Consider the following 72,089-nt stretch of genomic DNA (forward strand, 5'->3'; position numbering starts at 1 on the left):
CAAAATTCTGCATTATTTGTGTTCCTTTTTAAGCTGTGCTTGCTGTGGGTAGGCTCTATGGGCAGCTTGGCTCCACCAGTGCTGGAAGTGCATCCCATACAACCATCGCATATTCTTTCTCAAAGAGCACAAGAAGCTTTGGAGGTCACAGTTTTCCCACACCCATTAGCACTGGTGTGACTGGTTTTGCAGCAAGATCATTACTGCTGACCAGCGCTCTCCTCTTTTTTATTTCAGAAGTGATGTAGTTGCGTCCCCATTTCTACAAGAGACAAAAATGAACTCTTTCCAGCTCCTTCTCTACTAATGGAACAATTGTCCTTTTTATGTGGAAATACACAATGTTTAAAGAATATTTTAATGATGCTAGGAGCTACTACTGAGGCCACTGAGATTACTTAAACTAAGAGCACTGCCAGGTGTCCATTCTTCTGGCAGAAGCTATTAGAAAGCATAATTAGAAAGAAACTTGTTCACGTTAATTGTCCGGTGTCTTAGTCCATTTCTGCCTTCATCATCAGCTGAAATAGCATGCTGGGTAACGTGAATGTGTGCCTCATCTAGACACATGCTGCTGACTGTGGTCCAGGGCAGTAACTTCTGGCAGAAGAATTGGGCTGACAGTTGGTATGGGGAAAGTAAAGATCTTGAATCTCAGTAGCTATTTGTTTCAGTGGAAGTGAGTCAATGCTCTCTGAAAGGGCAGAAGAAGGGGAAAATGTTTCCTGGTGAAAGATTCTACTTGATAGTAGAATCAGAGCATAACAGTTTTCCAGTCTGCCAGTCTGACTGGCAGACTATTATCATAAAGCATCTGTTATTAATTCTCAGCAGAGCATGGTCAATCTAATAATTTTAGCCAGTCTTTACGTTCGTACAGCTTGATAATATCACCTTGACTTCAACAGAGGCTGAAAAAGGTGGAATCTGGAGTACTAGTTGTATGCTGCAGCTTTTTTGCTTGGAAGACTCTTGCTACCCTTGAATAAACAGACTAAATGAACTTCAGCAATTGCACCTTCTAGCAGTGCCAGGAGGAAACACAGTTGCTGTGAAAGAGTCTGGAACTAAAAAGACACCAGCAGGCCCTTTTTTTTGTCTTTTATTTCTAACAGTCTGTAGGTTCTGACCACAATTTTTATATCTTCAGCAAAGAAGATATAGAGTCTTTGTGCAGAACACTTCAATTTCCAGAGTACCATAAAAGTTTTCTGTGGCTTGCTTCTCTTCAAGTTTACCTGTAGCTTAGTACCAGTACTACATCAAATATCCATGGTAGATTTTACTTGACCTGAAGAATATTTCTATCCACTGAAAAAAAAAAAAAAAATACATCAGTGCTTTTAGATACAGAAATTAAAACAGCCATGGAAAAGAATGTTACAAATTTACACATGGGGTCTTTTCAACTGAGAGGAGTATGTCATAGTTCAAAGTCAAACGCCTTCTTCAAGGTTAGTGGTAGCCATGTAAAGCCAAGCTCATTTGATCATTCCATGAGGAAGAGTTAACTTGATCACTGTAGATCTGACTCAGGGCTAAGCTCAGTATTTCTTTCTTTTCTTTGTAAAACCTCAGTTCCTGCCCAGCTTTCCTGGCTTCTTCCAGTTCCCTAAGTGCAACTTGCAGCTCTTGGGATATAATTCCTGGAGATTCTTGCTCCTTCATAATCCAGTCCAGGGCCATGTGACTTCTCATCCTTTCATCTAAGGAACACTGGGAGTAGGAGGAAATTACTTCCTATTGTTCAGGAAAGTAGCAACAAACATGAAAGTTAGTAACAAATATCTTTTGGTTCATTTTTTTGTGTTTTGTTTTGTTTTTTAAAATTATTTTAACAAAACAACTTCCAGCAGAACCATTCAGTTCTGGGAAAAAATTACACAGCAATCCTTGTGTAACATTCTACACATCTTTCAAAAGCTGCTCATTAAAAGGGAATAAAATACCCATTAGATATTGAATTACTTTATAAGATGTTAAAAATGTTAAGCTATAACTAAATCTGTCTATGAAGACTTATCTTGAAGAGTTGTAATATTTTAAGTGCTAAATGTGATTTTATTCCCCTTGGACAACTTGGAATACATAATTTTTCTGTAGAATGTAACACAGTGCATCATTTAAGAAGATAAAAAATGTCTTTAAATTGTTCAACCTAATACATTTCTAAATGTTTTCAGAAAAATGGAAGATAAAACATGCTGGGTTTACAGTTTTTACTCAATTTTTACTGAATTTTCTGCCTGTTTCCCAATAGATAAAAGTGAGAAATATTTTGGGGCTCCTGCAGTGACGGCAAGGGCTAAGTACAGAAAATATAAATCTATTTTAAAATTTAACTTTGCCTGAAGACTAGTATAAATTAAAACAAACGAAGAACAAATTAATTCAGAACTTCAAAGGAAATTCTTTGCATATTATAACCTCAGGCAGTTAACCACTCACACAGCCAAGTTTTTGATGTGATGTCCTACCTGCAAAATGGGAGCATGCCGATTACTGATTGACTCTTCAAAACCCACACCTTTGCATTTAAGCAACAAAAAAATAGGGCAGATTTGGTGTTTAAAGATGATACCATAAAGAAACAAAATTGATTCCAATCATATTAAGAGGTGTAATGAAAGACCTATAGCCAGCCAGCTGGAAGCTAGTATTTCCTCTTTCAAAGCAAGTAGAAAATGCATGAGTACTGAGAAATATTCATATTCTAAGCAGTATGGGTTTAATATTGATCTCTAAAGGAACTTTTACTTACTTTTAGGTAACCACTACAACCTTGTCTGTAGTCATAGTGCTGGCATAATTAGAGCTTTTTGACAATCAGATGCTAACGTGAAAATATTGCTAACTGCTGGTCACTGCACTGAATATTTTTTCTATTTTCTGTGCATTGCTAGTATGGTAGTTTAAATTACTTGCTTTCTAATCTTCATTTTGATATGCCCAGCTACTCATAGCAAAAAAAAATTGAATTTGATCAATTTCCAATGGTATCTAAAATTAACCTTAAATCTTTGCCCCAAACCATTGTTGTATCAGTTTTAATAACTTCTGAACTTTGAATTGAGAAGGGCAACTATCACAGAAAAAATGCTATCAACTAAATTAAGTAACTACATTTTTACATAAGCAAAAAATGCACACAAAAAAGGAGTGGCAAATATGCACAGAAAAAGGGAGTGGCCTCTGTTGGGAGTGGCATCGGCAGTTTGTGTGGCAGTTCACAGAGAAGGGAGTGCAGAAAGTGCAGTGCATGCTGCCAGTGATTGGGCTGCTGCCTACTTTGCTCACCTGCAGGCTTAGGCTGCAGGCCCATTGGTCATCCCCACCTTGCTGGTGGCTGTGCAAACCTACCCAGCAGCTTGAGGTCACCAAGGAATTGGAAGGGCTTATTAGGCAGTACTTTAAGGTTGTAAGAAGCACGTTGGTAGAGACCAAGCAGGGACTGTGCTCTGCAGCAGCTGGGAACCATCTACCTAGCCAAGCTAGCCTGAGATGAGTGGAGGCAGCCACCCAGACAGTTTCTTGTCAGGGAACCTGCTGCACAGGTGGAGGCAGCAAAATCTGTCCCCACAGTCCTGGGTGGAGGAGGGTGGAAGCTCCATCTGTACAAACTGTGCTCCGGCGGAATTGCTGAGCACAGCTGATTGGGTGAGCTGAGTGGGTGGAGGAGCTGCAGGAGGAAGTTAGCAGGCTATGCTTTTTTAGGGAGGGTGAACAAGAAATAGAGTATTATTTGAGACTTTGCAAGAAGAAATACTGGGGCCCAGTGGCACTGAACTCCAAGGACTACCAAAAAAAGAGCTTCAGCAGCAAAAAGACAACATGTTGGAACATGAGGCACCATAGCCTCTGGTGAACCTGTAGGAACAGGGTATCACTTCACTCCCCTTCCTTGCATGTACCAACCAACAACAGATATAAAACCTTGGCAGTGGACAAAACCAATGAGCAAGATTCACAGGGAGAAACTGCACACACTAAAAGCTACAAAAGAAAGCAGCAAGTGCTAGCAGTGGGTGACTCCCTGCTGAGAGGCACCGAGGCACCCATCTGCCGGCTTGATATACAGTCATAGGAATCACAGGAACTCGGTAGGAAAACTCACATGACTGGAAGACCACAATGAATGGCTACAAACTCTTTTGGAAATATAGGAAGGGAAGAAGAAGATGTGGAGTTGCACTTTATGTAAAAGAGAAATTTGAGTGATAGCAGTGAGCTATGAAGACCACGAAAGTTCTATTGAACGCCTTTGGGTCATCATTAGAGGGATCACCACCACGGGGGATCTTATGGTAGTTAGCTGTTATTGACCACCCAATCAGGATGACAAGGCTGACGAAACCTTACCCTGGTTGCTCAAGGAAGTCTTGGGCCAACAGAATCTGATCCTCATGGGTGACTCAATTACATGGACATTTGTTGGAAAACAACATAGCAGTACACAGGTTGTCCATCAAGTTCCCGGAATGCATTGAGGACTGCTTCCTGCTACAGATGCTGCATGTCAACTAGGAACAGTGCATTGCTAGATTTACTGCTCACAAACAGAGAAAACTTACTTGACAATATAACTACCAATGGTAGACTTGAATACAGTGATTATAAGACTGTGGAGTTTAAGATCCTGCTATTGCACGCTGAGGACCAGTAGAAGGACAAAGATCCTGGATTTTAGAAGAGCCAACTACATTATGCTCAAAGCCCTGCTGCAAGGGATTCCATGGTGTGCTGGTTTCGGCAGGGATAGAGTTAATTTCCTGCCTAGTAGCTGGTACAGTGCTGTGTTTTGCATTTAGGATGAGAACAAAGTCGATAACGCACCGATGTTTTAGTTGTTGCTAGGTAATGCTTACACTAGCCAAGGACTTTTCAGTTTCCCATGTTCTACCGACTGAGAAAGCTGGAGGTGCACAAGAAGCTGGGAGGGGGCACAGCCAAACTGGCCAAAGGGACATTCCATACCATGTGACGTCATGCTCAGTACATAAACTGGGGAAAGTTGGCCGGGGGGGTTGCTGCTCGGGGACTGGCTGGACATCGGTCGGCGGGTGGTGAGCAATTGCACTGTGCATCACTTGCTTTGTGTATTATATTATTTTTTTTTTTTTTTTTTAATTTCAATTATTAAACTGTTTTTATCTCAACCCACGAGTTTTTCTCACTTGTGCTCTTCCAATTCTCTCCCCCATCCCACCCCGGGCAGGGGAGTGAGTGAGCGGCTTTGTGGTGCTCAGTTGCCGACTGAGGTTAAACCACGACACATAGGAAACGTCCACTTGCAAAGGAACTTGCGAGTCCTTGGAGTTATTCAAGAACAGCTTCCTGGAAGCACAATAACAATCCATCCCCTTCAAAGGGAAAAGAAGGCAGAAGACCACCCTGGCTTAACAATGAGATTTTGGTTAGGCTTAAAAGCAAAAAAGCAGCATACTGGCTATAGAAATGTGGCCAAATACCCATCAAAGACTACAGGAATGGGGATGGAAAAAAAAAAGAGATGTTGTAGCGGCTGTCTACTACCAATGACCCAGCCAGAATGTAAGCACTGATGAGTTATTCTATAGCAATTAGGATAAACTTCTGGATCAGTAGCCCTTGTCCTTATGGGAGATTTCAACTTCCCAGACATCAGCTGGGAATACCATACTGCTCTGACAAGCAAATCTGGGAAATTCCAGGAGTTTGTTGAAGACAATTTCTTGTCACAAGTACTTAGTGAGCCAACTAGGAAAGATGCCCTCCTAGACTAGTTGTTTGTGAACAGAGAAGGACTCGTGCGGGATGTGATGGTAGGTGGCTGTCTTGGCCGCAGTGATCATGACATGGTTGAGTTTAAATTTTTTGGCGTAATGAGAAAAAAGGACAGCAGAGTTGTTACCCTGGACTTCAGGAGAGCAAACTTTAAGCTGTTCAGGGAGCTATTTAAGAGAGTACCCTGGGAATCTGCTTTTGAGGGCTTAGGAGTCCATGAGTGCTGGTCAGTCTTTAAGAACCACCTTTTAGAAGCACAGAAGTAGGTAATCCCATTGTGTCAAAAGTCAAGGAAGCGGGGCAGAAAAGGAAACTCCTCATGGATCTCAAGAGGAAAAGAAATTGTATGATCTCTGGAAGCAAGGTCAGGCTTCACAGGAAGATTACAGAGCCATGGTTCTGTATATGCAGGCAGAAAATACAAAAGGCCAAAGCTCAATTAGAGTTGAAACTGGCCAGTGTTGTTTCAGATAACAGGAAGGTTTTTTTTAAGTATGTTAATAGCAAGAGGAGGCCTAAAGAAAACATTGGACCAATACTTATTGAAGATGGTCATCTAACTAATAGGGATGAAGAAAAAGCAGAGGCATTCAATGAGTTTTTTTTGCCTCAGTCTTTAATAATATTAATAGACCTTGGGCTGCCCTGTCCTCTGAGTTGGAGGACTATGAGTGTGGGAACAGTGACTTTCCATTTGTGGACACTGAAATTGTAAGGGACCAGCTGTATCAGCTGAATGTTCACTAGTCCATGGGACTGGAAGGGATTCATTCCAGAGTACTGAAGGAGCTAGCGGATGTTACAGCAGGACTCCTCTCATTCATCTGCCAAAGGTCTTGGGAGTCTGGGGAGGTCCCCGCTGACTGGAAGCTAGCCAACATTCTCCAATTTACAAGAAGGGCATGAAGGAAGACCCAGGAAACTACAGACCTGTTAGTCTAACCTCAGTTCCTGGAGAAATTATAGAGAAGATTATACTGAGTACTATTGAAAGGCATTTAAAGAATAATACAATCATCAGGCACAGTCTACCTGGGTTCACAAAAGGCCAGTGCTGTTTAACTAATTTGATATCTTTCTATGATAAGGTCACCTGCCTAGTGAATGAAGGGAAGGCGGTGGATGTCGGTTTTCTGGATTTTAGTGAGGCTTTTGATACTGTCCCTCACAGCATCCTTCTGGACAAGTTGTCCAACTGTGAGATGAGCAGGTACATGGTGCACAGGATGATGAACTGGCTGAAGGGCAGTGTTCAAAGGGTTGTAGTCAGTGAGGCTACATCTGGCACCAGTCACCAGTGGTGTTCTTCAGGGCTCAGTTCTAGGGCTAATTCTGTTCAATATTTTTATCAGTGATCTGGAAGCAGGAGTTGAATGCACCATTAGCAAGTTTGCTGGTGATACATACTGGGAGGAAACCTTGCAGAGGGATCTAGATAGATTGGAGCATTGGGCAATCACCAGTGTCATGAAATTTAAGAAGAACAAATCCTGGATTCTGCATGTGGGATGGAGTAATATTGGACAGAAGTATAAATTGGGAGAGGAGTGGCTGGAGAAAGGGAGTGGCCCTGCAGAAAGGGATCTGGGGGTACTGGTCAGCAGCAGGCTCAATATAAGTCAGCAGCGTGCCCTGGCAGCCAAGAGGGCAAATCGCATCCTGGTGTGCATCAAACACAGTATAACCAGCAGGTCAAAAGAGGTGATTAACCCACTGTATTCAACATTGGTGTGGCCTCACCTTGAATACTGTGTGCAGTTCTGGGCCCCACAATTTAAAAAGGATGTTCAGGTCCTTGAATGTATCCAGAGGAGGGCAACAAAGCTGGTGAAAAGACTGGAAGGAATGTCTTGGGAGGAGTAGCTGAAGACTTTGGGTTTGTGTAGTTTGGACAAAAAGAGGCTGAGCGCCAACCTCATTGCGCTTTACAGCTTTCTGAGGAGGGGAAGTGGAGAGGGAGGTGCTGATCACTTCTCCCTGGTATCCAGTGGTAAGACATGTGGTAATGGTTCAAAGCTGTGCCAAGGGAGGTTTAGACTGGATATTAGGAAGCATTTCTTCACTTACAGGGTGGTCAGGGTTCCAGGGTCAAACCCTGGAACTGGCTTCCTGGAGAGGTGGTCGATGCCCCATGCCTGTCAGTGTTTAAGAGGCATTTGGACAATGCCCTTAATAACATGCTTTAACTTTTGGTCAGCCCTGAAGTGGTCAGGCAGTTGGACTAGATGATTGCTGTAGGTCCCTTCCAACTGAACTATTCTATTCTATTCTATTCTATTCTATTCTATTCTATTCTATTCTATTCTATTCTATTCTATAAGAATCTTGCTAGGGCATGCAGAGATGCAGTCAGGAAGGCTCAGCTAAAACTGAAATTGGCCAAAGATGTCAAGAACAACAGGAAACGAATCTTCAGACACATAAGCAGTAACCAGAAGCACAGGGAAGACATAGGCCAATCACTAAACAGCACAGAGAAACTAGTTACTAATGATGTTGCCAAGGCAGAGTTTTTTAATAGCTTCTTTGCCTCTGTCTTTACCACTGTAGCTGAACCCCAGATCATGGAATCAAGTAGCTACAACAACACATGTATTAACACACCCATAGTGGAGGAAGGACTGGTCTTTGACATCTTGCAAGGGCTCAACCCACATAAATCTATGGGCCTGGACAGAATCCATCACAGGGTGTTAAGAGAAGTGTATGACATTGTTGCTAGGCCACTGTCTATAACCTTTGAAAAGTCTTAGAGACCAAGGGATATCCCTGATGACTGGAAGAGGGCATATGTCATATTGCAAAGGAAATGAAGCAGGTGTTTGGGAAAAGCCAACACAGATTTATCAAAGGCAAATCATGCCAGACTAACCTGACCACCTTCAACAACAAAATAACATTTTGTGGTGACATGGGGAGAGCAGTGGATGTTGTTTACCTGGACTTAGCAAAGCATTCAACACTAGTTCCCCACAGATGATGGGACTGAAAGCACCCTTATTGACTTTGCTGATGGTACCAAACTGGGTGGCGAGCCAGACACATCAGAAAGGAGAGCCATCTTACAGAGACATCTGGACAGACTGGAAGAGTGGACTAGCAAGAATTGTATGAAGCTTAACAAAGTCCTGCACCTGGGATGACATAACCAAAGAGCCCAGTACAGGCTAGGATCTGTGTGGCTGGGGAGCAGCCTTGCTGAAAGGGACCTGGGGGTCCTGGTGAACAACAAGATGATCTTGAGTCTGTAGTGTGCTGCTGCAGCAACAAAGGCAAATCAGATCCTGGGCTGCATCCACAGGGACATTACTAGCAGAGATAGAGATGTGATCATCCCATTCTGCGCAGTGCTTGTCAGGCCACACATGGAGTATTGTGTCCAGTTCTGGTCCCCACATTCAAAAAAGCTGCAGATAGACTGGATAGCATTCAAAGAAGGGTCACGAAGATGGTCAAAGGACTGGAGGACCTGCCCTATGAGGAAACACTAAAGGAATTAGCTCTTTTCTCCCTGCAGAAGAGAAGGCTCAGGGGGACCTCCTCACAGTATTCCAGTACTAAAAGGGTGGCTATAAAGAAAACGGATACTCTCTTTTCATAAGGAGCCACATGGAGAAGACAAGGGACAACAGGTACAAGTTTCACTGAAAGAGGTTTCATCTAGATATAAGAAATTTTTTTTAAAGTGAGAACAATCAATCACTGGAACAACCTCTGCAGGGATGTGGTAGAATCCCCATCACTGGAGGTTTTCAAGATGCAATTGGAGAGGGTGCTAGATAACCTCATCTAGGCTCCCTTTCCCATGAACAGTTGGACTAGATGATCTTTCGATATCCCTTCTAACTTGTGCTGTTCTAAGTTCTATGAAAATGGATAAAAATATGGATGACTGTTGCTGTCTAACAGAACATCTCTCTAATGGCATTTTAGTTTAAGGGCAAACATCCAGTGTCCTTAAACAAAATTATTACAATTATCAATGTAGTCATTTTTATTTAAATGCAAATATTGCTGCTAAAGTACCATCTCTGAGCATTTTGAACTTTTTGTGAAACGCAGTGGATATTTCACAGTTAACACACAAAATGATCAATTGTTTCAACTGAACCATAATTGACACATTTTAATGGGTCAGCAGGTACTATTAGGCAACTCTCAGACAATTGCCTGCATCTAAGAACACTGAACTAGGTCCTTTACTGGGTTGTAATTACATCTGGAATACTTCTGAGTAGAGCTGGGGTGGAAATGGATTTCTCATCCTGCAGCCTTTAAGACTTTTAAAATTTCTTGGTCCAAAACAGAAATGTTTCTAAAATCGTCCTGCCTGAATGAAGCGAAGATCCTGTGGAGGCTTAGGATGGATGGCAATGGGAAGTGGAGGGAGGAATGAGAGAGATACATAAAAATTCTAAGATAGCATATACCTGTGCTAGTTCAGACTACTGTCTGGGCCGAGAAACAGGTGTAAATTTTCTTGGAAACTCAGTAATTAATGGAAAATAGTGTAGGCTCCTTCAGTCTCTGTTCTGATTTGCTCATATGTGTAAACCTGTTGTATTAGTTCTTACTTACCATTGGATTTTAACATGTCTACAGTAAATATAAATCTTTTCCCTTAGGAAGGCTTCTCATTCATTTCTGTTGGTAGCACTGTTACAGGGATTCTGGGCCAATTGCTAAATGTTCTTGGCTTACTTGTCCAAGTTGGAAGGAAAGGCCTCTAAATTTAATTGGGACATTTTTGGATTTGAATTTACAAACATATTTTCTTTCACAAAAATCTCTGCTCATAGGCTAAAGCATCTTACTCTGTTAAACATTTTTGTATTTCAAGAGTGTTAAAGGCCTGATTTTTTGACAAGTCTTTGGTCACGTCTCAAATTTCTGTTGGTTTCCTTCCTTGGATGAAGTGCAACTTGGGGTCAGGAAAGGGTGGTCAGGACTTCAAAAGGGTGTAACTTAGGCCACAGCACCTCTCCTGGAAGTTTGCCATCTCCAGTGCAGTATCATTACTTATAATATTGAATAAACATGGCAACTTTTCCCATGAGGCCACTTTTCACGCTGTGTTAGACATGCCACTGTGAGGTGTTACTTGCAACTCAGGCAAAATACATAGGCTTCTGGAAACACACAGTTCAAAATGGGGATACTTTATGAATACTCAGATTATTTTCCTGAATTTGATCCCCTTTGCACTCATTTGATATTTATGTGTGGCCATGTCTTGCTTGTTCCAGTAGAATGGGCCCATAACATAACACCTACTTCCAGTTAACTTGTGTTCATTAACAAAAAGCAAAACCCTCCACTATAGTGCAGGCAGTTTGAGAATTTGAGTTTGACATCAACCCAATTCACACTTCATCAAATGGAAGAAAAGCAAACTGACTCAGAAATATGTGGATCTACTCTGGTACCTGTAAGAAAAACCTGTGGGTGAAGGTTTTAAATATGACTTGTTTTTTCAGAAAGCTGTAAACAAACAGCTACCTGGAGATTTCATTAATGCCTCAGTATATCAGTTACCTGAAGGGTTGTATCAAATTTCTTTCAATCAGAGTAAAACTTTGAAAAGGCTGGTTCTGACAGAGCACCAGAGGTGGTCACCATCCTGCTGGGTGACCAGCTTTGCAAGAATATTTGCCCTATACGTATTACATTAGACACTGCATGGCAATTCATTCACCCATGTTCAGTACAGTTTTTTTTAGATTTTTCTTTGGAAGACCAGAGCAGGAAGTCAGGCGCTCTGTCTCTAGGATGCACCTATTGTAAGGTTAGTCTCCACAGTATTTTCTGCAATAATGTAGATTTAGCTTGATATTTTTCATTAGGAACTGGACTCAAACAGGCCATTTTATCAAAAGTTCATTTTAAGTACAGCACTATGTAGATGATATTTAAATACATATAATTACTCAGAAGGGAACACTGCTGTTTTCTAATATAGGAGTCACATGATGTTGCTATTTTAATTATTGTAGTGGAGTTTTCAAGTTAGCCTTTAATCATTCAAATTTGATCTTAATCCAGTTTTCTCTCACTCTTCATTGTCACAATATCCTCACCATGCCTCAAATGGCATGAATTCTGTTAGATATTAGTCATGAAAGTAAGTTGTTTCATTCAAATGTGAATGAAGCAGAAGCTGCACTGTCATCCTTATACCTGAAATTCCAGCATTGTCTTTCCAATGTTTGATTCTAGCATGTAATGATAGGCTCCAATATTAGTACCTGAGTTGTCAGCATCCTTCAAGTTACCCTTAGGGAAGAATTAAGAGAACATGATTAGAATGGAAGTGGTTGGTTTATGATGTGTTGTACATTTTATAGTTATGAACATGTTTTAGCACTGCAAACCTGAGTCATTTTTAATGCCCCTCCCTCTGTTTCTTTCCACAGCAAACAGTTTGGGAGTCTGTTTTTTTCAATCACAGTTAGCAGTTACTGATTTTACCAACATTTTGTATAACATCTGATTACTGTGAAAGAACTCTGACAATTCATAAACTCTGGTTTCTTTCTGCTTAAACATTGATCTATAGAACATTAGAGTTGTTGATGCCTTTGGATGCTTGCCAGTCTTCCTACAGTGATAGCAAATAAGAATGTTAAATCACTTAGTGAGCTGTTGATTACTGGGAAGGAGGAAAGGAGTTGTGGGATTAACAAGAAATGCTTTAATATTTGTTTTTCAGCAAGCATTCAGCACTCTAGAGGCTTGCTCAGCTAGCCCCCCACGCAGATCCTACTGGTCCTTCTTAAATCATTCTTCTCCTGATATAGTTGAGCTGGTTTATCTGATATGGTTTTCCTCTTGCCTGTGATCTTCATACTACCTGCTCAGAGTTCCTTCTTTTCTATCTAGCCAAGCTGTTTCTAGCCTGATTTATTCAATTTCACTAGATTAGTCAGTGAATTGTGCGAGGCTTTTCTAACTTGGTGTTTGCTACGGCTCAAATATGCTCTGAAATATCTCAACACTGGCATGCTATGGAAATAAGACCCTCATCAGTAGCAACAAAGGAGGAGGAAAAGAAGGAAAGTGTTATCCCAACAATGGATAATGGGATAGATAATGAAAAATGACAAGAAGAGCAGGAGGAGGCCCCAGGAAAATGATAATGCAGTGCTTGTAAAATGCTTTGAGGTATTTTCCACCTCAAAAAGAATGTCATTATTTTAAAGAAGACATACATTTATGGGAGAAAAAAGGAAATTTGGAATTTTCAATTTCTTTACAAAAAGGAAAATTGGGTAGAAGAGGTATCTGGTTCTGGAGCTCTAACAAAAGTTTCTGCCAGGTGTAAAGACAGGAAGAAAATATGAGACTAGGGAGGGGGAGAAGCAGAAAAGAAGGGGAAACAATCTGATTTATTCTGTCCAGACCTGTTTATCCCTCCTCAGTCAAAAAGATAAAATATTCCTCTTGTTTTTACAGCTCTAACATAAATCGACTCTAATGGGACTAAAATGACTGAATAAAATTTTGAAGCTGTTCTTAGTGTTTCTTACGAACTAGAGCAGCATCCCTCCAGAGCACTTCTGAAATAAACTGGGAGTGACTGGTGGCTCAGCAGTATATATTTTCATGATCAGCCCTTCAGCTGATCTTACCTGTCCTGGTATTCTATGGATAGGACAGTCTGTCTCCTGGCTTCAGGATTTACAAATCTCTGTGATACTGTTGCTCATCCATCTAAAGTCTTAAACATAATTATTTGCAATGAATCAACAATATGCCCCTTCAGTTAAGTCATTTCTGTCTAGTTTGCAGGAATACTTATCACCACACTATAATTCTGACTGTGCAGGTTTTGCATCTTATGAAGTATATCTATAGTAATGAAGGCATTTAATAAAGTGCTTCTACAGCCATATTGATGAAGTATGATGAAATGGTCCATAATTTTACATTTGCATTTTCAGTAGAATCCAATAGCTGCATGAATTAGCCAGGTATAGCAAGGGGCAGTTTCACTTAAGCTTGTTCCTTCTCCTCCTTTTTAGGGGGAAAACTACAAAAGCAACATGAGATAATTTGGGATATATTCCTTTGGATAACCCCAGGTGTTCAAAGATGAAGTTAAACAGATTTCTACCCAATATGCTTTCACTGAACTGCTATTAAATTTATGGCTGTTGAATGCTGTAGTGTTAACACACTGCTGCTGAAGTGTTTATGCTGGCTTTTAAATATCCCTGAGGAAATCCAAGCAGAACTCTGCAAAGTACATAACCTTTTACCTCAAAAATTTCCATAAAAAATGATAAATTACTTGAATCAAAGTTCCCTTTAAATTTCACACAAAAATAAATCATGCTATAGTTTTCCTAGCTTTTATGGAATTTTGTCCCTCCAAAAAGTATAAACTTTGCAGTGCTGGAAAAGAAAACATCCTTTCATCTGTAAAACAGATACAGACCAGACTGCCTTACACTCATCTGTTTCTACGTCTTTCCCCAAATATATCTTACGAGTACAAGGCTTTTTACTCAGAAGGTACACTACAGATCATCTCACAAAATACAAGGAAACAGTAATGTTTCTAAACTTTTCAGAATCTCTTTCACACTTACCAGAAATGCAAACATAAGAGGAATTCAATTAACCTTTCCTGAATCCATTAGGTATGTCTTTTAGCAGATTGCCACTTTCATTTTTAAGGATTTTTAACACCCTAAGATGATATTTGTTACATAGTATTTTTCTGAGCTATAAATATTTTTTTCTAGGTATAAACTCCAGAAGAAATACATCTAAGCAACTTTTGAGGGTTAAGACAGCCTTTCAAAACTGATGTTTTAATACCACAGTATTAAGCATAAAATTGGCTTGGACAATCTTTATTAGAACAATGGTGAAAAAACACTAAAACTTTGAATTTTGTCAGTTGGATGAAAATTTACCAGTTTTGAAGAATAATAATCATGTAGATTTCCTTCATTAATACCTTTCACATGTGCTATCTATTGGTCACTGCTAGAGAAGACATAGTAGTAGGTCATGTAGAGCTTTGATTTTGCCTACAAGACCTTACTTATTTTGCCTACAAAATCTTCATAAGATATTTTCCCACATGGAGATCTTCTAAACTGATATTATCCTACGTACTATAGAAACACACAAACTCTGAGTTACCTGGATTAACACTGAAGATATACTTGCAGAGGTTCTAATAATCCTGTTGGAGAAGTTTATCAATAAACCACAGTCATGCATCAGTACTGATACTAAATTCCTTAAGGGTCATTTTGTACTTACGCTGGTTGAGGAAACAGCCTCCTGAACACTTTCCATGATGAATTCCTTTGTGATCCTGCGACAAGGCAAATCATTGAAGAGAGAGTTGATCAGAGCCACCTTTTGCAGCATCTTGCCTTGCTTCTGCTCTGCTTAAGCAGCTCTGAAAAAACACATAGTTAATTTTACAGGTCTGAGGTGAAATCTGTATTTCCCATTGCATTTCTTAGGCGTATTTTTCCTCTCAGTACAAGAGAGGTAAAACACAGTTTAAAAAAAGGTGTTACATTATTTATTAACTGTTTTTCTCATGAAATTTGACTTCTGAGAGACAACATTTTAAGTGAGAAATAGCTTTACCACTTCTTTTCACAAAAAATACTGGTTTAATTAAAGATTAATTTATTTTATAAAAAATCTGTATTTTTGGTGACCTTTTTAATTGAAATTTTAAATGGTTTCTGCAAGTATTAATTTGCAGCTTAACACACTTTCTAGCAAAAGTCATGTTTGGAGTGAATTAAGTTTCCAAAAAATGTTCCAGTGAAAATGCATCTTAAATGTTTGGGTTTGGGGTTTTTTTTTCATTTTTTTTCTTCAGAAAACAGGTCTGATTTGACATCTGCAAAGCAGAATAACATCTCTGAATTTCTTGATGATTCTGTCCTTTGTTTCTTTCAAACCAACTAAATTATGTAAGGTATTTTGAGGAGGCTCTGACCAGTCTAAAGGGACAACTTGAAACAAAATTGTCACCTACCGTTGTTCACCCCACCTTTGCTGCATAGCTGGTTGAGCAGCCAGCAACTAGCTGCTTTCCTTGCACATTTTACAGGGGGCTACTTGCTAGTTTAGTCAAATCTTTTAAAATTGCAGTTCATGTTACTTTTCTTTGTTTTTGTAATAGGGCATAAAACTTTCTCAGCTTTTTCAACAAGCAAACAATGCACTTATGCATGTGAGCTCTCTGGGGTGACCTGAACAAAATGCCATGCTGTTAATTTTATGGAGTCTAAGGCCAGACAATGTCCCCACCTCATCTTGCCCAACATCTTGCATTACATATGTAGTCAGGACACACCCATGTACCCTACATCAAGCCCAAGGATTTTAATTATATCAAAGCTTTTACAAGACTAAATTGTGTGCCACAGACAGTGAAAAGTAGAGACCAAAGCACTAGCAGTGCCTGAATTGCAACTGCAAGGAATAGATTATGTGAATTAAATCCATATGAACCTAGCAGATGCAGCCCACCCTCGGCTTTTAGGTAGGTTTAAAAAAATGCCTTAAAATATTTATGCCAATCTGACCAAAAGATGACACTTCTAAAAATCTCAAATCTGGCAAACAATCTGGGCTTGAACAAGCAAGTAAGACACTTGAGAGAAACAGCAGAGTGCAGATTCTACTTTAGCTCTATCCTAGAGGGTGAATCAGTCCCAGCGATGGCCATTCTCTTATGATACAATGAAAAGCAGTCACTCTCAAACTCTGCTTCGTTCATTCTTCCAGATGCTGTCTCCCCACCCCACTAACTGCATGTACAGACAGTAATTTATTGGGAATGGGGTAAGAAAAATATTATATTTTATGGTAATTACAATAATAACAATGAATTCCTAGTCTTTCTAGACAGTCAATTGACATTTGTTTTCTGTTGTCTTAATACAGAGATGAAGCAGTATGACTATACTAAGTCACTGCGTCATTGTATTCTTTTCATATGTTATAAAGAGAGTGAAAGAACACAGGCACTTAGAACCTGCCATGATTTTCAACACCTAAGCTATCTTTGCAGAGACATGATAAATAAATTTACACTAGACTTGGAGGAAAGCAGTTTTTTAAAAATATCTGTTTTAGATGCCAAGAAATAGTAACTAACACCTCTACAATTCCAGTGTTTAATTTTCTTCATGGCCAGGAAGTTTTGCCATACTTGAGGACTTTATCTTACTTCAACTGATAGATCAGTTTTGTAATTTGTAATGTTTGATATGATACACTGCATACTCTTTTGTGTTCAATTACAGCAGCATCCATAGATTCTTCTATCACCATTTTTTTTCTTCCTCCAGGCCTTACAGAATTCAGTATCTGAGACAATTGCTTTAATTCTACTGGTTTGTTTCTATTCACTTCAATAAGAGTGTGAGTACACTGCATTGTGTTACTACTGGGAGGCTTCTAATCATGATGTAATAACTGGTTCCATCAAGCAGACCATTGATTGTTTTAAATTCAATAAAAATGGAGGCATAGTTCTCTGAAACAAGTAACAACAATGTTTTAAATGTTTATCTTTTTATAGGGTAGAATTTTTTTTTTTTTCATTTGAAAGAAGACCACTTTACCCTCCCTTTTAAAATACTATTTTTAACAAAATACTATTTTTCTAGCTGAAAAGGGGGAAGAAAGCCTTAGTTTCCATCTCCATAGGGCAGAAGTGATGTTGACCAGGCCAATGGGGACAGCTGGCAGTGAGCAAGACTCAGAGAAGCCGGTTTGACCCAGTCCTTCAGACATGTAGAAAACAGGGAAAGTAGGCCCTAGCTTAAAGATGATCTTTCTTTGTTTTCAGTAGGTGAAAGTAGCCAAACCCCACAGTTATAGCCTATTCCTACTTACATAATCGCTATTTATCTGACACAGCAAATTTACCTGTCATACTCTCTGGTATTGTAAACATTAATGCTGTGGGCCAGACCCTCAGTACAGTAAAATGCACTTATGCTGAGCAAGTTATTTGTGTAATGTAAGCAGGCGGCATTCAGGTCAGTTCTGGATTTGTCTGATCCTGTGGCAGCACTATAGGACTGGCTGCTGCTGTGTAACTGCAGCAATGTGATAAAACCAGTCTGTTGCTTTAAGTCACAGCGAGACCTGAAATCACTCAGAAGGATCAAAGTTAAAGAGAGGTCCTTCTAGTGGTCTCCTCCCCTTCTGTTTGGTGCCTGCAAGGATCTCAAAACCAAAGCATTACTCCTGTAAGTGGTGAAAAGAGGACAGGCTTGTTAAGTGAGTTTAAAAGTCAGTTTCAGTTATTCTAAGGCTGGCATTGGAAAGTAAAGTGTGTAGAACAGAGAATTTACTTAGACCAAAACATTGTGTAACACCCTAGAAGATTTCCACTACTCTCAATAAAGATTTCTACCTCTGCTTTGAGTCTTTCTGGTGAGCCCCTGAGTTTCTAGAGGATGGCTAGCCAAATATGTCCCCTTGGATAAGAAATCAGCAAAAGGAGCCCCCTTGTCCTAAATACAGTGGCAGTGGCATGAAGCAAGGCTCTACTGCTCCTGCCGCTTGCTTACCTAAGTCTGACATGCAGGACAGTAATTGCTGCAGCTCCACAATTTTACTTTAGTGCTCAAGGGCCAGTAGTTGAGGCAGCTGAGTGGCCACACAGGTATTTTCTGGCACCGTTTATAGCAGCAGTGAAGGAAGGTTTCAGAGGCCTCTTTGCCTGACCAACAATACGAGGCAGCCACTTTAAGAAAACTGATGTTTTCTTTGCCCATTTGCTGTGCGGGGGTTTTCTGTTTTTATTTCCATTCTTCTTCACGAGTCCTTTTGAAGGTAATTCAGCATTTGGACAGCCTGCCTTTCTCACTTCACTGAAAGTTTCCACTCAAGTTCCAGTTTTCTGCAAGCTAATAGTCACAAGACCTTTTAAGTGTGCTGGAGAAGTATCTCTTTTTACAGCCATCCACCAACAAAAATGAGGTAGTGATCCAACTTTTGTTGAAATCCCAAAACTTGCTTTTGGCTGTCGCAACCTCTACAGATAAAGAGATATTTTACTAGGGGACTAATAAGCAGTGAGTAGCTATTACAGGTTAAACTAATATGACTAACACTTAAACAGTAGCTGAGCAGCAATACTTCTGATTAGAGTTGCTGTCTGTTGAATAAAGTTCATATACATAGCAAGCTATGCAGCAATCTGCATAGCAGATTGAATATCTCTGTAATTAAGTGCCTGGTTTTGTACAGAAGTGGACAAGAAGCAGTCATAAAATTTGGCTTAGCTGTGGGTATGGCAGTATCTGTCTGGAAAATACTTGGTGTTGTGTATGTGGTAGTAACATCTCAAATTACCACTGCAATTTTTGCTGTGTTTTTTCAACCCCAGCCAAAATTAGCACATCAAACCACTGATGTACACAAAGCTGTGTCACGTCAACTGTAGGATGTGGCCACAATAGCAGTTTTAGTTATGGCAAACAATTTTTTGTGAGACTGCTTTATGATTTGAACCAGTAAGTTCATTGTCACAAGATTAAAACAACATAGCAATTTCAAATAGTTAACTAAAGCAATTTCAGCTAAACTAGTAGAAATTCTGTGTATATATATGCCTAAATGCTTCATCCTAAATTATTCATACATTTAAACATGCTACAAGTTTCTAAAAGATGTCTACCAAAAATATTTTTAATTTTACAACACTGTATTCCTGATAACCATTTATTTGTATATTTTCATTATATATCATGTAGATTTGTTGTAATTTCGGAAGGCGTGAAAAAGGTATGTATGTGTTCAAGTCTACAATTAATTGTGCTATGGTACTGTTCTGAAACGGTACCATGATTGCTAATGTTTTATTAGATCTCCCAATATTCATTTCTCCTGTAAGACCATGCATTCTTTGGTTTCATTTTTAAACACTCCAGGAAGAATGTTGTTTGATCATATGCTGTGTATCAATATTTTGTATCCAGCTGGTCTAACAATGCAATGTATTAACCATGAGGATTTTCAGAAATAGTAGCAGTACGTAGATGAAACAGCAAGATTTGCTTTTATTTTAGAGGATTAGTGAAACAGAACACTGCAATTTATTTATCATTTTGAAAGGCCATTCTCATTCTTGTAATTGCTTCTTGTATTTTGAATGATACCTGCGAAATGGCTGAGTTTTTAAAATTATTATAGTATTCCTATGCATTGAGGACCACTTTTTTTCAGGATTAAATTATCTGTGCTTTATAAATTCTTACTTTGTTTGCCATTGATCGCTGAATCGGTTAACTGTATTGATTTTATTGAAGTCAATGCTAAGTCTCCTCTTCAAACAGACAATATTTTATATGTAAATCTATGTGTGCTCCCTCCCTGCCTACTCAGATCTTTCTCAATTGGAGGCTTATAGTAGTACAAGTATTACTGAGTTCAAAGGTAAGAATTTCATATATCCTTCTTCTTTAGTTCTCTCCCATCTCTGAAAATTAAAGGTTTCACAATAGTCTATTTGATTTTGACTGTAATGTCTAGTTATGAGGTGAAAAGATTATCTTTTTCTGTGTGTTTCTCTACACTGCTTTTTAATCAGCTGAAAAAGCGTCTTGTCCAGGAGTTAAGTGTTGTACCTGGTGAAGCTGTCCTAGAGTATCCTGTTTGAAGTTCTCCTAGTCTGCAAGGATTGTTGTTGTTTTTTGTGGAGCAGGCTGCTTGGAAGCTCAGAGTTCTGCAGAGCAGAAATACATGGGTATTCTATTGCATTTACCCTAAATGAGCCCTGAGCTCTTTTCAGTATTCATATATACTGTTTTATGTGAACCGGATTTGGAAAAGGAATAAATGATGAAACATATGTTATATCACAGCATTGTTTTCCATTTGATTTCTCACCTTTGAGTAGGAAATGCCTTGCCTCCACTCATGGAAGTCTGTGGGTCAAATAAAGTATCATTCTGAGTGGGAAACAGAACTCTCTGATTTGAATTAAATCAGTAAGTTTGTACCACTTTTACGCTAAGGAAAAAAAAAAAAGAAAAAATTGATTCCAAACTTCTTCGAATTCTGGCTAGGCATTCACTTCAACCAAAGCAAACAAACAAGACCATGAACAGGAGAATGCCCTACTAAAAGGGAGTTTTTTTGGCTATGAGTAGAAGGGCTATGCAGTGAAGTAGAATGGAGTCATATACGTGACAACATTTTGCTGCCGAGAGAGTGGAATATAAAGAACACACACAAGATAACCACGTACTTCATAATTTTAAAACTTAAACCAGCTCTTTCTAAAAACCCTTTTAACTGCCCTCATAGATTTACTTTAATACCTGAATGCAGAGAAAAATACAAGCTTTTTGAATGAAAGAAATATGTAATACAAAATTTGTTAAAGAAGATTCTTAGTGAGAGGCTAGTGAAGTTGTCTTACATGTCTTAAATCAACCTGTGGCACATCATCAGTAAAACTATAACATTCAAACAAAGTTCATACGTTCCAAGAGCACCGTTCTGCAGCTGTAGCCTATTACAGCTTGTAATTTAATGCATGCATCTTAGGGAAGCTGTTAAATTGGTTTCAGACTAACAAACAGATATTTAAACCTGTAGAAAAAAGGTCAGCAACTGAAGTAGGAACAGCAGTTTTTTAATGGAAGGTTTCGTATCTTCTCTTTCAATTAATTTTGTATATTTTTAAATTGACAACTGGATAGTTTTAGAAAAAAATTGTTGCAAATGTAAATAGGCAATACCAATTAATTTTTCCATTATCTTCTTATATGTTTATAAACTGTTATATATTAACATGTTAGTAATGATTTCGTTACAATATACTGGTCCCCATGCTATAATTTCTATTCTCCATGTATAATATATACTATTTGATGTAGTACAAATAAGAATGAGGCCCAAACCTCCACTAAAATAGAATGAAACCAGGCATTAAGAAAATACGATCATGTAGCAAGTACTGGGGCACAAACAATATGCTGAGGGGCCTTCAGGGGCCTATTTCCTTCTCCACAACAGACTGAAATCACTTGGCAAAATGTTCACAAACCAACAAACTATAGTGCAATTCAGCTAGGAACCATGAATTCAAGTTAGGGGTTAAAAAAAACTTTGTGGAAGTACGTAGCTTTTTCCAAGCTATATAATAACTTCTACTGATACCAGAGCATTTTTTAATGTTGAAGCAAGGGCATAACAAGATACAGTGGTTAAAAACTGTCGTTCAACAAATTCAGGCATGAAACAAGGTGATATACTCCAACTGAGGTAATTAAACCTGGGAACACTTTACCAAATGTAGGAATTGATTCATGGATGCTTTAAGTTCTACAGTGATGTTACTTTACTTGGAGACTTAGTTTTCTGATGAATTCTTTAGGCTGTGTAGGGAAAGGGAAAAGGATTTGCTCTTTCTGATTCTTCTGCTCATGTCTTTCACTGGCCTGCATTAGTCTCAAAAGTGTAATAAGGCTACTGGGACTAGCTGAAAACAGGACAGGGAGAGAGTGGACCAGTGGTCAGTTATCACACAATATCTACAAGAAGGGCTGGAAGACGGATCTGGGGAACTAACAGGCTTGTCAGTCTGAACTCAGTGCTGGGAGAGGTTATGGAGCAGATCATCTCGAGTGCCATCCCATGACAGGACAACCAGGTGATCAGGTCCAGTCAGTATGGGTTTATGAACGGAAGGTCCTGCTTGACTAACTTGATCTCCTTCTGTGACAAGATGACTCACTTAGTAGATGAGGGAAAGGCTGTGGACGTTGTTTACCTGGACTTTAGTAAAGCCTTTGACACCATTTCCCACAGCATTCTCCTGGAGAAACTGGCTGCTCATGGCTTGGACAGGTATATTCTTTGCTGGGTAAAAAACTGGCTGGATGGCCAGGCCCAAAGAGTGGTGGGGAATGGAGTTAAATCCAGTTGGTGGCCAGTCACAAGTGCTGTTCCCCAGGGCTCAGTATCGGGGCCAGTTCTGTTTAATATCTTTATCAATGATCTGGATGAGGGGATCAAGCGCACCCTCAGTTGATTTGCAGATGACACCAAGCTGGGCAGGAGTGTTGATCTGCTTGAGGGTAGGAAGGCTCTACAGAGGGATCTGGACAGGCTGGATCAATGGGCTGAGGCCAACTGTATGAGATTCAACAAGGCCAAGTGCTGGGTCCTGCACTTGCATCATAATAACCCCATGCAACACTACAGGCCTGGGGAAGAGTGACTGGAAAGCTGCCTGGCAGAAAAGGACCTGGGGGTGTTGGTCAACAGCCGGCTGAACATGAGCCAGCAGTGTGCCCAGGTGGCCAAGAAGGCCAATGGCATCCTGGCCTGTATCAGAAATAGTGTGGCCAGCAGGAGTAGAAAAGTGATCGTGCCCCTGTACTCGGCCCTGGTGAGGCCGCACCTCGAATACTGTGTTCAATTTTGGGCCCCTCACTACAAGAAGGATATTGAGGTGCTGGAGCATGTCCAGAGAAGGGCAATGAAGCTGGTGAGGGGTCTGGAGAACAAGTCTTATGAGGAGCGGCTGAGGGAACTGGGGTTGTTTAGCCTGGAGAAGAGGAGGCTGAGGGGAGACCTTATCACTCTCTACAACTACCTGAAAGGAGGTTGTAGTGAGGTAGGTGTTGGTCTCTTTTCCCAAGTAACAAGCGATAGGACGAGAGGAAATGGCCTCAAGTTGTGCCGGGGGAGGTTTAGATTTGATATTAGGAAAACCTTCTTCACCGAAAGGGTTGTCAAGCACTGGAACAGGCTGCCCAGGGAAGTGGTTGAGTCACCATCCCTGGAGGTATTTAAAAGATGTGGTGCTTAGGGACATGGTTTAGTGGTGGACTTGGCAGTGTTCAGTTTACAGTTGGACTCGATGAGCTTAAGGGTCTTTTCCACTCTAAATGATTCTATGATTTATATGGACGTAACCTGCTTAGAGTCAGTTCAGAATTGACTCCTGACCCCCCCTTGATGGCCTCCAGCAGGGAAGCTGAGCTCCTCAGCAGGGTATTTTCCATATGGAATGATCAAGACACTTTCCATGTGTTTACCTGGCGAGTTTTTAGTAGCAGGCAGGGGGGCTACAGGGGTGGCTTCTGTGAGAAGACACCAGAAGCTGCCCCCATGTTGGACAGAGGCAGTTCCAGCCAGTTCCAAGATGGACCCACTGGTCACCAAAGCTGAGCCCATCAGCAATGCTGGTGGTGCCTCCATAACATATTTAAGAAAGGGTAAAAAAAATCCCTGTGCAGCAGCTATGAAAGACGAGCAAGAAAATGTGAGAGAAACAGCCCTGCAGACATCAAAGTCAGTGAAGAAGGAGGGGAAGAGATGGTCTAGGTGCCACAGCAGAGAATCCCCTGCAGCCCATGGGGAAGAGCATGGGACCCCATGCTGGAGATAGAGAAGAGCGTGAGGAGGAATGGGCAGCAGAGACAGAACATTATGGACTGACCACAATCCCCATCCCCCTGTGCCACTCGGAGGGTACAAAGTAATAGAGTCAGGAGTGAAGCTGAGCCTGGGAAGAAGAGGGGTGGTTTTAGTTTTGTTTTTATTTCTCATTACCTACTGTGTTATTAATTGGCAATAAATTATATTAATTTCCCCAAGCTGAGTCTGGTTTGCCTGTTATGGCAATTGGTGAGTGATCTCCCTGTCCTTATCTCAACCCACAAGCTTTTAATCATACTTTCTCCCCCTCTCCTGTTGAGGAGGGGGAGTGAGAGACCGGCTTGGTGGGCACCTGGCAGCCAGCCAAGGTCAACTCATTACACCATATAATTCTCTACCCTGCATTCTGCGTCTCACTCTCTCTTGCCTTCTACATGTGGTATCGCTGAGGACCAAAATGAGGACTAACTCTTCTCCAGTGATGGTGACATATTTTTCCTAAGACTTTCATATCTTCTAGCACCTTCAAGCAGGCCATTTCTTAAAAACAAGCATCCAAAAAACCCACCAGCAGCCAAGAACCCCAAACAAAACCAACAGAAAGAACAATAAACCCTAAAAGAAACCTTGGCAGTTTTGTTACTATTTCCTAAGATCATAAAGTGCCTGAGTCAAAATCTTTGGGTTAATAACCTCTCCACTGACTTCTGTGTTATTGGATTAGGAATATACCTGGTTATTTTTTCTGCCTCTCCAACTTATAAAATGGGATGCTATTTAATTCTTGTAGGTTTTTTTTTAACTACCTCATCTTTGGCTTAAGAACCAGAAATAACTAAGAGAAGAGATAACCAGTAAAATTACATATATTTGAAGAAAAAGAAAATCTTTCGGCACAGTACATCATCTACTATTGAATCTGGAATTACTTTTTTTATACTTTCTGATACATTTCAGAAAATTTGGGATAAGGATAGCGTAGTACATTACTTGCGCTGTAAGTGTTTTCTGGCAGAGAATCTGTTTTGATTGCACAGTGTTTAAAAGAACTGGATTCTGACATATATTCAGGTGTCCTACAGACTTGCTTGCATATCACATCAGATCAGTCTTAATACTGTAAACCTTTTCTGTAGTACATTCCACAGTGGCTCTACTCAGACAATTGCACATTAGGTAAAGGGCTTTTTTCCATTTCTTCAACCTACAAATATAGTCTACATGTGGGAAATGCAACAGCAATCTACTTTTTAGTTAATGGACAATATTATGAGATATAAAAACAAGGTAGCATGTTAAATGATGCCTTATATTATCTGAGATCTAACAGAAATATGAAAAGAAAAACAACCCTTTTGTACTTCAGCCTTTAATTGAAGGCTTATAAAATTATAAATTCATGAGTTCAGCTTCCTTCCTTGCTTGGGTATCCACATTTTTCCTCAAAGAACATTAAAAAAAAAAAAAGAACTGAAGTTAGAATACACCAGTGCATCACAGTGTGTATGGAGAAGGAGGATGAATTTAATCTTCACAGGAAATACAATTGAATTACATAGTAATTAATTACATGCTGATACTTTTCATTCCTTCCCTGCTATCAGGACACTTCTTTTTTTCTGTCGGTGTACAGGTTAGACTAGCTCTGGGGTTAAACAGGGGCTATGTCGTAGAAGGTGTTATCCTTATGACCCCTGCATTACCTGAGACAGAAGCTACATAATAAACACAGATCAGGGAAATGCAAAAAAGTAAACATAATTCTTGCAGTTACAAGAGTTGAATGCTGGGCTTCTTGTTCTAGCCTGAGTATCCTCCTCCATCCTCCAGGTCTTTGCCTGTTCCTTTCTCCCTGGGGTTGCCTGCTACAGCCTTTCTGCAGGTTAACTGTCTCAGTCTGATGTTTTCTGTTCCACCAGTTAGTAGGCAGCCTGACACGTCTCCTCCTTGAGACTAACAGCTGGCTTGTGTGCTCTGTGTCACAAATACTGCAGTCTTGCCCTCCATGTTCCTGGGTCAGCAGGTGTGGCCATGCCAGTATGTGAGGGCCACTGCAACTCCAGACATGCTTCACAGCACCCCAGAGATACTACTCAAGGCCCGGTTCCTCTCAGCACACACACAATTATTAGGGAAGAGAAATTTTACACCTATAGATATGCAAATTGAGATTTCCCAAAACCAGAAGCGTGGCTAAGTTTTTCTAGCTAACTGCAGAACTTGCAACCTTTATACAAAAGGCCACTTCTGCTGGTAAACACCATGTCCTTGTCAAAAATCATGGATTACAACTTTTTCAGAGAAAGACAGATCCATAACCTGTTAATTCAGACAAAAAATGTTTTTTACCTAGTGCTGGCTGGAAGTTCCAGTACAAAACATAATCAGTTCAAATACACAGGTTTAGAACAAATAGTAAGAACAAAAGTCTTAATAGGCAAGGCTACTGCCTACTCGTGTCTCTGTTTTATATATCAAAACTTTTTTCTCCTGACAGCTGCACCCAGGGAGGCAGGAACTTTTGAAACTCCTGTCTCTGCCTGCTGCTGGGGAAAGTCCTCTATGAAGGTGTTCCCCACAGACCATGCCTTTGGGTCAGAGTAAGCAGAGGCCCATTAGTTGCAATGGGAACAAAAGTTGTATGTGGTGTTGCATGGTAGCAAGCAGACCATTTGCTCTGAGATGTTTGTTCTTTCCCTCAGTAAAATTCCGTCTAATTTACATATGAAACTGATACAGCTCACACTGTGAAAAAAGGTAGCTGTTAGTACAGCAAAGTGGATGCTGGATGGCTTTTCATTCTTACCTGGTTATTACTGGCAAAGGCTGAAACTAATGTGTTTGTAAGAGCCGTGGACATGCTCTCTCAGGGAACCATGAGATTATCTTCTTTCCAGACTAATAGCTGCTCACATTGTTTAAATCCCATTAAAAAAAATCAGATGAGATGGACAACTCTACCTAAATCTTTTTAGACTTGACCTTTTACTGAAGGTAAGAAGAATGTAAATAAATTCTCATCTGACTTTACACACAAAGCACTATGAATGTTTTTCACCAGTCAGAGTCAGTGGCATGCACTCACAGTGATTTCAAGCCTATGTAAGTCTGACGGGTGCGCTCAACCCCTGACCAGACTGGTGGTGGTTTCGTGCAGGCTCCAGAAGGGGTAAACGCTGAAGCCATAGCCAGGCATGAACTCACCTTGTTTCAATCTGTTCTCTGAAAACCCACAAAGGAGTAGAGTGACACAGTGAGCATTGATGCATATGAGCTTCGAACACCGAAGATGCGATTAACGCATGAATAGCAGGTGGCTTTTCCAAGACTCATTTATCAAGGAATAAAGTAAGTTGTGGGTACGAGGAGTCTCATTCATACCTTTTCCATCGCATGTCATTTGACTATGAGCCAACCACTTTATCCCATAAATATGACAGCCTACGTGAGCCTTTTTTGAGGTCTCCCTGCTAGGCAGCGTGGCTGCATGGTGGTGATCTCCCCTTGAGCTGGGACACCTCTCAAGGTTGCTCCTCAAGGCAGACAGATCTTTTACCAACGACAGATCTTTGGTAAGCGACCGATATCACGCATAACATTGTAGTATGGTAACTTTGATTTTGTCTTGGTAACTTTGATTGCATGCTGAATTGATGCTAATGAAACATTACATAAATTTTACATATATAATCCCTTAGACATAAACCGTTTACCAAGTCTGAGACTAGGTTTGGACCTAGCCGCCCCTACACTCCTCTCTGAGGAGGAGTTTAGAAAGCAAGGGGGTCCACTCTGAACCTTGTGACTCAGTGGGAGGGTCCTCCTTACCCTTTTGTGTATCCGGTCCCTGTGTGAATCATTCTAACTTGAGTGTAACTCAATTTTCCTTTGTACATTTCTTCCATGCAGTAATTAATAAGGTGAACCTTGCCATCAAACTCATTGAACCATGGCAAACCCCTGTTAAACTTCGTTAAATTCCATCAAATTCATTGAACACTGTCAAACTGTTATTTTACCTCAATAAAACATATTGCTGCTTCTCTCTTTTGAGTGAGGTGCATTCCAATCATTCGTGACAGTAGGTTAAACCGGTATTAGAATGCCTTTAAAATTCTTTTCATACCTCAGAAAATATAAAGAAAAATATACTCCAAGCCAGTTTTACACTTCTGTTTCTACTTAATCATCTTTCCCCTTAGATCTGTGGGTGGTCACTGCATTGTCCAAGCAGCTTGTACATACATTTTCAATAAAAACCTTGTCAGTAGATCTGCAGAAACCAGTTACCAGTGATAACTTATGAAAAGTGAATGCCCTCCTTCCTCCAGACTAACCTCCTGCCTCCCTCCCCTCCCCCCCATCAAATTATTTTGTCCTGTGATACATGTACATTCACAGACTTTACTGGAAGGTCCCGAGACTGCAATGGTAATACAAATCTACCCAGCAGCATAAAAACTGCCTAAGGGGTGGCTTGAGAAACAGATGTTGAACTCTAAGTTTCAGGATGGATCCTTACATGACAGTCATATGAAGGTAGCATCTTTCTACGTGAATATTCCTACTTATTCCCAGGGAACTACTTGTGCAGTCTCTCACTTTTCAGTGTGATTAACAGTATGGGAATTTAGTGAGTAGAGGTGTTTAATGCAGAAGTACACAGGCTTTCACCCCAGGTCCATTACTAGCCATGTACTTTATTTCTTCCATAGCAAGTTAGAAGGAAATCATTGATTGTATGAGACTGATTTTATTAACTCTAACATAATTGTTGACGAATGGAGACTAAACAAGTGCCTCTGCACTGTGCCTCAGGTCCTACAGTAGATTACAATTAGATTTAAATGTTAAGGGAAAAAAGATCCTTAGAAAAAAAATCAAACATTATCCCAGCATTGTCTGCACATTACACAACTGATTGATTTAGCTTGAAATGGCAGCCAGAAGACTCCTAATTTAACAGTTTAAGTAGGACTGGGTTTGGGGACACAAAATTAAGAGATCCCATTCATCTCTGGAGGAAACTGTAAAAACCAAGGAATTAAAATATTTTTTTGTTGAATTCATAGAAAAGAATTATTGGTTTTGTTTTCTAGCCACCACCACGTGAAATCTGTGGAACTGGGGGTAAGTTTTGTAAAACTTTACTAATGAAATAGCACTTCATTTCATGTATAGCCCTACTTAAATCATAAAGTCAAATTTAAATACTCATATTTCCTTGATATGCGGGTCACATTCAACTCCATTTGTTTCAAGGGATGCATCAGACCAGTTTATTATGCAGCACTTAGTGAAAAGCACTTCAGAACTAATGTTTTGTAAGGGACAGGTACATACAGCTTGTAAGATGAAAAAATTATATATATAGAATAACCAAGTGGACAGTTTTGGCATGCTTTTAAAAAAAAATGTGCATTTATGCTCAAGTCTGATAGAAAAAAAAACCCCCACCACTCCCACCCCCACATTCCATTAACAAGCAGCATATTACATTGCATCTGTGTAAACATAAGCATTAAGATTTTGATACTTTGAAGTTTTACAGAAACACTGGTTAAAAAGTGGACAGGACGAACTACCAGAAAAAGAAAGGGAAGTGACATAAAATTTTCCAAGGCTGTCAAGTAGTAAAATTTTTTACCACAAGATGAATGTTACTAAGAATGTAATTAGGTATCCTAAGAAGTTCTGAATCAATCATCTTCTGAAATGCAAACTTAAAACCCAACCGGCAGCACTACCTTAGATAGGTGATACGGAGTTAAATAGAATTATAGTTTGTGATATGCACAAACTAAAGCCAATTAATTACTTCTATGTCTTAATATATTGACTGCAGCAGATGTGAATTAAATAAAGCAACTGAATTGTTAGGGAGGTCAGATACTTATCTTTGGTACTTACAGTCTTTAAATACCAGGGTAGGGTCTCTATGAGGAAGAACTCGGGCAATCACAAGTTGCAAAGACTCCAAGGTTCTGTCCATCTCAGGTCTGCTTTTCCAGAAAGCATCCACAAACTGTCCTCATACCTGAATTAGTTGAGTCCTGTACTGAATTTTTGCAGTTTATTGATGCACTGGATTCCTAAAGAATCTCCCCACATCTGCCAATCAGACACTGCCTCTAACTTCAAGATCCTTCAGAGGGTCCACCTCCCTGGATTGCTTATCTTTGCTGTATGCTGAGCTAATTAGCTGTAAAGGCAGACGGACAGGCTCATTCCTCTTGCTTCCTTCTGTTACACACACCCACCTACAGGCTAGGGAGAGAAAGAGTGAAAGAGTTGTTTCATCAGGATATTGATGATGGGCTGAAGCAAAGATCGTTCTGGTTTCTGCCAGAAGAACAAAGAGACACCCTTGCTCCCCAAGACTCTCAAATTCTAGGGAGAGACTGCAAATATAAGGAAAAAAGATGTAAAGTTGTTCCAAACTCATTACCATGGAAGTAGCATGTGGACTTTTGTTTAAACAGTGAATTAACTAAAAAGTATGCTTTTCTTTCCTTTCAATTATGTAACAGGAATACAACTTTGATATTAATGGCAAGTGGAAAATGAAAAAGAAAGCAAAATTAAACTTGTCATGTATTAGGTTAACCCAGTTTGAATCTATTTTCCTGGAATGTAGTTTCCAATTCCATGTACAGTAAGTGTATTAAAATGCCAGTCAATTAAACTATTTACATATAGTTGTTCAGGGGTCTGAAGAGGCACTCCAATCAACAGACAGACATAGATGTGCTGGCAAAAGCCTGAAGTACACATGCAAATATACTGCTGTTATACAGGTGTGACTTTTCCTTCATATAGGAGGGCTGTTTGTAGCAGCCATACACTACATCAACTAGAGTTACTTTGCCGGTACAGAATACTTTTTTATCAGTTCCAGTAAAGTCTTCCTAACTTAGAAAAAAATCCAAAAGTAAAGATGTGTTCTTTAGCTACTGTACAATCTTTTCTTCCATGTTCCCAAACAAAAATCAGTTTTTTAGGATTCAGCAGTGGAAAATTCCTATACAACCTTGTACCTGTATCACTTAAAAGTTTTAACATACTGTTGCATATATTGAGTGTGCATGGTACAATGTTTGTCTGCTCCTTACTGATTTTCAAATTTTGTTTGGTTACAAATTAATGAACTAACACTACTTTATGTGTGCTTATTAAAATAACACATTTTAAACCAATTTTGTTATAACCCACACATTCCTTCCTGTTGAATATATGAATTTAAGATAGTAACACTATTGTCTTAACCTCTCCATTTTCCTAAGTTCATTCTAAATACTTTGTTTCATATGTGGACATTCAAGTGGAGCAAGTACTCTTAAGTTCATTCGATGCATAAACTTCATTGTGACCTTTGATGACTTTAGATATTTCAGATAGATAATTCTGCTGCTTTGGAAAAAAATAGGCTTAATAAAGATATAATAAGCTGTAACTTTGAGGATTAGTTCCTCCCTCGCTAACTCCAGTCTCAGAAGAGTCTCGTCTGGCAGAGTAAATGAAAATGGTAACTTACAGCCATCCATTAGAATACCTTTAAAAGAGTTAATGGATGTTTTAAAGGAACATTTTGAAAATAAACAGCAAAGATTTCCATAATCCTTTCTTTTCTCATGGTGCTGAATCAACTGGACAGCCTTTGTATATTTTTGGAACCCATTACCAAGACAGACTTAAGGTTGCACACCAAAAAGAACTCATTCACTGTGAGATGATACTATAGATTGATAATTTAAGCTCTACGAAGCTGTCCTTCCCAAGAAGGGCTCCACCTCACATCTCAAGCACCGATACAGTGGACAGAAGGTTAAAAAAAGAATAAAGAAAAACTTAAACTGCTCTCTCTTGCTTCAGTGTTCACAAACACTCTCTCCTTAAGTTTATTACGTATTTAAATATAGACACCATTTAATTTTACTACTAGACATACCTTGCTTAAAATAAAAAAACCCAAGAACCCCAAGATACTTGTTTTTCTTCTAGGTCTTCAGACCCCAAGGATATAGAGTAGTAAAAGTCATGGTAATATTTTTGAAAAGAGAAGTTACAGAAGCCTCATCACTTTATGTAAGTTATTACATATAAAGGAATTAAATTTATTTGTAACTATGCAGGCACATTAAAAGTCTGAGTGCTTGTCAGTTTGTACAACACATTATATATTTTTCTGGGCAAGATTTATATGTGAAATTTTGGAGTGAAGGAAAAAATAAATGAGAATTGTTGGCTTCAAAGAATGCATATTCATCATATGGATTGCTCATGCTTGTACAGGTACAAAAGAAATCTTAGAGTACTAACTGCTATCAGGTTCATATTTGTGATTTTTAATTAAACCAAACAAATATCTGTTTATAACATGAGAGCAACATTTTAAATTTAAATTTCATGTCACTGCAAAAACTGGTTTTAAAAATTTCCCTTCCTTCCCTCTAAAGAGGAATCCTCTGCACAATAGAAGATTCTTAATCTAAACAAATACAGCACAATTGATTTACAAGATACTGTTGGAAATTACTGTTGTTAAATGATCTTAGCCAGTACTACTATTTAATTCAAATTACAGTCAATGGTTTTAACCAAAAGCACAAAACAAAATCCCCCAATCAAAAATCACTGGCAACCAGAATAAAGTTTATTAACTTCCAGAAAAACACTTGGTTGTATAGAAGAGATTGCTCCATTATATAAAAAGATTATTGGTTATTAGCATAATTCTTTCAACTGTATACATTATGTGTTTTCTCATGTTCTACGTGAGCTTTAATAAATTATCCCCAGAAACTAGCTGCATCCAAGCTTGACTTAATGTTGTGCATATTTTCTCGACGCTGTTTGGTATAAATATTTGCCTCTCCTTTTTGTAGCCGTTGCCTCAGAGCAGACTTTTGATGTTTGGTCAGTTGACGTTTTATCTTCTGTTTCACCAGTTCCTACAAATAAACAAACAATTGAGTATCAGAACTTTTTGAAGATCATTTAGTACTAAGACATGGCAAAACAATAGTGTATTTTCAGTACCAACATGAAAATGCATGATCCCAACCGGAAGACCTCTGTACATTGAGAAGTTAGTGATCTTCACAAGAGTTAACGTGAGTAAGCCCTGGTCTGTACTGTGTTGCGCTAAGCTGCATGTACAGGGTTGTCTTCCAGCCTGTGTTGTGCTGCACAAATCCGTTGGCAGTAGGATAAACTAAGTCAGCTCCCACTCAGTACTGGCTATTAGGCCTCCTGTCTGGCCGTGCCTTTATCTAAAAGTGCAGCAAGAAGCTCTCATGTGAACATCAGTTCAGCTTGACTGTACAAATGATGAACAGAGTTGTTTCCTTGTAAGAAAATAATAAAATAGCTTGAAAATAGCTTGACTGACTGGAAAGAGATTCTCTGCTATGGACAAGGTCTGCACAGTGTGCTGCATGTGGGTTGGAAGTCCTGTTCAATGCTACACCCCCAGGTCTCCCAGCATCCAAAGGGGTGTGGGATTATCTATGCTATTCTCTTCTGACAGTCTTAGCTCTAATAAACAGCATTTTAAATCATACCTTACGGAGTTTAAGCATCTTTCTTACGGGGATCATAAAGGACCAGCAACTCTTGGTGCAAAACACATGCCTTCTACAAAAATGTGAAAGCTGATAATATTTGGTGCTTGAAGATTTGACAAATGTCTTTTAAGTCAAAAAAAAACAAACCCAAAAACAACCGACCAATAGAAAATTTCATATCTTGCAGTAATTACTTGGTTTGTGCCTATTTTTTTTTAGCACCCTGGTTTTTCTGAAGTTTGGATTACAAAGATCTGATTCTAATGGAAAACAACTCTTTACCACAAGTGTGGCTAAAAAAGAGGGGCAGTCAGGAATGATTTACAACTCCTCCTCCAGTTTCCCCCTGTTGTAAGGCACTCTCCTATTGAGATTCACAAGGTCAGGACTGTCTCATGCCTCTACTGCGAAAGTATTGAAACAGCAACAGCAACTGTTATTTCCATAGAACTGCAGTAGTTTTACGAAATTTCATCTGTTATTTACACTTATGTTTTCATTCTGAGTTCTGCTCTCCATTATGATGGCAACAGCTATCCATAATAAAAATACAGCCATGATTTAGTAGATTGTGGCAGTGATTTTGTCATTTAGAAAATGATCCCAGCTCAAGCCACTGCACTGATACTGAATGCATACTTGCATATCTTGTCTTGGAAGAAAAAGAGAAATCAAATTATTTTCATCTTTCTATTTAATCATGACGGAATCATATCTTGTTGGAAATTCCAAAGAAGCGTCTTATTTTTATTCTAATTAATAAAGCATTAAAAAAAGTCATACCAAGGAATAAATCTGCCCTTAATAAAAGATCTGCTGCTGTCCAAATAACTGGACAAGAGGAAAAATATCCATCTATTTACATTTCCTTTGCATGTCCCCCAATTTCAGTTGCCTTGTTGTGCTTTGTTGATTGTACTATCAACTCCACTGTAGCATATGAAGTAGTAAGTTGGTAGAGAGTAAATCAGGAACCAGAAAGCATAATTTTGGCAAGTTATGCTCTTTAAGAATTGCTATGACTAATACAACTAAAGTAACAAAACACAAGGTAGTCAATGAATCCAATTACTCAATCCTGATTTCAGCAGGAATCCTGTAATAATTAAGGAACCACCTGAACAGCAGTTTCCTAAGTTATGTCGCATGCAGGCTGACTGTCAAAATGTGGATAAGAAACAGTTGCATGTGACGTGTCCTTCTTTCCTTGGGTACTTAGTAGCACTCAGTATTTAACCGTAAGTCTTTGGAAATAAAAATTGTAGATTCTCCTTGAAAAATATTCCTGAAGAAAAAATGATCAGAACTAATTTAAACTGTTGCACTGATGTTTTTCTTTTGCCAATAAAGCATCTGTCATTCTGTGTTTTCTATAGGCAGAACCCTGAAAGAAGGCTTCTGTACTTCTCCCACTCTGTTCCAGGACAGATGACTTCTTTCACATTTTATACAAAACTTGCTAGAAGAAATTTTGCAAGATGGATACGAGAAGTCTTTGACATGTAATCATAATGTAAATTCACCAAATTCTGTTGCTCAACCACAGCACATGGTGAAAAGACTCACTAAATTTTTCCATCTTCATAACCTAAATGTAAGCAAATACTGAGAAATGCTTCAGAGTAAACAGATTTACATTTTCTTATTTAAATTTTTGATCATTCACATTGCTTCCTCTAATTAAATTACATCAGTGCATATAAAGATTTGTACAAGCACAGAAAGATACCTTACTTCATGTAGAATAGTTGGTTTTCAAAAATTCATGATGCTTTCTCTTTTTGGTATAGTCTCCAAGTTATGACTGTACCTACTGCTATTACCGGTATTGTTTATATATGCCTATATGAATTTGTTTGTGTGATTAATTTAAAAATCTGCTTATGTTTTAATATGTTTTCTTCACTGAGCAGAAAGCAAGCTGCATAAACAACAAATAAATACTAGCAGCAATAACAGGAATCAGCTCTAAGCAGCCCAGTGGATCTTACTGCAGTGCCATTATTTTGCATTTTTAGTTTTGTAATTATTTTCTTATGTTACAAATAGCTCTTTATATCATTTCTTTAGCTCTAACATGCAAAAACTAAAGCAATTCAGCAATGGGCAGAAACGTTATTTTACTCAGCATAAAAGCATGTAAGTGAAAGCATTATGCAAGGTAAATTGGTGCAGGAAAAGCTGAATCTCTTGAAAGCTTTTCTGCTAAAGTGATTCTATCTTTCTTTTAGTACAGAAAATTAGGTATGTACATGCCATTTACATATTTTTAACACGTTTTATGTGTCTGTGTATATATATATATATATAAACATACATCCACTAAATACTCGAAAAGGTTTCTATAGCTACATAACGACCACTGCTACCACCAAGTGGTGTACAGGAGTACAATTGCAAGTAATTTCCTTTATAGGACTTAGTAGCACTAATTTTTTTTTTTTTAAATTCTGCACACTTAAATTAACAAACTCAAAAAAAACCTAAAAAAAAGATTGCATGGACCAGAAGCTAGGGAATTCCTGGCAGGTCATCCTGGCTTTTGTTTACTTCGTCCCATAGTTTTAACCTAATTATTTGTCTCCTTAAGAAGACACAATGCCATCCCCTAGAATAAGAACTGTGATGATAAAAATCAAATTTGGGTTTTTTTTCTTGCATGAGGTCCTGTAAAAATGTCTTAGACAAGATGCAAACTTGCTATTCCTTAACATTTATTTACACATGTAACTTTATTGGTTATTGGTGTAACTTTAAAATACTTACCTTAAAAACACTTATCTTAAAAAAAAAAAAAAAAAATCCAAACATGAAAGAGTAAAGCAGCCAACTATTCCATGAATATTATAGCCACTGACAGGCATCTTCTGTAAAGCAAGGTTGCTTCACAGAATAACACATCACTTAATAGGACAGTAGCAAAGCCTTTGTTAGGAAAGTACTGAAGCAGTAAGTAGCAGACTGAAAAGACTGTAAATGAGGAAGATCAAGTCTTAAGTTTAAAAAAAAAAAAAAAAAAAATTACTCTCGCCAGCACTAGAGGTTTCAGATACAGTATTTCTAGCTCTAATTAGGCAATAGAAATGCCTTGAAAAGACACAAATTGAAAAAGTACATATTTACTTTTGGTACATGTTGTGGAAGAGCTGAAACTACACCAACATGTTCCCCAAACTAGATTTTTCACAGCTTCTGCTCCTAACTGTAAATGAAAATGAGACTGAACATAGGTACCCATATTTACAATGGCAAGTATGTAGTCTGACCTAACTAAAAAAATACCTCATCGATCAGCTGTCAACTGAAAGAAGTTTCTTCCTGTTTTGTACAATACTATTTTATAACTAATAAAGAACATTGGACTTTCTTCCCTTTAAAATTAAAATGCACTTTTAAAAATGCGACAGTGGTAGCCATACTGACTAGTGTATAGTCTAGGGTTGAAGAAAAAGACCTTAAGTTCTGCTGTAAAATGTTCTGATTTATATAATGCAGAAAGTAAAATAAATTCATACTGCCAAAGAAATCACTACTGAAGTAAGTTCTTATAAATGTTTCAGAAAAGAGTGTGAAGAAATCTCTAAGATGACAGGTGAGAAAGGCCAAATTAAATCTTGACTCAAGCATCCACTTTTAAGATAAAAAAAATATTAATTGTGGCTAGCAACAGAAATGAATGAATTGATTATATCTTAGTGCATTAACATACATTAGCCTGTTATTGGCAAAATGAGTCTCCTTAATGCTGATGTAGAACTTCGGTGAAAGGGCAAAGGGCAATACATGAAGGAAGGTGCTGGAAATCATTCCCTGTAAACAGTTACAGAAGTATCAGTCCTATTTTCCTGTGGGCATGGAAATGCAAACCAGAGAGGTTCATGCTAACAGCCTTTTTAAAGGTAATTAATTCTAGGTAGCATTTTTACAAATACGTACTAACTATGTGCAATTTAACATGGTCTGAGAGTAAACTAGATAATAACATAGTAACAGTAATATTTACCGCTGGAATAGTTGAACAGCTCCCAACACTTCTGACTGATGTGATACTTTTAGTCCTTGTTCTGTGCTCAGCAATATGAACGATACTCTCTTCATTTCTAAAATACATAAATCAATATTTTATTCCACTAGCAAGATAAACATCCTTTGCCTTTACGAGCATCATGTTTTAGTCTTAACTTTTTGAGATATAATCTGAGAACTCCCAAGAGAACATGCAAGTACTACAGAACATTTACATTTTAAATATTAACACTAGTTGCTCAAAACAGGCATTTTATGAAAGGAAGAATTTGTTGCACAACAGCTACATGTATACCAAGCACAGGAAAAGAAGTTTCAGACCACTAAACAAAAATATTTCAGATCTTGCACGATGTCTTGACAAGTCATTTCACTAAAAAGCAAAAGCAGAGGAGGGGGAGTATAAGCTTGGTATATACCTCCATGTATGTGGTGGGCTGGCAAACTCAGGAGTTTCACATACAAGGGGCTAGCTTGAAGGTAAGCAAGAATTTCTAGGTATGTCAGGAAAGGAATTAAAAGCTAGAACCACACACAGTACAATATATTTGAATAATACATTCCAAGGAGCTTGTTCTTGCTAACTTCAGTTGAATGTGCAGCGGAATAATTTGACTTTGAGACAGAGCATTCAAATTACAAATTTATTCATAAAAGTTATTTAGAAGCAGTATTTTAATCAAGAACTCTTTCACTACCAATATTAACAGAAATAAAGAAAAAGGGAAGAAAATTCCACCACAGGAAATAGGTTGGTCTATGAATTAAATCCAAGACCTGTTCTCTCATTAGATACTACTACACAGCTGGACAACTGATCTGTCACACATTACATATGAAGCATTACATATGTAGTACCAATCAACAGGTTACCTATCATGAGACCAATAGGAAATATATTCACTGCAATGTTTTAAAAATAAATTTAATTTTTAGTCTTCAATTTAAACAAGGCTAGCTGAAGAGTAGTCCTTTTTGAGCTACTTGAAAGCTTTACGTTTACTGGGGGGAGGAACCACGCTCCTAGATAGTAAATATGAATCTTTACCTGTAATGCCTAAATTTCTCATTTAAAGTTGACAAGTCAACCAGATCAGGGCATTTGTCTCCATTCTCCTTATCATCACAGCACCCTCCTCGACCTGTCTGATTTTCGACTTCAGCAGCATTTTCAGTTATGCTTTTGCCCTCAAAGAAATCAATTGCAGAACTCTCTGCATCTTCACCAGCCTTCCAAGGCATAGCTTGCCCTTCAACTTCTTCTAAGGCTGAACTCAACTTTGACATATTCAGCCTTTGTGTATTTTCACTACTTTCAGTTGTATCAGCCTCTTCATTGTTATACATAAAGTCGTCAGAGGTTCTGCTTTCAGAGGAATCACCCACTTCATACATGAAGTCTGCATTGTTTTCTTTATCTTTGCTGAAGAAGTCGAGCTTATTCTCAGCATCTTCTACAAATTCTGATACCTCTGTTGTACTATCATCCTCATCAGAACCTGGTGGGTAAAGCAGTTCACCATCTTCCTGCATTTCTTTTGCATAACCGCTGGCAGCAATCTCTCTATCAAGAGAACACTCTCTCCTGTGAAAGAAGTATGTTTTCTTTTAATATGCTAAATCATCAAGCTACCAATATGCTACATTTTGGATTAAAAATACTAATCAAGCTAGACTCTAATTACCCATACTATTAACAAACAGGATATACTCTGTTGAAACACATAGAACACCACATGATAGTGCTGAGCTTTAGGTAAAGTATTAACAGAATGTGACCCAAGAGAAGCAAACTTCTACAGAAGATGATTCCGTCTCCATAACCAGCATTTATTTGTTTGTTTATTTATAGGAAATTATTTTATTTTAGCAGGAATACAATTTGGCTTTAAGTTCAAATTATGTTTAAGCAAACAGAAGAAAAAAGGGTACACAGACACACAGAGTGATTCAAGTGTGGTACCCCTTTGGAAAAGCACTCAGAATGAAATAAAATCATCTTCATTGCAACAGCTTCAGTCTTAAAATAAGTGAAAAATTACTTTACTTTTCAAAAAGGACAAAAAGACATTAGGAGAAAAACTTTGAATATAATAATGTTTAAAGAGGCAGTCACCATATTTACTAGCATTTTAAAAATAAATTTAAAATTGAAACCCAAATTAATCTTCAATATACTGGAACTGTCAAACAGGCTTTGAGAAGTGGGAGAAACTGATTCTGCATCACTGTTAATATTTCCTAGATATTTACCATTTGGATCAAGCTTTCGGATTGATCTCTCTTCCTTAGCTGCAAGAGGAAAGACAAAGGAGGCAGCAGCAGGTTTTAAAACACACTTTAGCTTTTGGAAACCACTTACAGTAACTTTGGTTGAAGAAAACACAATAGGAATGACAAAAATATAATTTAAAATTGCATAGTTGGGCCTATTTTTTTTATTTCTCCTACAAGCATCTCTCACAGGCACCCGTTTTTCTCACAAAACCAGCACAAACACCATAAATAGGAGAACTCAAATTCATCTGGCAGTTTCTACCTGATGTCTTTGAATGCTGGGAAGAGCTCACTTTCATAGTTGAAGCGTTTCTTAAAGAACTCCTTAATACAGTTAACATCTCTGTCAAAATACCTGTAAAAAAAATACATAATTCTACAAACACAAAATCAAGGTAATGACGTCTACTGCAATGACAAACTTTTACCCTACATTTCTTGTCTTTTACTGATTTTATTTGAAAATTACTTCTATTAGTGATCCCAAGACAAAAGGCTAGGGAGACAAACTGCATGCAAGTTTATTTCTAAGCATTCCTTAACTGAACAACATCATTCTCTCTGAGAAGCAATTAATTACATATTTATCCTAAAGATATATTTCTACTGATTCATAAATCAAACTATGTTTGGAACGTTGTTTGTGCTGCATGACAACAATGGTAGAAAAAGAATCAGAAACAGGCTTATGGAAATAACTCATGGTTGACTATTTGCTGTCATCAGCACTTGTCAGATTTACTTTGAAAACATCTTTTAAGTTTGAACCTACCATTCAGCATTTGCATGTGATGTTGATATCATCTGAGGGAAATCAATCATAGTGACACGGTCATCATTATCCAATATGAGATTAAATTCATTGAAATCACCATGAATCAAACCATGATTAGCAAGTTTTACAATTAGATCCATTAATTCACTGTAGACAGAGGCAGGATCTTCCACGTGGTGCACCTGGCACCTGAAAAGTTAAATGAAATAAAATATTCTGAACTTTGAAAAACTTTATTTAAAAATATAGACAAAGCATATGAAATACATCCGACAAAATGACAGTGTAATTCAAGTTAAAAGGGCCCTCAGGTCTCTAGTCCAATACCCTCCTCAAAGCTGAGTCAACTCGGAGATCAGACCAGATTGCTCAGGGCTTTGTCTAGTTGGGGCCTGAAAAATTCCAGGGGTGGAGACAGATTGTGCAACCTCCCCAAACACCCTGTGCCACTGCCACACTGTCCTCAATGGGAGAAAATTTCTCCTTATCCAGGCTAAATCTCATTTCAACTTATGCTCATTGTCTCCCATCAGGCATCGGCATAATGCTTTTTTAAATAATGGATTCATAAATTTTTATGTCTCTCCTGTTTTAGGTAATCTTATGGTCTCAGTAGGAACTAGGTCTTCCTCTATTCAAATTCAAAAGCCCCATGACATACTCGTTTACAAAAATCTATTTTCTAGACTAAGGTGGGGGGGGGCGGGAGGGGTAAGAAAAAAGCTTAAAGCATTCCTGAACGTATACCTCAGAAAGCAAAGTACCTTAAGTGACAAAACACAAATCACCTTCTCTTTAGAAACAAACTAAGTAAAAAGGCAGTTATCTTATTGTACCACAAACTGTCAAGAAGTGGTCAGCATTTACAGTTATCACGTGAAATATTTTGGTCTGAATGCAGCACTACAGTATTATGAGAATGGATCATTTTTACAATACAAAGAACAAACAATGGAAGTCTAGCAGCTCTGTAAAAGGCTCCTGTTGAACACTTTCATACTCGTACCAAAATTAATTGGTGACACTTCTCATAGCCACAGGTCTCTATCATAAAATGTCCCACTTGCTCTTTGAATTTGGAAGTCATGTTAATTGGTATCTTCCAAGATAGGAATCTCAGCTTCCAGGGACCAGGAACAAGGGTTGGAGCAAGGAAGAAACACCCTTGGTGGAGGAGCATCAGTTCAGGGAATACTTAAGCAAGCTGGACATACATAACTCCATGGACCCTGATGGGATGTACCCCCGAGCACTGAGGAAGCTGGCAGGTGTCACTGCAAGGCCACTCTTGATAACTGTTGATCAATCATGGCAACTAGGAGAAGCACCTGAAGACTGGAGAAAGGCCAATGTCACTCCCATCTTCAAGAAGGGCAAGAAGGAGGACCCAGGGAACTATAGGCTGGTCAGCCTCACCTCAAGCCCCGGGAAGGTGATGGAGCAGCTAATCCCGGAAACCACTGTCAGGCATATTAAGGACAAGAAAATCATCCAGAGTAGTCAACTTAACCAAGGAGAAGTCATACTTGACCAACTTGATAAACCTCTGTGATGAAGTGACTGGCCTGCTAGATGGAGGGACAGCAGTGGATATTACCTACCTGGACTCCCATAAGATTCTCATAGAAAAGCTATTGATGTATGGTCTGGATGTGCAGACAGTGAAGTGGATTGAAAACTGCCTGAATGGCTGGGCACAAAGTCTAGCTGGAGGTCAGTGACTAGCAGTGTAACCCACCAGTCAAAAATGGTTCCAGTCCTAACATCTTCATTAATGAGCTGGATGGGGCAGAGTTTGCAGACGACACCAAACTGGCAGTGGCTGATATGCCAGAGGGACGTGCTGCCATCCAGAGGGACCCCAATAGGCTGGAGAAATGGGCCAGCATGAACTTCATGAAGCTCAATGAGCAGTGCAAAGTCCTGCACTTGGGGAGGAACAACCTCATGCACCAGTACACACTGGGTGTCACCGAGATGGAAAGCAGCTTGGCAGAAAAGGACCTGGGGGTCCTGGTGGACACCAAGTTGAATGTGAGCCAGCAATGTGCCCTTGCTGCAAAAAAGGCTAATGGTATCCTCGGCTGCATTAGACAAAGCATGGCCAGCAGGTCGAGGGAGGTGATCATTCCCCTTTATTCAACACTGGTGCTGTGTCCTGTTCTGGCCTCCCCAGTATAAGAGAGACATGGACATACTGGAGAGAGTCGAGCAAAAGGTCACAAGGATGATTAAGGGATTAGAGCATCTCTCCTACATGAGAGGGCTGAGAGCTGGGACTGTTCAGCTTGGGGAAGAGAAGGCTCAAGGGGATCTCATCAAGGTATATAAATACCTGAAGGGAGGGTGCAAAGCAGACAGAGCCAGGCTTTTTTTCAGTGGTGCCCAGTGACAGGACAAGAGCCAATGGGCACAAACTGACACACAGGAGGGTCTGCCTGAACATAGGTAACACTTTTTCCACTGTGAGGGTGACTGAGCACTGGCACAGGTTGCCCAAAGAAGTTGTGGAGTCTCCCTCCTTAGAGATATTCAAAAGTCATCTGGACACAGACCTGGACAACCAGCTCTGGGTGGCCCCGCTCAAGCAGGGAGGTTGGACCAGATGACCTCTGGAGGTCTCTTCCAACCTCAACCACTCTGTGATTCTGTGAGATGCAAAATAAAGTAGGCAGACTAGGAAAAACTAAGTCCAATTTGGCAGGAACTTTGCATAACCTTGTACTTGTCAAAGACAGTATAACAACTGTTTACCATAAGTCACCAGTGCCACACTAGTTTTTCAGCTTGGGCAATGGACAATAGGAAAACTGGCAACAGGCTGTAGGTGGCCCTGCTTGAGCAGGGTGTTTGGACCAGATGACTGCCAGACGTCCCTTCCAACCTCAGCTATTTGGTGATTCTTTGATCTTGGCATATTTGAAATAATTCTCATCCACTACGTATCTCCTTCAGGTTATAATCGCAAAACAGGGAGAGCATGATAAAATTCCACTGTAGGTGTCCACATGGAACTTGAAGTACTCCATGTACATGATGGATGTGGAATTATTTAACAAATGAAGGTGAGGAGACAGAATATAATGAAGTCTCTTCCATGTTACTCTTCAACTGTTATACCTTGGGGTTAATTCCCTTTTGATTAAACTGCCCACTTTAGATCTTGGTTACTATACAAGAGCATGGACTGGTTTGTTCTAGAACTAGACACTTTAAATCTTTGGATAAGCACCTAGGTTATTCTACATTACATCAAGTATATAGGCCTTTCGCATTCTGCTCTGCCAAGAGAAGAAACCATCCTTTCGCATTCTGCTCTGCCAAGAGAAGAAACCATCCCTTCACATACAAACTTCAATGATATTTCATGTTTCTAGATGTTGAACAACTCAAGCGAAGTAATCTTCCTTGAAGAAGCAAAACCAGATTATGCATATATTCTATATAAATATGAGCAGAAGTTCTGAAACAGTGAGTTATAAACTTAACCTAAATTACCAAAGCAAGGATCACGAACTGGAGCTCAGAATGTGTAGGATATAATATTCAATATTGTATATATCCAATAACGTACAGAATATGCTACTTCTGTGTAGAAAACAGTTGCAGTACTAACCTGTGTCACACTGCTCTTTTGATGTATTCCTTACTTAAAAAATTAGTCTATTTCACCAGGTTTTTTTGACTAAAAAAACCCCAATTTCTCTGAATAAAGAGATAAGGGAAGCAAGACTATAATGAAGTAGAATGCCAGTGAGTGTGGGCTAGAGAGCATTATTCAGCATGGTGAAATCAGAATTCACTCACATGACAAGGAAAAAACCTAACTCTGTTACCTTACTGAACCTAACATTGTTAGGGTTTCTGTAACACAGAGAATTCATGCTTCAGTACTTACAAAGGATAGCCATCAATAAGTTCCATAACAACTGCATGCCTGTTGTAGTCTACAGGTTTCGGAACAGGAAATTTTCTGTCATGCAAAGCCTAGAAAGAGACAACACATTGAAAAATCAAAATTAAATAGTTAAGAAAACTTTACATATATTGACAAACTCCCATCTAAGTTAAGCAATAAATATTATTGTGGAAGCAGCAGACATTACTCAAATGCTAACTGGAAACATCAAACCACATGCTTAAGAAGGAAGACAGCATAACAGCCATTTAAACTTTCACTGCAAAGACAAATAAAATTCATAAGTTTAGACACTAAGCACGCTGCTATATTGTCTACAGTTTAATTATCATCCACCTGGAAGAAAAACACAACTGAACGGAAAAATGACAGAATCATATCTGGTCTTTTAGCCTAAGTAACCAGTAGCAGGTAACTGGGAATACAGTGTCAGGCATCAGAAAAAAACTCCACACTAAGTTGCTGCCAATGCAGCTCTGCCTGACTAGTTAATCCACGCTCAGTTGCTGTAAGACCAAAGTTCATTCTTAAATATTAATAACCAGCACTACACCACATCAAAATATTGTGACCTACGTTTGGTTAATCTTTAAAGCTCTCCTGTTTGCCTTTTCTAATGCAAATTTAGCCATTCACTTGATCCACTCAACTTCTTTATGGGTTCATCCTCTTTTTACTCATTCTCTTGTTACCAGTGAATTTTTCTAAGATAGAGTTCTAAGTTAAAGCAACATAAATACATCTTTTGTTACTTAAATATTACACTACTATCACTTTTCAGCACACAATTAATCCTCCCTCAACTGTCTTTTCAGGGAAGCTGACCCCCATGACTATATATACAAGTCCTGACCACATAATGCTTCACCAGTTGGACCAACTGAACCAATATAGAGGTTCTAATTGATGGTAATAGTTCTTTCTCTCTCTGTGGAGGCCACTGGTAGAACCTATCAAGGTTTTTTTTAAGATAAACAAGAAAATAATATTTAATGTATATAGTACTGTTGAACAGCACAAAAGGAGAAAGGAAAAGTATTTTTTAAATAAATAATTAATTTTCCACTATCAACTTTCAATCACTATATAAGATTTGCATTTTTGGTCGAAAAATCTGGAACTCGAAGAGCAGCAATATATGCTTGGAAATGAAATCTTTTCCCAAAGTATAGAAGAAAGCATGCCTTTTCAGATCAGAACACCACTCTCGACTGAAAGATTTCCCTCAACAGCACAGCAACAACTGAAAACACGGTAAATTAAAAAGTAAATAAATGAATTAAAACCAAAACCAAATGACAGCTGAACAACAACAAAAAAAAAGAATAATTCTGACAAGTAACTGTAAATGTCCTTATTTTTTAAGGTGTTTTTGCAAGCTTATGCAATAACTTTTACAGGAAAAACAGCAGAACTGGTGATATATAAATTATCTATAAATAATAACATTCCTCTGAAATTCTCTCATGACATCTGATTCTGTTCCACATGACTTCCACGGCAAAGCTTCATTTTGTCATTGGAAAGTATACAAAACATATAGCATTGAAATTCTCTGAAACATATACTTTAAGTCCATTAATTAAAAAAAAAAAAAGCCTAAATCCTATCAGTACTGCAAATATGAACTGATCAAAAGACAGTCTCAAAAGTATCTTCCAGTCTATTACACCATTGCTGATATTGTGTGAATGACCACCTACTTTCATATAGACAAACTCCTTCATTGCTGCTAGCCGGGATAAATACAGCCATGACATTTTATGTCTGTGCTTGTGGTAGTCGCGTTTATTTTTCAGACTGCGAAAGGAAGTTCTTCCAAGCCTATGTAATTTCAATGCAAACTGTTGCTCCTCTTCATTTGCAACAATATAAATATCTGTAAGACAAATAATGACATAAAACTAAGAAATGAATGATATCTAACAAGCTAGTATCTGACGAAGAAGTGCAGTGATAAGTTTGTTATTTCACTTCTCACAATCACTATTTCTGGCATGGCAAGTTCTACTACAGAGAGTAAAGATACCTAAATTTACATATTGTACATTAGAGATCTGAACAAGAAGAAATTATTGTTAAAGAGATCATGGTACTCCATTAGAAGAAATACTGATGTGATCTGAAACATCTTTCAGAGTAGGAGGTCTTAAGGTTCCTATACTCAGGTTAACATCCCCAGGCTATCTGCACAGCAAGGAACAAATATAAGCTTTCCTCGACAGAAATCTAGGGCAGATGCTGGTGTTCTTAATTGCACTCTGGAAGAACCGCCTTCTTTCTATTGAGTGGACAGACAACCCAAGGGACTAGCCTCTAAATTTAAACAGTGTTGCCAAATAGCATATGTTTCATTGCTACTATTTGTCCCCAGTAATCCCCTTCTCATTCTTCAATTACACAAGTTATGTGCTGGGTCAAATTACAATCTACTTGAATGTAAGAGGAACCAAGATAGTGTTCCAATAGTTTTGAGCCTATTTCACTTTACTATCTTATTTTTAAGTGGGATGAAAAAGCTGAAATTATCTTTTTGCTAAAATGGTTCAAAACTCTTCACAAAGCATAAGACAAACAGCATCTGCCTGCAACACACCTTTTTAAGCAATGAGCCAAGAATCAGACAAAATGGTCGAAGTAGAGCAACACTCGTGAAGAAATATTCAAATGTAGCCAAAAGCCTCACACAGCATTTCAACAAGTGACCCATAAATCTTGGTGTTTGACAGATTGATGACTATCCAGAGAAAAACTTAACCTAGTTCCTAGCAAAACATCTGCAACATTACAGCTGTGTTTGCTTAAAAAGAGTATTAAAAATGTTTTTTTTAATTACCTGATTCTTTGCCAACACCCATCTGGTTTCCAACAGAATTTATGACTTGCCGGGAAGACAGAGTTTTCAAAGCAAGGTAATCATATCCTGTATTAGTTAACCGATAACCCTGGAAAGCTAGGTAAGAATAAAATACAAACCATTTCATTCCTCGTTACGTATACATTACATTTAAAATAAAGTCTCAGTTCAGTCTTGTTTCTTGTTTCAGCTTACAGTACACAACGCCCAAGCAATATTTCACCCATTGGCTAATGTCAGCCCAATTCAACAGAATGGCAAAGAGGTTTAAATTCCTGCAAGTTTTATGAAAACTGACAACTGGGCAAAAGACAGACATGCTGTTAGTCCCTCTCTAACAGAGGCAATGGCAGTACTTTAAATAGCCTGGGAAAACCCAAGGAGCATTTTGAAAGATACACATATAGGAGACACAGCAGGAATCTGGGATTGTTGTGATGATCTAGAGCGACCCTTAATGCTCTGAAGAACTGGGACAAAAAGGATAGGAATTTCCTATCCAAACATTCCTACCTTATGTTTGCAAAGCCAGATGCAACTAAAAGGCTGAAGGAAATGGGGAAAGGCCTGCGCAACTACTACTTGTCACATGACAGGGAATAAAAAACACTTCAGTAGCCATTTCTGAGGGGGTGAAATGTACAAGGCTTTTGCAGTCTGCTCCAGTTTGTGTACTGTAAGACTGTAACTCATTTGGGTTGATTCCTGTATGCATTTGAATATTGCATTAACTGATGATTCTTTTATTTTTCATGACTTTGGTGACTGAGAAAAAAAGAAAGTTAACTGTTCATCTCTTTTCTGCCTGTCATCTTTATCAATTATTCGTCACCAGCAGCTCAGCAGACAGCTACAACATTTGGTGCTGCACAAATCCATATTCCCAGGGTAGGTCCAAGAGAAGATAAGGCCAGCAAGTGCTCTGGATGCTCATACGTGCCAAGCTGTGGTACTTCTGCAAGTACCACTGTGAGGCATTGGGGACAGAATGAGAGAGGGAGCCCAACACAAAATTCAAACTCACATTTAGTTTGTTCATAAGCTAGAAGTTTGTGCTTCACCAGCTCTCTCAAAATTTTATTACAGCCACCATGTTTAAGGCTGGCAATAGAAGCAATTAAGCTAGCAGGAACTATTTCATGGTTCTTCATGCCCATTTCCACCTAAGAGAGTAAATAAAAATAGGTTTGTTAGCCCCTGTGTTCAACAATGAAATAATATCAGATCCCGCTTGAGACTAAAATCACTTTTCATGGACGCATTATTTTTTTATGACTTCACCAAACCCTTTAATATGCATCACTGCCCCTTGATATTCTTTGTATAATTCAGCCTTGAAACTTCTACAGTACTGGCCAGAAGATAAATGGCTGATTAGATTTCAGTCTCAGGAGTGGATGAAGGAGCTGTTCTACATTTCTTAAATGAGACTCTTTCCTCATACTTACACAACCATGGCTCAATTTGCCTTTCCACTAGTACTCCTGCTGTCAGTACAACCAGACAGGCCAACTGGTGCAGCCTGCGCCTACCATGCAACTAGCCAAGGCAGCATGCCACGCATTGGTAAGTTTTTGCTCACTCCTGGTTAGACAGGGTGCCAAAAGCCATCGGCACATGTGGAGAAACTGGTGATGGCACCTTACTAGGCGGCCACCACCTGAGCAGCCCCAGCGACCGCCCTGCCGTTAACGATCCTTCCGAGGCGGCCGGCTGAAGGAAAGAACGGCACGACCTGGGCCCTCCCCACCGGGAAACACCAACATCGGACCCTAGGGAAGGCAGCGAAAACATAAGCACGTCCCATTCCCCTGCAGCCTGACTGCCGCTTGCGACACAACCAACCCAGTCGTGCACGGAACCTGCCCGACCCCGCTTAGCTAACCGGCCATGCGCAGCTCCGCGCGCAGGGCTGGGCAGGCCTCCCCTGCTCTCACCGCTCGCCTGTCCCCCCCCGCCAGGCCTCCCCACCGGCTCACCGCTGTCAGGACCCTGAAGTGCTCCCTGGAGAGGTACCGAAGCATCACCACGTTCAGCTTCCCCATGACCGCTGCGGCCGGTACACGCCAGCGGCGCGAAGAGCCCGTTTGGTCCGGAGAAGACGACAGCTAGGCCTCTCCGCCCGTGCGGAAACACGCCAGGGCCACAGCATCACTCCGGCGCATGCGCAGAGCTCTCGACACGGCCGCAGCAAGCTCCTCCCGGGCCGAGGCTGCTGCATGTTTGGGTCCTGGCAGCTGCGTACGCACTCATGTCCTCGGCCGGATATTTGTGTGCTTCATTCGTCACTGAGTCATTATCGACTGAAAATCGAAGCAGAAGAAGCCTCTACTCCGAGATTGGCCCGACTTCTCTCCCTGCTGCGAATGAGTTAGTCGGGTAGCGTGTGCATCTGCCACGACCGACTCCCCAGGAGAAACACTGCTCTTGAGACACGCCCGTAAAGCAACCAGCTGGAGCACGACCTGTCGAGAAGGACGCCAGCGCCGCCCCCGCCTACCCTCCAGGCGGCCGCAAGCCTCGACTGCAACTGCGCCTGCGCACAACCCGGGCACGGCCGGGATGCGAGGCGCCTATGGAGTGGGGAGCGCGGGGGGAAGCTCTTTGTACGCCTGCGCCGCAGCGCCGTGCTTCGTCTGCGCGCCGGGGGCGGGCGGGTGCCAGTGCTGGGCTGGAGGTCGGAGGCAGCGGCGGTGGCATGTCGCGCCCGTGGGCGGTGACTTGCAGCTCCTTCTGTGAATTCTTTTTTATCGGACGTCACAGTAGGGCCGAAAGAAGTAGAAATACAGACGGGACAAAAAAACCCCAAACCTGTTCACTGGGGAAGTGGGGATGGTTCTTTCCCCCTCCCCAGTCCCCTGGAGGAAGAGGTGGTAGTCTGAACTCACGTTTACTAACTGGGAAAGGAAATGCTTTTACTGCTTTGTTAGTAACTATTCTGTATTGTGTGTTAGACTGCAGCGGTGAGGTGTTAGTTAATTTCATACTGTAGCACTAATGAAAAGTTAGACACCCTTTCCTCAATTGCTGTGTAATATAACTTCTTATGATGAAAATATGTCTGATAAACTTCTTGTCTATTGCATTTTTCAGAACCTTAAGGTCTTTGAATGGTGAAAAGGGTATTCTTCTGTTGATTTAAACTGGTAAATCCTTGATACTTTATTTTCAGAACAAACATTGCCATAAAATGTGCCCCACCCCTCGTCTTTTTTTTTTTTCTTCTTTTTTTCTTTTTAAAGCCTTTCTGACATCGCACGTCAGAAAGATGTTACTTACTAATCAATAATCTTTTGATTGATTGATAAACTTTTATCAAAACTTTTACCAATCTTTGATAAAAGTTTTCACAATGATAGCAAGATCTATGTATTTTTGTCTTTTTCTTGTAATAAGTTGCCAGCAGTGCAGGCAGAGACCGTATATAAAGGTCTGAAATAATGTATGTATGCAGTGCACTACCCGGTGATAGTGCTCTCTGAGTAGTGAGGAAGATAAATTATGTGGAGGAATGGCATACGCTGTGTTGAAATTCTGTACGGCAGTGGTGCATGCACAAGTCTAATAGGTAGGTCAGCCTCCTCGCATGGGTATTTGCCTTCTACCAAACTCCTGATCACTATTTATTGAAACCAGAGCCCCATGATTCTAACTTCCTACTACAGTATCCTCATCTCTCTAACCTCCACAAGCCCCAGTTCCATATCCACACCTCTACTTCACTCGTGCTATCTGTACCTTTCAAAGTATTGTATTTTACCACAGAACAAGTAGTCATGCTGATCAGCTGCAGGTTTCAGGTGCTTCTCAAGGAGACTGTTCACTGCTGCTCAACATCTAATTAGCACTGAAGCAGATGGAGAGAGGTGGTAAATATTTACAGTTGATCAGCTTTTGTTCTGTACCTGCACTGGAACAGAATTGTCTGGGGTAATTGTACTTTATTCATTCCACATCTCTTCTCAAGGACTGTTTGCTTCTTGTTATGTCTGTGGTGTTTGTTACTGCCTGTCATTTTACCGCCTTGCTTGCAGGGGTTGGTCAGTGTGCAGGTGGGCAGAGCTGTCATCTACAAGGTGTCTAGTGCCTGACAGCTCAGGTAGTCAGAACTGCCTGACAGCATCATATGCTGCCTGGATTGGTGGCTCCAGACCACAAACTGCTGCTCTTGGGGGTGGTTGGGCTGTGGAAAGGAAGAGGCAAAACTGAACTCCAGCGTCTCTGCAAGGTGGTATGGCAAAGATGTTCTTTTGTGGTCTCTCATGTAGATTGTCCTGCTATAAGGAGTCTGTGGAGAAATAATCTGTGTGTGGGACACCTAACCATTCTCAATGTTTTAAGTTAGCACTCAGTGAAACACAGAGTGTAATTAGGATATATTTAACTAGATTTGTTTCCTCAATATTAGTAGTACACTTTCAGGAAAACATCGAAAGAGGAGCATAAGTGGCTGGTGAATGGTCTAGAGAACAAGTCCTATGAGGAGTGGCTGAGGGAACTGGGGTTGTTTAGTCTGGAGAAGAGGAGGCTGAGGGGAGACCTTATCAGTCTCTACAACTACCTGAAAGGAGGTTGTAGTGAGGTGGGTGTTGGTCTCTTTTCCCAGGTAACAAGTGATAGGACAAGAGGAAATGGCCTCAAGTTGTGCCGGAGGAGGTTTAGATTTGATATTAGGAAAACCTTCTTCACTGAAAGGGTTGTCAAGCACTGGAACAGGCTGCCCAGGGAAGTGGTTGAGTCACCATCCCTGGAGGTATTTAAAAGATGTGTAGATGTGGCACTTAGGGACATGGTTTAGTGGTGGACTTGGCAGTGTTCGGTTTACAGTTGGACTCAATGATCTTAAGGGTCTTTTCCAACCTAAATGATTCTATGATTTGTTGGCCACTCAATGTATGTCGGTAATGCACTTGACTTCAATGCATAGGTTTTGGGTTTTTTTGGGGGGGAGTGGTGTGGTTTTTTTGTTTTGGGTGTTTTTTTAATATTATTTTTATTTCATCCATGTTCTCACATGATGTGATGAGGAATGGCATATCCTGATTTGCTATCTGGCATATCTTCTGCAAGGTTTGCTAGCAAGCCTTGGAAGATGAAGTAGTTCTATAAAATCTTTATGCTAGAAACACCAGGAACATGTGGCTGTAAAGGTGAGTTTCCAAATAAGCTATCTCACGGTGAAAAAAGGAGGACATTAACCCACTGTACAATTAATTAATTAAGAGACTGGCTGTTTGAATATAGTCCTATAATAATAATACTCCTATCCATAACTTCATATTCATGGCCCTTAATAAGGAATAGTAACTTTAAAAATGTTCCTCCAGTCTGTCTCTAGTATGAACACTGCTACTGTGCTTCAGATTCTAACTGCAGCAGACCTTGTTGCATATTCTTAACATAGAATCACTTCTTTACAGTACAAATATGTTCTGGTCTTAAAAGGAGGCCCCTTGAAAGTTGAACTTGTAAACTGAGATGTTAAATTTTAAGCATGAACAGTTTAAAAAAGGAAACTTTCTTAAAAATTGCTTGTGAGCTTAAGGTCATAACCATGAAAAAAGAATGTTCTCTAGAAGTCTGCACTGATGTAACAAAATGAATGAGGACTGTAAAAATACAGTTAGTTTTGACTGGTCAGTATACTTCTAAGCTCATGTTGCCTTTATCATGAATAATATGCATAGCAAAATTGCATTTTTGATATTTTTAAACTTTGACTCATATGTTTGTGTATATGTGTATGAATGATCAGTGTGGGGGCAGAAAAAAACCCCTGGTATTTGTAAAAACTTCTCTAATGAATAGCAGAGTCTATGCCAGGTGTACAAATGCTGCACATTCCTTTCTGAAGGTAGTTTTATAAATCCCCAAAAGCTCTAGTTGAATGTAAGGTTTGAACAGTGCAGTTCATATAGTAGACTCTTTCATAGCAGTTTTGGAAAACTACTGTTCTCAAGACAGATATGAATGCTTATGAGTTTATTGCTGCAGGTGTCCCTTTTCAAATAAAAATTAGTAATAATACTTTAGGGGATTGATTGTGGTAGTGTTACAGTTTCTAGTTTAGGTAACTGCTAACGTGTCTGCATTACTAAAAAGAAAAAGTGATTACTGTATGTATAAGGACCCCACAGTGATGGCTGTATTTTACCTACAGGTTTATACCTGGAATTTCAGATCAGCATTTGGCACTTCTTAAGGAAGTGTTTGGTGACTTCATGAACCTTAGTTGGTGGTAAAACAGCTCACTTTGCATCAGAGTTGTGGCTCATCCAATATGTGTGAGGTCTAGCTGTGATCCAAAATAGCCTCCTGAAAGACTGTTAAAGCAGGGTAGTGTATGTTTTCAAGGTAGATAATATTGGAACTTTTCAATTCTAATTAAATGACATAGAACGTTTAACATTCTTAAATCTTTCCCAGAATAGCTATTTAGTCAGCTATTCAGACTCTTTATTGTTAAAAACTGTAGGGCTCACAAAGCACACCATTATTTTAATGCTTATGGGAAGTACTGTGTGAAGCTTAGTGCTCATGAAGTATATTAGTGAGGGTTTCTCTCCATGTGAGTGCAAGCTTCCCTGCTCTGCCTTATTATAGTGATATTGATCTAAGTAGCAGGGATAAGCTTAAAGTCTGAAAGCTTGGCTCATTTTCTGAGCTAGTTTCTAGTGTTTGCTGAGATACTTCCAAGAAAAGTCTTACATATAATAGTATGTTTAGAAGTGTTAAAATGCAGTCTCACTCTTGCAGGTAACAGCCCCTTTGTGGAGCTTACTGCAGATTCAATGGTGCTAACTTAAGGTGTGTAGCAGTCAGAGCTAGGTACAAGTTGATGCCATCGAGTAAAATTGTATGTGTCATTGACCGTTTTCTAAGTAGTTTCCAATGCTTCCGTAAGCAAAATGCTGTAATTATCTGATGGTTTGTATACTTCTTTAGGAAGGTAGTAATTTTTCTTTGTCATTGAAATTGCTGCTTAGCTTTCTAAAAAGGAAGGAGCATCTTCTTTATTTGAATTGCTATCCTGTAGTAGATGTGGGTGCAGAGGGAGTTAGTCTGTCAGACTCCCTTCTTTAGAGTGCTGATATATGGATTAGAGAGGAAAGATTGGAATAAGCCTCAGTACTACTTTCCTTGTTTGATCAAGATGAGGGGACAATTTCAGTGTGTTTTTGTTCAGATCTGGAATAACACCAAGGGAAAAAAGGGAGTAGAGCTCTCTCCTGGACGTGGGAAAGTGGCAACCTAATTGGCGGCCAGGCTGTGATGGAGTGAGAACTCTGCAAACCTTATTGTGAAACCTTAAACTACGAGCTGTCATTCTCTGGTTTGCAGGTTCCCTGCCTGCCCACCAATTAGGTTGTTAGAGGTTGGATGAAAGGCTTAAGATGAGTTTCCTTCTAGACCCCAAGTCTACCCTAAGCAGACTTCCAGAGAGGCAGTATGTAATCTCAAAGGAGCCTAGCAGTATCCTTCTGAAGCAGTAAGGACTTAGTTGACAGAAACTGGTTTCATTTGTTACTTGAGTTATGTTCTGTTTACAACATATCCTCTAAACTTTACATATACTTTTTACATTCTTTGCTTGAGTACTTTTTTTGTCCAGGAGTAACAGTCGATCTATGCTGTCATACTTGCCAATTTTCATCTTCCCTGACAGTTCATGCTGACTGTAGCTTGTATTTCAGTTTTCTAATTTATTCCCTGCCTTTTTTTTGTGCAATCTCATTAATACATGTAGAAGATAATGCATAATAATTGGGCTGCATCTACAAACACCAACCAGAGTGCTTTAAGAAAGAATGAGTGTAGGGAAAACACACTTTATTGTTTTAATGAAGAATAATAAGATGACTTTAAATACATCAGAACACTTAGTAATATTAGCAAAAGTATTAGATTGCAAAAGATCTTATGAATATCTCTCTTTTCCAATAAATTTTTATAACAAATAATTTGAGATCTCACTTTGTCGTCTTTAACCAGCATTATAATACTTTCTTAGTCTTTAGGGGCCCCCATCTTTGGGGGCCTGTGGTAATGCTAAACCATCAGAAAGTAAAAGAAGAAAAACCCTTTTTGCAACTATAGTGAGAATCATTCAGAGACTTAATGGATCTTGTATTTATTCAAAAACCCAACAATTTGCGTGGCCAGAATCATAGTGCTTATTTCTCAAGAGAACATTGATTTTTTTTTTCTAAAGAACTATTTACTAAGGCTATTGGATAGATAACCAGCAGTATTTAAAACAAAACAGAACAAAAACCGCTTTGCAGGCAGGTAATGAGGTTGTTGTGGAGAGTTAGCAATTAGATCAGAACAATGAAGAAGTCAGCTGTATCATACAGTTTTATTTGTAAAAGTACAGTTTCGGCTTGTTTATTTCCAACACTGAAAGCATCTAAACTTTCATCTAGTTATCCTAAAAAAAGTGAGTTTTTAGGTTAGGCACACGGAGAATAAGGCAGCTGTCTGGGTTGCACAGGAAATCTACGGTTTAAAGTCCAGATTCTGGCTACTGTCCTATGCACTTGATTATTTTTCCTTTATGTATGTCTTCTATGTTAATTTTATAATTACTAAATTATAAGTTGTTTGTGTTTGTGGTAAATAAATAGTGTGCTGAAAATTTGTTCGTGTGCTCTGTTGCTTAATTCTACAGATATTTTTCTTACTCCAGCCTACATACAGAATAGGCTTTAAATAAGCACAGCAAGATATTTTGGATATTTTAAAGGCACGCTGGCTTTCATAAAAAGTGATAATGATTTTAGCCTTGAATATTCTTTCCTTTATTTCCAATGATGGGGTGGGGGAAGTGAGAGGAATTTTTCCTTGCCCTTCAATAATAGTGGCTTATATTCAGAGTCCAAAGCTTTATTATCATTACTTTTTCTCCAGTTTTGTGGCAAAAAAGATTCTAAGTATAGTTATGGAATCATAATCCTTCAGCATTTATTTTGTGAAAGTGTGACGCCAACTTTAAGCTCCCTTGGATTCTATGCCTTTATCTTAGGGTAGTGTATTGCTAACAGTTTAAAAAAAGTTCCTACTATTCTCATTTTCAATACTTTCTGCAGTGTATAGAATGTTAAAAATGGTAGAAGGCCATCTATTAAAATATGAAGTGAAATGCAAATATTACAAGGTTGATGTGACAGCTCAGGTATATTTCATTTTCTTAATAATTGCTTTTATCAGCTGAAGTAATTTTAAATTTTCCCTCATAATACTGTCTATGGAAGCTTTTGTTGCGTGAAGATCTTCAACGATTCTTCAGTAAGATGTCCCCAAACTGTGTGTATCTACCAGAATTACTATGCAAATTATTCCAAAGCAGTATGTGAATAGTATGTGCTCACTGCTCGATGCATGGCATCGAGCTGGGAGGCCCAAGCTGTAGCTGCTATTGCTAATCACAGTGCTCAAGTAAACTGAAGCCTGGGAAAACTTAATGGTTTGGAGTGCAATCCCATTCTGACAGATCTCAGAAGCCTTTTTAAGTCAGTTGCATTGAGGGCTTTAGCACAAGGTCAGGGCCTTGCTTGCTTGCGGCCCTGAAGTCACGTAAGTCACATAAGCAGTTTGTCCCTTTTTCCCTTTGTTTTAACTAGATTTGAGAAGTTTCTGGCTTGTATCAAGGAATTTGGATGCTATTTCACAAGATCATCCTCTTTCCTTTTGTGGTTTCTTTTGATTTCCCTGCACACTTTCAGCTTCTGTGGCAATGAGATAGGAATATTACAGCTTTGTTTTGTATACAGACCCTGAAGGTTTCATCTTCAGGTCTTACCTTGCCCAAAGTAAGAAGTAGTAATACAAGGTCAGGTAACAAGGGTCTTGTGGTAAAAATATGCACAGAGGCTGAATCAGAGGCTGAATCCAGGTTGCTAAGGCAGCCCAGTTTTATTTCCATTTTTAGCTTTGCATGACTTACTGTAGTATAGTTTAAATACAATTTTTAAATTAATATTGTGTGTGTGTATGTTATTTATAATGACGTAGATGTGTAGAATCACAAAGTAGAGTGGACTAGGGGCGTACAAGTTGCCAGTGGATCTCAGTGTCATTACCACATGCAAATGTGAAATGCAAATACTATTCCTGGTGCCTGAACCAGACACCGAAGCTCCCTGTGAAATCGACAGAGCCTCCAGATCATTGAAATCCCCCATGCCAAGGGTCCATCCAAACTAATTTTCATTTGTTTTTCAGCTAATGCAACTCAGTTATTTTCATAATATTTCTCATTATGAACAAGTAAAGAGTCTCAGAAATGCAATGTAGTTCCAGGCCTTGTTGGGACTGGCATTTAGTCTTTGTGGAAAATCTAGCTGTCTGTGTTTCTCCCTATTCCCGTTATTGTCTCTTCCAATCCTATACCTGTTTCATCCCACCTTGCTTGTATCTCTCCCTGACCCTGGCTTAATCCTTGATTCTTTCTTTCATTATCTTCACCACACATTCTCTGAGCTTCCTTATTCCTGATGCTGACTGATGAGCACCTCCACCATACAGATCTCTCTCTTCTCCCTCCGTACTGCTGGAGCACAACATGGAGACTGCTGGTATGCTGGAGAGAAGTAATTTCTTCAGAGTTTTGGTGTCATCATGGCTGTCTCCTGAGAGAGCAGCTGTCAGGTGTGTGGGCAGCCCAGTCCCCATGGAATGGCGAATAGTCACTGTAGATGGAGTGAAATAGAGTACTTAAAGAATGTTAATTTGTAAGAAACTTGGGCTGAATCTGTAGAAACATTTTTTTTAACCAGTTCTTACCACTCTGCCCAAATTGGTTTGAATTTTTCCAGACATTAAAATGACACATTTTTAGGGTTTCCATCTTCTCCACTTTTCCTTCCTTTCTTATGCCTCAGCTTTTAAGCTCTCTTCAAATCATGGAGGTGCCTATGGCTCGTTGAATTGCTGTTAAGAATTATTAAAGACTAGCAAGATAGTATTTTCTGCTAACCACATTTGTGAAAATATCTGAGTTACATTAGCTGAAAAACAAATGAAAATTAGTTTGGGCAGACTCTTGGCATGGAGAATTTCAATGATGTGGTGGCTCTGTCGACTTCACGGGGAACTTCGGTGTCTAGTTCAGGCACCAGGCTTAAACACCTTTAGTTGGTGGCATGAATGCATCTGCGTGTTGTATAGGACCCTAATTACATATTTAGTGAGTGGGTAATTAGACAATGTGTAGGTACATGTAAATTATGTTTTTCAGAAACTTTATATAAAAATTGTTTTTTATTCTTGGTAGAAGAGGGATAAGTGTCCTTCATTTCAGATCCTCCATCAGATTGAAACAGAAATGGGAAATTTGAGATAACTGCATAACTAGTTCTGACTAGCAAAATTAGTTTTGCTTCCCTTTTTACAATTTCTAGACAAACTGTTACCATGGAATTGGTATTTAAACTGCTCTGATGAGATATCAATGATTAATTTATTATTGAACAATTTGCTATTCCACTGTGTTTACTGGGCTTTTGAAACATTCTCTTTTATGTTTTTTAGGGATAAAAGTAATTTTTAGCACATCCTTTCTGTGAGAACTCTTGCAATTGTGTGTTCAGACTGCTTTCTGTTACTTGGTTTAACTGATCCTCTTCTGTATTGCTATGGACCTGAATGTACACACAGTTATATAAGGAGTTATAATTAAGATCTGAGAAGCAGCAACTTGTTAAACCATGCAAATATGGCTGTAGGCTCTCATATCCATTTGCTTTTCATTACTTTGCTATGAAGCCTATGGTAGACAGTTTTATTTCAGATGACTTCTTAAAACAATTTTTAAGCAACTTCTTACAGAAAGAATAAACTACTCTTCGGTCCAAGTAAAAGCCATAAGTTGATTTGCTCTCAAGTGAACTGGCAATAACATTTTTTTATTACAAATACAACTTTACATGTAAGCAAATCCATCTTTTATCTTAAAATTCTTCAAAACTGGCTAGGTACTCCACAGAAATCTCTTCCTTCAACTACAGCTTTAAGAGCACTATCTCTCTCCTGCCAGGGATATTGCAGTTAATAGGTATTTTTGCATACTGTAGGACAGCTCACATTTTTTATGACTAAACTGATTTAAAAACAAACAAAAAAAACCAACCCTCAAACAACTACTGAGGCAGTCATACATTCTTTAGTAGATAGCTTCTGGGTTGGTCTGAAGTGTGACGAGTGAGTTTTGAATCTGTAACACTATAGGAGTATGTATGTGCAAGGAAGAGACAATACTGGAATTTAAACCTTTTGAAAGTAAAAATTTCAAATTCTTGAAATATCTGAATTCATGCTTGAGCATCTTGTTTTATTACTGTACTTCAATTTGTCATGCTATCGGAAATCCAAAATAAGAATTGCTTGTTGGAGGGAAGAAGCAGCATTCTTCACAGGAAGCCATTTGATTTTTGGACAAGATACAAGCTTTATGTTTTGGTCAGTTTGCTTATTTACATTTTACTGTCCTTTAAATCCACTGCTTTTAAAGTAGAAGTATATAATTTTTGGCCTAGTTTTTGGATCTGTGTGGGTCAGGAGTAAAGTGTCTTCTCACTCAGGGAAATCGGGGTGCTTAGCTCTCTAAAACATAAAAACTGTATGCTCATGATTGAATGAAGCTCAAGTATGAACAAAATATCTTTATATATGCAGTCTTAACTTCACTGGGAGAGTCTGGAAATGTATTTGATAAATCTTGCCGTTCTGGGCACAGTGTAAATGAGACTTTCTGGTGCTGCAGTATATTTTTTCTGGCTCTGCTGTGTTCTGTGTTCTGGCTAGCTAGTTGTGTATTAATCCTTTCACTGAAAGGAAATCTACTGAGTACAGTCTTCTGAATTTAATAAAATACTCAAAATAGTTTTGTGTAAGGTATATTTATAACAAGGAGGTGTCTGGGACAGTAGCAAGTTAGGTACTCATTGTAGAAAAAATGTTAAAATGTATTTTGGGGAAATTAGAGGATGGTTTTGCTCTTAGTTGAGAAGATGTTGTCAGTGATTTGAAAAGTGTAAGGAATAGTGTGCCTATTGGAGACAACTGTAACTGTTCCATCTGCAAAGATTGAAAAATCAAGGGTCAGATCTCCACAAAGCTGGAAACGTAAAGGTCAAATATTACATCTTTAAATATATTTGCTATGCTGAAGTATGTCACTAGTACTCTCCCAGTGATGAGTTTGGTCCTTACTGTCAGATCTTGCCTTTGCATTACTTCTGTTCTTCAAGAAGTGTCCGAGATTTTTTGCCTGAGTGGGTCTTTTTTCTTTTTAGATTTGTGGAGAGAACTCCAGAGTTTCTTCAGTACTCGTTCTGTGTTCCCAAGTCTGTTTTATGTGGACATGGAGGCTGTGGAGCTGGGGAGAAAGCTTTCTTCCAGTCTCAGGGAGTTGCTGGAACAAATAATTTTCTTTTCCTGTGATAATAGTGTCACTGTGGGGACTGAAAATAATATTGTTTGTTCCTTGCAGCTGTTTTTAAACGTGGGAGGTGGATCAGTGGGGAAGGCAGCAAATTGAAGCCTTTTTCATAGGTAGAAATAAAGCTAGTGCTAAAGCTGGAGCTTCTTGCACTTTTGCAAAGTTGTTTTTGTCTTTGGCCATGCATTTGTGGCTCTAGATGAGTTCAGGATTGTTGACTGTACTGGGACAGCAGCCCAAGCCTTTTGCTCTTTCTGAATAGAACATGATCTGTATTTCCAGTGAGATGGAGCTTTTCAACAGATGAAACAGAGCAACTGAGAGCTCTTCCTTGCTCAAGTTTCAGGATGACTTTATTTGTTACCCTCTAACTATTGGAGTTCAGAAAGAAATTTTGCTTGGTACTAAGTAACTATTTATCACAGAGTTTATTGTGTTCTCCTGTTTGCAGAGACAGGGTACTTGACTAAGTAAGTTAACGTTATGAGGGTAATTCCCATTTAAAATATCCAGTTACTTCACCTGCTCTAGATGATCTTCCTTCTACCCTGGTCTCTGCCTGTCCAGTTCAGTTCTGTCTTGACTGCAAAGATAGCAGCTGTATGGAGCTTTGGTTCTTATTCCCTTAAGTTGGATAACTTACGGTTCTTGGAGCAAGCTGGGAACAAGTTAATTCTGTGAGAAGTTAAGACTGAAATTGACTGCTAGTTCAAGTAAGCCTTGGCAAAACTTATTTCAGATGCAACTAACTATATTTACTTATATTTACTATAATTTGTGGTGACACAGTTTAGATTTAATTTTTGACAGTAGCAAATTCTTCTGCCATGTGATGTTCTTTGCTTAAATCAAGGTGGTGGTCACTGACAAGTAATCTTTTTGTGGCAGCATGTGGTCAAGTGATGAATCACTTTCTTAAATAATATTCTTAACTAATGGTATTCTCTCTTACAGTGAGAATAATTTGGAAACAATTTGCCTTGTCTGCATTTTTTTAACATAATCGGCATGCTGCCTAGTTTTTGAATAATCTGTGTAAAGGGTTTTCTGTCTCTGTGTCATTTTAAAATATTGTTACATCTTTAATAACAGTTGCAAAAGTTTGAATCACTATGCATTAAAGTTATATTCTCGTTCTCACTTGTTGTCTTTAGGAGTTACACTTAGAATGATTTTTACAATCAGTTTGTAAATTCAGTTAAACAGTCACCATTATGATCTATGAACTTTTGTGGTTAAAGGATTTTTTGAATTCTTTATAGAAATTTTTTAGCCATTTTGGCCTCTGTTATACATTGGTCCAAAGAACTCTTCACCTTGGCAAGTGATTTCTCTTACTAATCAAAACGGCCTTGTTTAGTATGTTCTAAACAAAAGAGAATTAAGACTGTATGTTAGTTTGTACTACTGGATGATTGACTTTTGATTAGGGCTTAACAGCTGCTGATGCTGTTGTCTGACCATATAATATATACTTATTAGGCAGGGGCCAAAAAAACTGAGTAATATGGAAGTAGAAGCTCTGGGAAGTCATTTGCCTGTAAATGTTTGCTTTAGGTGGCTTCTGATCTGTTTACAGTTACTCCACCTAATTTGGAGGGTTTATGGTCAGTGGCAATTTTGTATGGCCTCCAGAAAAATATGTTCAGGTAGAGAAGTGGGTTACATAACTAGCTTAACAGAGAAAGATGCAATGTTTGTGTGATTGCTGGTGGTTTATTGATATTAGTTGCATTTGACATGAGGAAGGTATGTTTTCCAGAACAGTGAGTTTTGTTGTGACTTTGTTACTAAAGGTTAGAGTTGCACAGTGAACAGTTTGATCATATTGCAACCAGTAAGGACTTTTCTTTAAAATAGCAAGCTTGTTTTATAAGACTGTTAATTCCTCACTATTTGAAGGTTATAGTTTACAGCACAGGCTTGTTACATGTGTATTTAAGGGTAACTAGCTAGTATTTGAGGGTTGTTTTTTATACCTATAGCATTAATCTAGTAGTTACAGTAAGTCCCTGGATATCAGCTGGATTCTTTGGTGTAGCATCAATATTTTACTTTTGATGGTATCTGCTGTAAGAAGGAAAGTCAAGGTTATGCATGTCTGTATATACCCGCATACTTGTATGCCCATATATTTGTACACATACCCTGCAAAGCTGTTTTCCTTGATGTGTCAGTGGAGAAAAATAGGAAAGTGAGATATGGTGTAGAGATAATATGTATTCATGTTTGAAATACGTCTTTTAATTCCAGGCAATGTATACAAAAATATGAATGAAATACAATGTTATAAATAATGACCTGTAGTATATACCCTTTGTAAGAAAAGGTACATGCCACAGCTAAAATGGAAAGCATTTTTATGCAAACTTTTATGAATGTCGTAATTCTAAACCTTAAGCATAGGCATTAGGCATTATGCATAATGCATAAGCATTAGGCATACTACTAACCATAAAGCATTTTATACAAGTTCAGGAGCTTTCCTCTCATATAATTGTAAGTCTATCTATTTTAAAGAATCTTAAAACCAGAACTTTGCATTTAGTTATTTCTGTTTATTAGCATTCAGTGAAAAGTCCTGTTTGCAACCTGAGGTGCACTGGTAAAGAACTTGGAAAAATTATGTTCGGGTAGATGTGAACTGATAAATTTGCTTTTTACAGTGAAGGCAACTTTGAAGTTTGTATTAAGAATGGCATACATAACTAACACAGATTAGTTTTTTAAAATGTATTTATTAATTTGGTCTGTATTTGAGCAAACTAATATGTGATCATTTTCACACTCTAAAATACTTGGGTTTGGTTGCATGCACACAGGACTCATTAATCATAACAGGAGAAGCATGGTAAATAAATGTCACAATTTGGTTTACTTTGCATAGAGTAACTAAACAGTTAAAGCAGAAGCATACAGCCACCTGCAGGTATGTATATCTGCAAAAGTAATGTGCTTGTATTTGGAGCAGTTGTTCACAAAAGCATTTAAAAATGTATTGGCTGAATTTTCAAGGTTGAAAGCACCACACTGCTGAGGTAATTTAAGGAAAAAAACCCAACAACCCAAAAAGCACAAAACCTCTTTTTTAAAATCCACACAGTATATAATAGTGGAACTTCAGTGCTCAAGATATTCCAGAACTTTATTGTCTTAATACTTGACAATTCTTTGGCATTCTTATTTTCAAATTGTGAGGGACAGTAGAGACTTACCCAATAACCTTCAAATTGGCACAGTTCTGATGGAAACATTCCTAAAAATGATTGAATTTTCTATTAATATCACTTGTAATCATTCTGCCATACAGGAAAGTGAATAAACAGATTTCAGAATCAGGTTTGCACTTTGAATTAATAGCTGACTGTCTTTCTAAATTCAGAGAAGTGGTATTCTTTATTGCTTAGCTGAAGAAGAGAGGACGTTACAGCCTGTGTCTAGATAATTTCTGCCCCCCCCCCCCCTTTACATGAAAGAGAAATAAAAATTTTATCCAAACAAACAGTTGTTTGCAAGTCAGTTTTTATTTACCTATTGAACATCTAAGCTTCAGTAGAAAGTGCAAGTACACCCTAAATACACGTCTGTGTCCTCTTAGTGGGGACCTTTCCAAGGAATGGTAGGATAGTTAATTCTCAGCAACATTGATTCTACAAACAAATATGCTATCAGTCCTGATATTATGCATATAAACCTGAGTAAACAAAAGTAGTTGTTGGCTATTGTAACTATATCTCTTGTGAATCGATCTGTGCATTTCTTTAAAATTGCTTTCTCTTTAAGCATTTAATAGGAATCATAGGTTCATGCTTTTTTTTTCTGTATAATGTCTTAAATCTGTGTGTCAGAGGTCTTAGTGGCAGCAGAAATAGTCCTATGGGAGGCAGTTCTAGAACTGTTCTGTAATACCTGCCATCAAACTGAGAAAAGCTGTTGAATTTAGTGTTACTCAATTGTTCAGATTTCTTTTGTATATAGTTCTGAAGTCAGAAACAAAACTGTATTTGGATTTGTTCTTCTTCCTTTACATGGGAGACTCGTGTATTGTTGTTTGTTTGGTTGGGTTTTTTTTAATACACATATTAGAGTAGATTAAATGACCTTGCTGACATGGCCATTTTCTCACCCATCTTTTCCTTTTTCCTTTATGTACAGTCACATGTGCACTTTTGTTTTTCCTATATCTGTGTAGGAGGTCAAGATAGTCTTTAAAAATGAGAGTATGATATGGGGGTCTGAAGAATGCTTTCTCTTCCTTATACAATCCCTCTTGTGTTGTTTTACAAAAACATTTATAATCTTGTGTCTTTAGTACCACAGGGACTTGAGGTACTTAGGTCAAAAAGATAAGAGGGAAAAACATATTTCGTATTTTTTGCTGAAAAGCACTGTTAGAAGGCACCCAAGCAGAGAGTTGCAGTAGATCAGTCAGAGCAGCAGTTGGAGTCGCTGGTTGTAATCATCCAAACTGTCTGAAGTGATTTTGCTTAACCTGGGCTATCCTTAGAGTCTGTTTTTAATATTAGTGTTTAGGAAATGGTGGTGTTTCCTTCCGTTTCTGACAGTCCTCTGGCTGGACAGGTGATTTTTTGAATCCTAATTTATGATGTGGATTAATTTTGTAAGAGCATTACTGCAACAAAGCATTGCAGTGTTTTTCCCCTTTTGGTCACCTGAATGCCTTCCCAGATTTTATGCAGAAAGAAGTGTTTGCCTCTGTCAAATTTTTGTTTGCCTCTGTCAAAGCTTGTTTCCCTCCCTGTCCCTTTGGCCTTTGTTGTATGTGACTAGTATGTTAAGTATGTTAAAGCCCTTCAGAACAGCCTGTAAAGCCAGTCTGTATTAAACAGTGTATGTTGTACTTGAAAAAGATAGCATGTTTTGTTAGCAATAAAGTTTGATTTGTATGTTTCACCTGTTTTGGGAGGGGGTATAGAATCTGGGGAAGATCTTGAATGGCAACTTTTATATTTCTTGTAATCAACTGAAGATAAAAGGGGATTTGGAGAATAAGGCCTAAGCTTTATTTTGGTGTAACACTCCGTTTCCAGAAAAGAATAGATTTCCTCTAGAGGGCGATGCTTCCCTTCTGTCTTGAAAGAGGATAGGAAAATATGATTTTACCAGAGCATAAGGAATTGCTTTCAATGCTGTGTCTGTCTCTTGAGTATTGTTTTTGGTTCATGGACTTAGGCAAGAGAGCTTTTTAAAAGCCAAGTACATAAAAACCTTTGAAAGCCAAAGTTTGCTGTAACTCTAGACATTATTTTAAAGTATGCATCTGTCTGGGCTAAATGGTGGTTTTTAGATACCTCTTCCTCACAGCTGTCAGTAAATAGTTCAAGGAAGCCCTGTAACTCAAAATATGCTGGCCATGGTCTTTGATCACTCCTCCTTGCTTCTTTCTCTTGGCCTTGAAGAGAACAGGGTGCCTGTAGAAATCTGTATGCTTAGGTTCACTTGGGGGCTGGAGGCAGTTACGATGCTTTTCTGCTGCCATTGAAATCAGGAGCCCAAATTTTCTACAGTTATTTAACTAATCCACCCTAGTGATTGGTGTCCTGCTGGTATGCAGAATATTCGTGCCTATTGTGGAGTGACGTTCCCCATGTGTTATTCCCTCTTAGTTCTCCTTGTGCTTGAATGTGGTCTAGAATGGATTCATGGTAGTTGGTGTCCTGGCCAAAAATATGACCAAATTTGACCTGGACAAAAGTATTTCTAAAGGCACATGTGATGTGTTTCATTTAACACATGTCCGTTGAGTTACTTTCTGAGTAGGTTGAATAGGTCAGACCCCATGACTACCTCACAGACTTTTTGCTGTTGCTTTTTCCTGTAAATGTAGTTCTGTTCAACCTGACAGGTAAGATACTGTACTCCTTGATGTGAACAAAACCAATTTTAATTTCAATGATTCTTCAGACACTTTCTCACAGGGAGCAATATATGCTTTCCTTTTATTAGCAATGCAAACTAAATGGATCAGTTAGAATAGGACATACTTTCAAATATTTTTTTTTCCAGATTTTTTAAAGAATTTGCTGTACCCTCGAAATGCTAGAGTTGCAAATTATCAGAAGCATCCAGGTTATCGATCACTACTGCTATTATATATTGCATTTCAGACTGTAATTTTCTTCTTCTTCCTTCAAATCTTTCATGCTTCCAAAAATATTTATTGACAGAAGAAAACAAATAGGAGTCAGGTGGAAGAAAATGAGGAAGTAATAAAGTTGTATTTGGGTTGTGATTGCAGCCATATGTATCCAATGTTTACTTCCAAACTTTCCTCCTACTAAGATGACTATTCCTGTCGAAGTACAAATTGCTGCAAATAATGCTAGGGTCCAGATTAGTGTTACATTTGAATAGAGTGGATAAAAGAGGTCATCCCGAATGTGCTAAGTTTTCTTTAATTTTCCAAGTTTTCTTATCTGTAAACTAGCATAGTCATACTGTATCTAATAGTTATAGTTTAGGCAGAATTTTCATTAATTTCACTGGGGTTTCAGGCTTGGGCTGGCAATCTGATAAGCAAGTTACCTCCAGAATCCTGTGGACCATTCTTGCATGTTGAAATTGATCCTTGTGTTTGCAGGCTCCTTCTGTCTTCCGTAACACATGAATTATTTGAGATTTTTACTTTTTTTTTTTTTTAAACTGAAGATTCGTGGTGCTTTTTATGATGTGCAGCTGTATGAGTAATATGGAAGGTTCTTTGAACCCTTTTGGTCTTGATGGCTATTACCTCCCTGCTTGTTATAGTTTGAGAGTCTAAATTCTGACGCGTGCTGCTCTTTCTAGAACTGCTGTGGTTTGTTATTTTCTCCTTTCTCCTTTATTTAATATTATTTTTAAGGGGGTGAGGTTTCAAAAGGCAGCAATGCTAATCAGATGACCTACTGTCACTGCTAATGCAGTTCCCCTTGGCTACATGATTTTGCCAGTTTCCTCTGTCCCCATGGTGTGCCGGTTCAGCTCTTAGGCTGGTGGAGAACTGGGTCAGCAGTGCTGGAGGGGGAAAAGGGCTTCCTTGTGTGTGTTTAACAACAGTTCAACCAGGAAACGAGTAGCCATGAGGGAGAGCTGAGGCCATGCCGCCAAGCAGGGAATGAGGAGGGAACTATTTGCCTCTTGTGAGAGCAAAGGAGGGTGGGGGTTGTCATTTATTTAATGAAATCTTAACCCTAAATGAGCCTTGGGGCTCTGTTCCCTATAATGCCTCTCCAGCTCCTTTCCCTTGAAGTACTTGTTTGGCGTCTTTGGCCATAACAAGTCCACATTTAATAGAAGTACCAAGATTTGCTGAATTTAAGTACTTTGTGCCTACATAACTTTCTTATAGAGAGATGTCTGAATATGTGTGAGTGTCTTGCAGTTGGGTCAGTAAATTAATTGAAATTGGTGTAGATGGTAATATTCGAATTGATTACTTTGCTTGTTTGTTTGATTGTTTGTTTTTTTTTTTTTAATAGAATTAGTAAAATACATTCCCTCAGTGTAATAAGGTTTCTGAGAAAGGTATTTGTAGGATTTGTTTATGCATTGTAAGTTTTTATTCTTACTTCCACTCTGTGTGGATTTGGAGGAAAGAAGAGCGGTATTGTAAGCATATTTTTGTCCTCAGTTCTAATAATGCTCTTGTGGCTCGGTGGTGTTATTTCCTTAGACACTCCTTGTACTATTGCAACTAAGGTAAATTTTTTTTTAATAGTAAGTCTCATTCCTGATACATTTTTTTTAATATCTTAATTGTTTTAGAATACATTTATAATATTGCTTGTAAGAGAAACATAGTAGACTTTCGGGCTAATAAGAATAATCAGTTTTAAACAAAAGGCAGAAAACTATTGGAAGCCAGTTTGAAATTATGTTTCTTTTTTCATAAATAAATAATTTTCTTATGTCTCTTCAGGAATGGAGGATACTTAGGGAAAGCAAGTAGTTAAAATTAATGTCAACTTGACACTGAAAATGAAACAAACATCACAGTTTTTGTTTATACTTTTATTAGAATTTGTGTTTTCTTTCAAAAAAGTCTTTTCAGGAGTCTTTTGAAAAGTTTTAACAGAGGCAGAATTTGTCTGCTTTAGGAATGTGTTAATACATATTTGACATTGTGTAAAATGCATATGCATATAGCGTTTGGATTTTTTTTTTCTACTGGAGCTTTGCACATCTAATAACATTCACAGTTAATGTATGATTGCTTGATTGAGATTCAGTTACCCTTTTTTTGCCACTGTAAACTTTTAAGAAGTCTAAGGTCCTTTACGTACTTCATGTAATACTTTAATATACGTAAAGTATTTTTAAATGACATTTTTGTGGTTGTCAGAACTCTAAAGTAATGTGAGGAAAGAAGTAAAGCTGTCCAAGATAACTTACATAAAGAAATCTAGATGTCGGTCTCACATGCATGTATAAGTGCTTATGCAGTACTTATTACGAAAGGACACTCTGTGTAGGGTTATCCTTTAGATAGATTTCCTTTAGAAATTAATATACTTAAAGTATGTGACTTGATTTGATAAGTTTTGAAATATCTAAGTTACACAATTCTATTTTTCAAAGGCTGTTATTGCTAGTGAGTTTTTAATAATTCTGTTAAGACAAAACTTGATATCTAGTATTGTCAACAAGCATTGTCTTTGAATAGAAGTAATTGCTAAAGTTTGGAGACGCTCGAAACTCTCTCTATTTCAACAAATCTCTTGCTTTGTTTTAAATAGTTGTACCAACCAATATAATCCTTTGAATTCTGTTGGTAATCCAGGCAAAGAAGAGGAACCAAAGACTGTATGATGCCTATATATAGCAGGCATTTGGCTGTTGATTGCCAAGTGCACAGTTCACTGTTCGGTCAGCTGTGTCTGTCAGTTTAGTGTCTTTAACGCAGTTCTCTGCACCCTCCCTGTTTTCTGAAGCTTATTTTGGGGCTTCAGACATTGAAGCTCATTATTTCCCAAGGAAGGTTAAGGCCTTTATCATCTGACTAGAACTGCTCGCTAATTAGAGCCCTTGCTTTGGCACTGAATGTGTCAGGCCTGCAAGACTTCCTACTGGGATCAATGGCGTTCATGTTTGCTTTCATAAATGCACAATAGACAGGAATCTTGGCAAAGACCTGCATACTTAGCTTGTGCAGAGAAACAGATTTGAGTCTTTAGAAAATTTTGAAATAAGTTTAATAGGTAGAAAGGGAGCTATTGGAATATGCACCGATTATTCCACTCTAAAAAAAACAAACCAAACCAAAACAGTGTTCTGCTTAACCAGAGCCCAGTTTGCAGTTCAAAGCCATCGTATATTTGTACCCATGTAATCCTTAGATAGAAATTTGGAGCCAGTAGTCTTTTGTGTTGGTAATTTTTCTGAGAATCATAGAATCATAGAATCATTGAGGTTGGAAAAGACCTCTGAGATCATCGAGTCCAACCGTCAACCCAACACCACCATGTCCACTAAACCATGTCCCTAAGTGCCTCATCTGCACGTCTTTTAAATACTTCCAGGGATGGGGACTCCACCACTTCCCTGGGCAGCCTGTTCCAATGTTTCACCACTCTTTCAGTAAAGAAATTTTTCCTCATGTCCAATCTAAACCTCCCCTGGCGCAACTTGAGGCCATTTCCTCTCGTCCTATCGCTTGTTACTTGGGAGAAGAGACCGACACCCACTTCGCTACAACGTCCTTTCAGGTAGTTGTAGAGAGCGATGAGGTCTCCCTTCAGCCTCCTTTTCTCCAGGCTAAACAACCCCAGTTCCCTCAGCCGCTCCTCAGAAGACTTGTTCTCCAGACCCCTCACCAGCCTCGTTGCCCTTCTCTGGACACGCTCCAGCACCTCGATGTCCTTCTTGTAGTGAGGGGCCCAAAATTGAACACAGTATTTGAGGTGCGGCCTCACCAGGGCCGAGTACAGGGGCACGATCACTTCCCTACTCCTGCTGGCCACACTATTTCTGATACGGGCCAGGATGCCATTGGCCTTCTTGGCCGCCTGGGCACGCTGCCGGCTCATGTTCAGCCGGCTGTCGACCAACACCCCCAGGTCCTTCTCTGCTGGGCAGCTTTCCAGCCACTCTTCCCCAAGCCTGTAGTGCTGCATGGGGTTGTTGTGGCCGAAGTGCAGGACCCGGCACTTGGCCTTGTTGAACCTCATATAATTGGTCTGGGCCCATCGATCCAGCCTGTCCAGGTCCCTCTGCAGAGCCTTCCTACCCTCGAGCAGATCAATGCTCCCGCCCAACTTGGTGTCATCTGCAGACTTACTGAGGGTGCACTCGATCCCCTCATCCAGATCATCGATAAAGATATTAAACAAGACCGGCCCCAGTACTGAGCCCTGGGGAACACCGCTCGTGACCGGCCGCCAACTGGATTTGACTCCATTCACCACAACTCTCTGGGTATGGGCATGGGGCAGCCTCTGGTCTCTTCCACCCATGGCAGCTCCCCCACTGCCAGAACCTTGCCTCGTAAACCCCATACAGTGTGACAGACTTTGGATCTCTTCACTGTACTTTTATATTGTTTTATAATTAGAAATACTGGGGGTTTTTTTGGTGCAAACATTAGAATAAAAAAGTTGCACATTTTGTTAAGATAATAATGAGTAAGGTGTGCTAACCCCTGTAAATGAAATGTTCCCCAGTTTTATTTATTTATTTGATTTCACATTGGAGGGGATAGTTTTGGAACAGTGCAGGGAATAAGAGGAGGCACAGTAGAGAAGGGTTATTTAGAACTGGTCAGGAAATATTTGCAGTATTACAGCATCAGTTAAAGTAGTGAATATTTACATATCATTTCTTCTGAAGTCGTGTACAGTCATTTTACTATGTGGCATCTCCTATTAGACACTACCACTACTGATATCTTGTGATGATGAACGTGAAAACAAGTAAAATGAATTAGAATGGTAAGTCTGCTGCTAGCTAATATTTATAGACCCAGGCCTTGGTTAAATGATGCAAACACTATTCAAATGTTACCAGAAATATGACCTTTCTGAATTCAGTGGAAGATAGAACTGAAAACAGATTAAGACCAGATGTAAATC

The 72,089-nt window shown here is 38.9% G+C and overlaps 2 protein-coding genes across 2 annotated transcripts; both read right to left on the reverse strand.

Moving 5' to 3' along the window:
* Positions 1 to 1,455: 1,455 nt before the first annotated feature.
* LIX1 (limb and CNS expressed 1) lies at positions 1,456 to 32,392 on the reverse strand. The gene is given in 6 exon segments (XM_076362952.1): positions 1,456 to 1,740; positions 7,540 to 7,557; positions 11,941 to 12,036; positions 15,040 to 15,141; positions 15,143 to 15,181; positions 30,065 to 32,392. Coding segments are annotated over 6 exon segments (630 nt in total). The 5' UTR covers positions 30,155 to 32,392.
* A 401-nt stretch (positions 32,393 to 32,793) lies between these two features.
* RIOK2 (RIO kinase 2) lies at positions 32,794 to 50,012 on the reverse strand. Its single transcript, XM_076361909.1, has 10 exons — positions 49,562 to 50,012; positions 48,607 to 48,745; positions 47,562 to 47,678; positions 46,429 to 46,604; positions 44,705 to 44,793; positions 40,804 to 40,995; positions 40,294 to 40,386; positions 38,803 to 39,339; positions 37,732 to 37,828; positions 32,794 to 33,113 (listed from the first exon to the last, which is right to left on the reverse strand). Exons 1-10 carry the CDS (start codon positions 49,625 to 49,627, stop codon positions 32,952 to 32,954), a joined length of 1,668 nt encoding a protein of 555 aa, XP_076218024.1. The 5' UTR covers positions 49,628 to 50,012; the 3' UTR covers positions 32,794 to 32,951.
* Positions 50,013 to 72,089: the final 22,077 nt, after the last annotated feature.

This window comes from Aptenodytes patagonicus, chromosome Z (genome assembly GCF_965638725.1).
Source record: "Aptenodytes patagonicus chromosome Z, bAptPat1.pri.cur, whole genome shotgun sequence".
Classification (NCBI taxonomy): Eukaryota; Metazoa; Chordata; class Aves; order Sphenisciformes; family Spheniscidae; genus Aptenodytes; species Aptenodytes patagonicus.

What these genes read in the sequence shown, in the direction of transcription:
- RIOK2 (XM_076361909.1), bottom strand. Translation starts at nt 49,627, where the DNA reads ATGGGGAAGCTGAACGTGGTGATGCTTCGGTACCTCTCCAGGGAGCAC. An exon ending in GAGAAATTTAGGCATTACAG is followed by an intron (nt 37,829 to 38,802) that starts GTAAAGATTCAT and finishes TATGTATTTTAG; the next exon opens with AAATGAAGAGAGTATCGTTC. An exon ending in GCTGTTCAACTATTCCAGCG is followed by an intron (nt 33,114 to 37,731) that starts GTAAATATTACT and finishes GTTTATTTGTAG; the next exon opens with GAACTGGTGAAACAGAAGAT.